Genomic DNA, 72,089 nt, shown 5'->3' on the forward strand with positions numbered 1-72,089 from the left:
ATGGTTATCCTATTCAAGGTGTTGTAATCCAGGCAAACCGCCACCTTCTATCCTTGTTCTGAACAAAAAGCACAAGACATGCAAATGGATTGATGTTGTTCATAATTCCTGCACTCAGCATTTATTGGACTAATCTCTCCATTTCTGTCTTCTGGGCATAGGGGTACCTATATGGCTGAAAGTTGGGCAGTTATCCTCATTCTACCAAACTGATGGCATAATCATGTGTCGTCTCAGGAGGCGAGCCTTGTGGTTCTTTAAAAACCTTTCTTGTACAACCTTGTCGCGCTTTATACCTGCAACTTTCCTTCTTTATTGTGTATCCTTTATGCAGCCTCAACGGACGAGCATCCTTCTGGCCACCATCCGCAGCCACCACTGGTGACTTTTCCCATGTCTTCCAGTTAGAAGCACCGCGATAAGTTCGCCTGAGCTGGATTTTTTCATATTTAGATTTTTTTTATCGTGGGTCCTCTTCGTTCAATATTTTTCGATGACTTCACCTCATCTTCGGTGTTTTTGATGTTTTCAGTGACTTTTTTCAGTGTTTTCTTGGTGTTTCATGCCCATTCTTCATATTTGTTTTCAGTTTGTTGTGGGTCCAGGCCTTTTGAAATATTCCAATGAACCACCATTGTTTGGCCCATTTTTCGTGCCTGTTTCTTGCTCCCCTTTGGTGTTTTTCAACCATATTTTGTGTGTTATGCAGGTACTGGCGCATTTTTCTTTGATTTCAGACTTTTGAAACTTTCCGATTTTGTTGCTCTCATCTTGAAAGTCATAATGGAAGATCACAATCTTGTCTTATGCAGTAGTAATTATGGTAGTGGTGGCAACTGGCCTCGATGCTCTTTCTATCCTAAATTTGGACATTTGGAGGCATGTTGTCGGGCAAAGTATAAGAAGCCTACCTCGGCTTATCCTACTCACAAGGAGCCAACATCCTATGTCTTTACTGTGATTATTTTAACTGTAGACTATTAATCCCTTCTTTGGCGTAAGGCCTCCTTACTAACCAGTAATCCTATTGCTTGCATTTCTTAACCATCTCTTGAACCATGGATAATTGACTCTGGTGCTTCCAATCATCTTTGTTGTAATAAGGATCTTCTCATATTTCTTACCTATTTATATAATTTACCTCCAGTTACCCTTCTTGATAGTTCCAAGATAGTTGCTTGTTGCTCTTTTAATTTAATATATATCAGTCAATTCATTCGTTTTTTTCATTGTTCTGCTATCTTTAATGCAAAATCTATTCTTATGCAGGATCAAGGTATAGGGAGGATGTTTGATGTTGGTAGTGAGTCCCGCAATATTCAGCATCTTGTTGTGTCTAGTTGTCCAGTGGCATGTACTATGATAAATTCTCTTGACCTCATTTACAACTCTCTTGGACATCCAAGTCCATCCAAACTTCACAAGATGACCTCTCGTTTGTCTCGTTTATAGTCTTTGGATTGTGAGTCTTTTCAATATGGGAATCTCAATTTCTCAATTCCTAGAAGAAAACAAAAGCTATTTTGAAATGATCATGTTGGAAGTATTAAAATTTATAACATGATATCTATGTGCTAATAAGGACTTGGGCATCTGACAAAAAAAGCTAATCATCAACTAGTTAGTTCAACTTCATATATAACCCTCTTTTCTATAGAAAGTCATGGTTTGACATTTTGTTTCCTCACCTAATTATTGTTTGCAATTATTGTCAATAATAAACAGGAACTAGATTTATGCTATGGGGTTATTGTTTGTTATATCACTGGATTGTCAAGTAATGACTAATTGTTGCGAAAAATCGGCAAGTGTACCGATCGTTCCAAGTAATAAAATGATGAGTAGAGTATCGTCTCCACAAGCATTGAGGCACCGAAGTTATTATAACTATTCCTCTCTTGTTGGATTAATAAAAATGGTTTAAGAACAATTGTGGTTTGTGAAATAAATGAGAACAATTCAAGAAAATGCAAATGATTCAAGAGTCTTTTAGAATTCAAGAACACGAAATAAAGGTTGAGAAAATATTGCGATAAAGAGACGCCAACACCTTTATGATCCCCACCTTGCAACTTGGATTACATTTACTTTTACCTATTCAATTGATCAAACAATTCATCATCTTTTATATGATTAGTTAAACCCTAATTCCTTAGTGACTTTAACCTTATTAACTCTATTAGAATCCTAATCCCTTAGAAATTTCCTTTCAAGTTAAACCTTAGAATCAATGAATCTTAAACGTTTGCGGTTCATATAGCCTATCCCTAGTGCATACATGAACAGTTATCTTACCCTTTGTCAGGAATTAGAATTCCAATATCTCTATTGAAAACCCTAACCCTCGCAGTCCTAAAAGATTGATCGGTTCCAAAAGAATTATGGAATGAAGAGCAAGGCAAAATAAATTCAATTTAAATAGATAAGCATAAATTCAACCAAACTACAAGGGGTTCACATCAAGGGTTGTGACCCTTACCACAATAATAAAAACTAGCCAGACATATTCATGTCTGACAAAATCAATGTGAAAGAAAATAAAATTCAGAACCTAAAGAAGAGAAAGAAGATGAGGATCTTCAGTCTTGATTGTTCGAATCTCTGAAACTCTAAGAAGCTCCCAAGAATTCTCCCTCTCTTTGTTGTCTTTCTTTTCCTTGTTGTCAAAAGTTTCTCCTTCCTCTGTTTCTGATCCTTTTATTAGGTTTTGGGAGAACCTACTTTCAATTGCCCTCCAATTGGGCCCTCTTTTTGTGTAATTCGCATCAGATTAAAATTAAAAAGTATCACTCATGTAATTTGCACCATCAGCCGCGCAAATTGCATGGGAAAACAGAGCTGAAACTTCCAAATGGCGCGATTTGCGCCAAGCTCCGCACAAATTGCGCCAGGAAATAGAATTGATTTGGACCAAATGGCGCGATATGCGCCACTCCCAGCGTAAATCGCACGGAGATACAGATTCTTCAGGTTGAAATGGCGTGATTTGCGCCATGCTCCACGCTAAACGCGCTGGCTGGAAAACTACAACTTCTCTCACTCATTTCATTTTTGGTGTTTCCTGCTATTAAAATGCATAAATTGAGTGAGCGAATGGTTGAGAAGGAATAATCAATATTTCTTGCATTTATGACTTATTTTCACACATTTATGATTAATTCCTTGCTTCTTTTAACTTAGAAAGCATCATATGCTAGACGCATATCAAACAATTCCTAGATTTAGATGTTGTTGTCCTCGACAATAAACAGGATTAAAACATGGGAAGCAAGGTTCAATTAATCAAGCATAACATTGCACAGACAATCATAAAGATTACTATACTAAGCATGAATGATTTCCAAGTCAAAACTTAAAACAATGCTTATCAACTTCATTCAAATATCATAGTCTAACTTGATTACCCCTCACAAAGACATAATATTCACTCATCACTCAGTGTTTAGGGGTATTCATCATCACTCATTCCATCACAGCTGTTGCACTACCATAAGCTTGATCTTATTCTCAAGTTCCTGAAGATGAGGAACACCAACACATGCATGACTGATCGAAAGGGCTTCTCAAGGTTATAACTTGGCTTGACTTAAGGTTAGGATCATTTGGAAAGTAGCTGAATAATCATTGAGATTGAAACACCATTTTCATTAAGACCCAATCATTTCTCAATTCAGGTTTCAGCTCCACTATTTACTTGAATTTATGATTCCTCCTTTTTCTCACTTTTTCTTCATCATTGCTTTTCAAATTTTCAATTTATTTTTCTTTCCTCTTTGAATTCATTTGAGGACTATTCTTTTCTTTACCTTTTTCAACTGCTTAACTTCTAGTGTAGCTCACCTCAATCATCTTTTTAACTTTTGATTATTGACATTTCAATCTCAATTAAGGTAACTTCTGATGGAAGTGGTTTAAACAGTTTCATCCGGTAATTGAACAAAAAATGGTCTCAGCTCAACTAGGCTAGCAATGGATGATTTTTATTTGAGGTGGCTATTTGACCATAAGCTAATAGAATAAAATGCCTTTATCACTTCAATCAACACATGCATTGGAGAGAATTAGATCAAGTTCTAGAGTACTACTGCAATGAGGACTCTCTAAAAAAAATTAACTGTATAGGCTCAAACCTCACCAGTTGTGGTATCGAACTAGACTCTTTCTAATTTCATTTCAAGCATCATTATCCATCATTAACATAAAAATCAAACAAACGAGCAATCATAGTCTCTATTCATGCTCTATGCAATGTCATGACAGTGATCTATATTATGCAAGTTTCCTTATTTTCAACCAAGGAATTGACTGAGTAGCATATCTAAATCTGAAATGTGCTTTCACATAACAATTATTATCTCGCACAAAAAATAAAACTAAAAACAAAAATTTTACTACTAAAACTGAAATAAACTGGAAAGGTTAAAATAATTCCCAGAAGTAGACATGAATCCTCTGATTTTCTGTTGAACCTTTCTGTTGTTCTCTATGTGTGATACCTCAAATAACGCGTATGCGACCAATTCCCAGATTTAGAAAATTGCTGTCCTCAGCAATAACTAAACTAGTCGGAGAAAATAACTGATGTGCAAGTAAAAACAACACACACATGTGAAATATCAAGCAGAAAATAACATGACCCGTGTACTGGAGAATTACAACCCAAAACACTAAAGATGTCTCAATTAAAAATAACAAAAACAACAAAATAATGATGGTGGATAATGTCTTGTATCACTCCTCGTCCATGGTATCCTGATGCTCCTCTGCTGAATCAAATGGCATGGAAAAATCAGGAGGAACGTCAGCTGCTGGAGGAGGTGATGGGAAATATGGTGCCGGTGGCCGATATGATTGTGGAACTGGTGGATACTGTTGCTGATACGCAGAGTAGTCAATGGAAAAATGTTGGCATATGTCCTCAAACATACAAGTATGATAAGCTCCCTGTATAGTCCGTATGTCACTCTGAATGACCAAGCGGTCCAGCTGAGACTGCATCTGTAAATAGCTGGGGGAATCCTCATAGACGAGGTTGTCTCGTAAGACTCTGAAGGAAGGGAGGAAGATGATGCCCGTGCACGGATGGGTGTCTCTGGCCTTGTCTCCTCAGATGAAGCACGTGGTGCTCGGCGAGGGCTCCTAGTAGCTAATTCTTCTGACGTCAACTCAGAAGCTCGAACAATCTGATCCCGCCTAGCATCCTCGACCATGTCTGTGTAGATTTTTTGTGTCATGATCATGTCCACTAGTACATCTCTGGGCTCCTCGGGTAGAATGTCAACTCCAGCCTTGATACACAGATGCATAATCAAGGAGGAGTGTGCAATCCTATTCTTGATGTTGCCATCCTGAATGACCTCGAGGATCCTATCTAATAGAACGCTACCAATATCAAGGTTGCCCTCCCTCATCAGCACATAAAGCAATATTGCCCTCTCCAGATTTACATCAGTTACATTTGTGGAAGTAATGACTGTGGCATTATTGAAATGGTGCCAAAAAGCTGCTTCACTTGTTAAATCATTTCTTCTCATTTTCTCAGGAACATGAGCAAGACCGGCTTTCGGCTTCCAAGCTCTATATTGACAAGTGATCCCACGCCTAATGGTATCAGCTAACTCAGGCATATCCTCCATATAGACATTCTTTATGTCAGTGGGCTGCATCTTATCGAAGAGGTGAATGAACCTACATTCAACAGTAGGTATAAAAGAAGTCTCCAGAAACTCTTCGATGACTTGGGGCTCAAAAGATACAACCTTGCCCCTCACCCAGCTTTTCGTAGTCTTCTCCACATCCTCCCGATTCACATTAGCTAGGAATTCCTTCAGAATAGCGCTCGGACTAGGCTCAGTAAAAGTAAATAGCTTTTCCCACTTCCTCATTCTTATCACTTCTAGAATAGGAGAATCTTCAAGAAGTCCTTCCAGATCAATTTTTCTTTCTGGAGTGATTTTCTTAGGCCCGTATCAGTTTTCATATCTCTGTTGGCACTCCAGTGAGATAAACCTACTCTCATCAAAGGCAGAATGTCTAGGCCTCTTGCTGCAGATGCAGCTGTGTTCTTCTTTTGGCCACCATGGGTGTCCTTATTGCTAACCTTCTTTCCCTGAAACTCTGAAAAGTACCATTCACAATTGCAATATTCCAATCAACACAATTCCCAGATTTAAGTTCAGAGTAAGGTTCAGATTCAATGATTTGGAATCATGTAAGACTATTTCAATGCATTTAATCAATGATCACAGAAATAAATCATAGCTCATCCAAATCAAATCAAATATCTCAACATGTAATTAACTAAAGCAATTTCAAACTGATTCAAATCAAATATAGGATGAAAAAGCAATTTCAAACTGATTCAAATCAAATATAGGATGAAAAAGCAATTTCTGGCGCGATTTATGCTGTAGGTTGCGCGATTGGCGCGAGATAGAACATGCAGTGAAAACCCAGCCGGGGCGATATGCGCCAGGTACCGCGCGATCCGCGCGGGCTGGGAATGCGTGAGTTATGGAGAACCCAGCCGGCGCAATCTGCGCCAGACATCGCGTGATCCGTGCGGGCTGGGTAGGATGAACTCCTTCACAAAAATTTGCTTCCTTTCGATACTACCCAAGCACAAACCATATCTCTTTCATATCTTGACCCAAATAAACAAGAATGTCAATATAAAGGGTAGGGGTTTACCTTTTCTCCAGCCATGGATGCAAGAATGAGATGTACTTGAAGAGAGATCACAATGAGAATGTTTCCTCCTTTGATTTACAAAACTTAGAATACAATACGTATGAAGGAAGGGTGATAAAGAAAACCACAATTTTGAAGGAGATGAGTGAAGTGTGAGGAGTTGAGAGGAAATGAGATATGAGGGGATGAAAAGTCTGACGGTTTGGAAGTGGTGGAGTGTGGGGGGTGGGGAAGGGTTTTATTTTTAAATTTTTGTAACCATTTTTTTTTTGTAACCGCACCAATGGCGTGATTTGTAAGTAGGTCAGCGCTGTTCGCGCGGCCAAACAGTGGCGGCCTAGACAAAATGGCGCGGTTGGCGCCAGTGTTGGCGCGATTTGCGCTGACAGTCACAAGCATTTTCATTGAAATGGAGCGGTTGGCGCTTCTACCCGTGCACTTTGCGCGGAAGGACAGTGTCTATGTCACCGAAATGGCGCGGATTGCGCCAAGTCTTGCGCATTTCGCGCTAAAGTACAGTGACTTCCAGGAAAAATGGCGCGGTTTGCGCGAGACACCACGCGATTTGCGCGGTGCTCTGTTTTCCCGACTCAAAAACTAACTATTTCCTTAAAAACTTAAAAGACTCAACAGAAATAAATAAGAAAATGACTCAAAAGTTATTGGGTTGCCTACCAACCAGCGCTTGTTTAACGTCACGAGCCTGACACGGACTCTTTAAGTCTCCAGAGAAAGTAAAGGAACAGCAATTGTGTCTCTATGTATCTCTCCTCCATGATAGGTTTTCAATCTACACCCATTGACCTTGAAAGGTCTTTTAGTGTTGAGAGGGGAAATCTCAACTGTACCATATAGAAAAACTTTTTTTACTACAAAAGGACTAGACCAACGAGACTTGAGCTTACCTGGAAACAACCTCAGTCGAGAGTTGTATAGTAACACATGTTGTCCTCGCTCAAAATCTTTTGGTTGAATGTTCTTGTCATGTCACTTCTTTGTCTTCTCTTTGTAAATCCTAGCATTCTCATAAGATGCTAACCTGAACTCATCTAACTCATTTAATTGCAGTAATCTCTTATCATTAGCCTTTGATGGTTCAAGATTCAAAAATTTAATAGCCCAGAGAGCTCTATGTTCTAGTTCTACAGAAAGATGACAAGACTTACCATACACCAGTTGGAATGGTGACATACCTATTGGTGTTTTGAAAGCAGTCTTATATGCCCAGAGTGCATCATCCAGTTTCTTAGCCCAATCCTTCCTTGAATTGCCCACAGTCTTCTCCAGAATCCTCTTCAGCTCTCTATTTGAGATCTTTACTTGTCCGCTGGTCTGAGGATGGTATGGTGTAGCCACCTTGTGAGTGACGCCATACTTTGTAAGCAAGCTTTCAAACTGCTTATTGCAGAAGTGAGTGCCACCATCACTGATGATCGCACGAGGAACTCCAAAGCGGGTGAAAATGTTCTTCTGCAAGAAAGCAACTACCACCCTTGCATCATTAGTAGGTAAAGCAACCGCTTCTACCCACTTGGACACGTAGTCCACACCAACCAAGATGTATTGGTTAGAATATGACTTAGGGAATGGTCCCATAAAATCAATTCTCCAAACATCAAACAATTCCACCTCCAGTATGCAGTTGAGGGGCATCTCATCTTTGCGGGATATATTTTCCGTCCTTTGGCACTTATCACATTTCTCCACAAACTCTTGTGCATCCTTGAATATTGTAGGCCAATAATATCCACTTCGAAACACCTTCTGTGCAGTTCTGTTGCCTCCAAAATGTCCTCCATAGTCAGATGCATGACAATGCCACAGAATATCTGGCATTTCGAATTCAGCAACACACCTGCGAATAACACCATCAGCACATTGAAAATAAAGGAAAGGGTTATCCCAGTGATACCTCCTTGCATCATGAAGGAATTTATTTTTCTACTGCCAAGTAAAATCATCAGGCATTAATCCAACCGCTTTGTAGTTTGCAAAGTTTGCAAACCATGGACTCGTAATTACTGCCATCACTTGGTCATCAGGAATGGACTCATTAACTTCAATTCCGGGTCCTTCTTGCAAATTCTTATCTTGAATCCTAGACAAGTGATTATCAACTTTATTCTCCACTCCGGCTTTGTCTCTGATTTCAAAGTCAAACTCTTGGAACAAGAGCATCCAACGTAGCAAACGTGGCTTTGCATCCTTCTTGGTCATCAAATACTTAAGAGCAGCATGGTCAGTAAATACAATAACTTTAGAACCTATCAAATAAGATCTAAATTTATCTAATGCATAAACTACTGCTAGCATCTCTTTTTCAGTAGTGGCATAGTTGGCCTGTGCCTCATTAAACTTTGCTAGCATAGTAAATAACATGCAACAACTTGTTCTTATGCTGACCAAGTACTGCACCCATGGCGTATGCGCTCCCATCACACATGAGTTCGAATGAAAGACTCCAGTCTGGCGCCGTCAGCATAGGCGTTGTGGTAAGCTTTTCCTTCAACACATTGAATGCATTGAGGCAAGCTTCATAAAAAAGAAACTCATTTTCCTTCACCAACAGTTGGCTAAGAGGCTTTGCAATCTTCAAAAAATCCTTGATGAATCTTCGATAAAAACCTGCATGGCCTAAGAAACTTAGCACACAATTAGCATTGGCATTAATTGGAAGTTTTTCAATTAACATTAACTTAGCCTTATCAACTTCAATGCCCTTTTCAGAAATTTTGTGGCCTAACACTATACCATCTCGTACCATAAAATGGCACTTTTCCCAATTTAAAATCAGATTTGTTTATTGACATCTTTTCAAAACCTTAGCCAAATTAACTAAGCATGAATCAAAACAAGAACCAAAAATAGAAAAATCATCCATAAATACATCTAAACATTTTTCTACCATATCAGAGAAAATAGAAAGCATACACCTTTGAAATGTCGCGGGTACATTGCAGAGGCCGAATGGCATTCTCCTATAGGCAAAAACTCCAAAGGGGCAGGTGAAAGCAGTCTTCTCTTGATCCTCTGGTGCTACTGGAATTTGGTTATAGCCAGAATAACCATCCAAGAAACAGTAAAAAGAATGACCGGCCAACCTTTCTAGCATTTGATCAATAAAAGGAAGGGAAAAATGATCTTTCCTTGTAGCATCATTCAACCTTCTATAGTCCACGCACATCCTCCAATCGGTAATGGTTCTGGTAGGGATTAACTCATTCTGCTCATTTCTCACAACAGTCACTCTTCCTTTCTTTGGAACTGTCTATACTGGACTTACCCATGTAGTGTCAGAAATTGGATAAATCATTCCAGCATCCATGAGCTTCACTACTTCCTTATGGACTACTTCCTTCATTGTGGGATTTAGTCTTCTCTGCGGCTGTCTCAGGTTTAACATTGTCTTGCATCAGGATCTTGTGAGTACAGAAAGAAGGGTTGATGCCCTTCAAATCAGAAAAAACCATCCAATAGTTGTCTTGTGCTCCTTGAGTACTTTCAATAGCTTCGTCTCTTCATCCGTAGACAACTCCTTATTGATGATGATAGGATATTGCTTTTCATCTCCCAAGAAGGCATACTTCGGAGTTTCAGGTAACTCTTTTAACTCTGTTTTTGGTACCACTGTGGCTAAATCATTTTCTTTCTTTTCTAGTACCTCAAAAACAACTTCTACTTCTTCTTCTGGGGTAGCTTCAGCGTGAGACTTCAACTCTTCTCTAAGCTCTTGATCATCAAGTTTTTCTTCTTTGAGCACCTCTTCAAACACATCAAGTCTGAAGCAATCACTTTGATCAGATGAGTTCTTCATGGCATCAAAAACATTGATAGTGATGGTCTCATCATTCATCCTCAGTTCGAGCTTCCCTTGCTCTACATCAATAATAGCTCAAGCTGTGGCCAAGAACGGTCTTCCCAGTAGGAGAGGTATTTCACTCTCCTTCTCCATATCCAGCACAATGAAAACAGCAGGGAAAATGAACTTGTCAGCTTTGACAAGGGCATCTTCTATGACTCCATTAGGTATCCTCAAAGAACGGTCAGCAAGCTGTAGAGAGACCATGGGTGGCTTCAACTCAGAAATTCCTAATGACTTGCATATTGACAATGGCATCAGATTGATGCTTGCTCCAAGATCGCAAAGTGCCCAGCTAACATTGGTGTTGCCTATGGCAATTGGGATGTTGAAACTTCCAGGATCTCGAAGCTTTGGTGGGAACTTCTTCTGTATAATGGCACTGCACTCCTCAGTAAGTGCTACTGTCTCACAATCCTGCAACTTATGCTTTCTAGACAACAAATCTTTCATGAATTTAGCATAGTTGGACATATTTGTTAAAACCTCAGCAAAGGGAATATTAACTTGCAACTTTTTAAACATATCTAAGAACCTGGCATATTGTTGCTTTTGTGCTTGTTGCTTGAGCTTCATAGGATAAAGAGGTTTCTCAAAACGAGAATAATCCATCAGCTTCCTGGAGCTTCAGCAGGTTTTTTCTTTTCCTCTTCTTTTCCTTTCTCTGCAGGCTCTTCTTTCTCATTTGCAAGTGTTTCCACCTCTTTTTCGTGCTCTGGCTCAATAACTGGTTCATCAACTTTCTTTTTCTGAGCCACATTTGGCTTGTCTTGAGGAGTAATCACAATTCCACTTCTTGTAACAATTGACTTGCAGTCTTCCTTTGGATTGACTATAGTTTTACTTGAAAATTGCCCTTGATTTCTCCTAGCTAATTGTTTTGAGAGCTGTCCAATTTGAGTCTTCAAATTTCTGATTGAAGCATCTTGATTCTTATGGTAGGCTTTTGTTTCATTCATGAAAGCATCAGTAGTCTGGATATGATCATTAGTGGTCTTAGAAAGCTGCAACATTGCTTTCTCCAATTCTGATGGCTCTTTATGTGGAAGATGGGGAGGTTGCAGGTAATTGTTGGATTTATAATCCAAACCTCCCCCTTGATTTCTCCTTTGAAAGTTGCTTCCTTGGGCACCATTCTGATTCCTCTGAAAGCTTTGGGTATTCTGTGGTGGCCTTGGATCATACCAAACTCCATTGACCTGGAACGGTTCAGCTCCCATGAGTGTTAGGCACTCATTAGTCTCATGCTCCCTTTGCAGTACTCACAATTAAGTAAATTAACTTGAGCCGTAGAAATGTGCATCTTATCCAACTTAGTATTCATGCTAGCGAGTTGTTGAGATATAATCTTTTGTTCCGCTAATGATGCTTCATTGTTCCCTAATTGCAAGATTCCTTTCTTGGGCTGAACAGGTTGAACTGCCATAGATGCATTCTCATTCCTCGCCATAAAGTCAATCAGCTCCAAAGTTTGAGCTGTTGTTTTCTTTCCTATGGTCCCACCAGCTGCACCATTAACAACCATTCTGGATTCTGGCGTCATCCCATTATATAAGACTCTGACCTTCTTTGTGTCTGATAAATTATATTGGGGGCACTTCCGGATCAATTCCTGGAATCTGGTCCAGGCTGCACACAAGTTCTCTCCCGGTTGTTGAGTGAAGTTGGTAATTTCATTTACCAACTTGTTGTACTTTTCCATAGAAAAGTGCTCAGCAAAGAATTTAGCTGCCAACTCCTCCCATGTTCTGATGTTGTTGGGAGCTTGTCGATCTAACCATCTGAGAGTTTTCCCGATCACAGCAAACAGGAACAACCGGAGTCTGATTGCATCATCTGATACTCTGTGGTGCTTGGTTGTATCACAGATTCTTAAAATTCTGTGTATGAAGTCATGAGAATCTTCATAGTCTTCCCCACCAAACTGAGTTTTCTCCACCAATGTGATCAGTGACGGATGGATGTCATAGTTGTTGGCATCTATCGGTGGCCTGACAATGCTGGAATTTGGCCTTGTAAACAATGGAGCCAAGATTGACTCCATCAACTCATCTTACGGTGGTGGATCTTGAGCTTCCATCTCTGTTTCTACTTCAAATTGTGAAGTAGAAGTTTCTGCTTGTTTCCTCTGCTAGGTAAGTTGTCTTATCCTTCTTACAGTTATTTCTACCTCTGGATCGTAGATCAAATTATCAAGATCAACGGTACCACACATAAACTAAAGCAAACAGATTAGTAACACAAAAATCCAATCAAGAAAATTAAAAGTTATTAATAAAATTGGCGTATTCAATCCCCGGCAACGGCGCCAGAAACTTGTTGCGAAAAATCGGCAAGTGTTCCGATCGTTCCAAGTAATAAAATGATGAGTAGAGTATCGTCTCCACAAGGATTGAGGCACCGAAGTTATTATAACTATTCCTCTCTTGTTGGATTAATAAAAATGGTTTAAGAACAATTGTGGTTTGTGAAATAAATGAGAACAATTCAAGAAAATGTAAATGATTCAAGAGTCTTTTAGAATTCAAGAACACGAAATAAAGGTTGAGAAAATATTGCGATAAAGAGACGCCAACACCTTTATGATCTCCACCTTGCAACTTGGATTACATTTACTTTTACCTATTCATTTGACTCAAGAGTAAGACTTATAAGTCTTACTCTCCATCCTAACCGTTGATTTCTGTCCATCCAACAGTTATAATTTAGGAAGTTATATTAATTAATTAATTATTAATTATACTATTAATGACAACCGTTGATTTCCGTCCATCAACGGCTGGGATTTGGAGTAAGACTTAAAAGTCTTACTCTGGAGTCAAAAGAACCCTCCATATATATATATATATATATATATATATATATATATATATATATGTATATGTGTGCACGACGCGTGTTTTTCAAAATAACATTTTTTTTTTTTTTGTAAATAAAGAGGGGCTAAGCCCCAGAAACAGAAAGAAATTACAAATCAGAAACTAACAAGCTAGACATATTTCTAGCATCAGCAACTATAAGTTCCATCAACTGAGGAGGAGGATCTATATTATATTATCTACATTTATAAACTTTTATATATTCCTTAGCGTGATTTCCTCTCTTGAATTTTACTTGAACTTTCTTATATTATCTACATTTATAAACTTTTATATATTCCTTAGCGTGATTTCCTCTCTTGAATTTTAATATATATTATAAAATTATATTTAAATTTTATATTTGTGTTTTGAGCGAAAAAATCTAATAATTATATTTAAAAAATTATCCGACTAATGTAAAATCTGAATTTTGCAGGACTTAGTTGTTATTTTTTCATCTTTTACTTATATTTCAAGAAATTAATTTTTTTTAAAATGAGACATTTTGTAAATAAATTGTTTAGGGTTATACATGCATATATACATACCTCATTAATATATCTATTATTTGGCCAATGTCACATGTTCCATAGGTAATACCTCATTTTGAACGGTGCAACGTAAACTTTACCATTCTCTAGGCCTAATTCATAACTCGGATGAAGACAGTGATGTAGGAGTGAGCTCACACAAGTTAGCGAAAGACCTTGTAGCTTTCATTTAACAAAGCATCCAGCGATTGAATGATGAACCGAGGCAAGCTCTCCACGATGCTTCCATCAAGTGTCGATTTTCTAGAAGAAAAAGCACTGATATTCTGAGGAAGTGCTAGTTCACGTAAGTCATACAACTCTTTCAAAGATATACGTTGAGAATAGCTTAACCCATCAAATAGAATATGTAGCTTGGGTTTCCCACTGTCTTGTCCTCTGCTCTTAGAATGCCTTAGGTAATACACTGATCTCATGCAAAATAACTCGTTGGGTAGATTCTTAAATTGTATACCATTCCTATCTGACCATTCAATATTGTTGAGGTGCCCAATGGATGAGTTCAACATGTCCATTCCAGGGTTTGTTAAGTTTTGCTGCCTTATTTCCTTTGGTAACACTGAAGATTCCTTGGAACCTGAGCATCCATCGATAAGAAGGTAATGAAGACATTTTATATGAATCTCACTTCCAATGCTCATGAGTTCTTTGCACCCAGATAGAATCAAAGCAACTTGTTGTTGGAGAGACAAAATATATGGATGATTGTGTAAACAGCTGTCAGAGGCATCCAATCTTGATCGGAAATATCCCTTGGAGAGTGAAAGCAACAGTTTGTATATAATAAGGTCAATAATACTCTTTCAATTCACAAAGTGCAATCATCACTTAAGAAAATCCTCAATTTTGAATAAAATGATAGTAAGAATCAAAATATTACAATTGTATATTTACCTGCACTCCCTGCAAGAGTTCTTTAACATGGCTTGGCGGCATAGAAAGCTCAACATGCAAAGGGTAATAAAGTTTGAGAAATCTTAGACGACGCATCTTTCGAAAAGTGTCAATACTCAAGGTTAAATCTCTAATTTGAGAAACATCTATTTGGATGGCCTCCATCTCATCAGTTCCCTGAAAAAGTGAGAATAACATCAACCAAGATATTTTCATACTAGCTGAAATTTCTGTACAAAAACACTTATAAGGGAAGATAGTGTATCGTTATTTTACCTGGTTATTTCTCAATACAGCATAGACCTCCTCGTTATCCCTCAATCGGCTGCGTCTTTCAGGATATTTGATAGATTCTTGACGAACTATTTCACAACCCATTTCTTGTATCCAATCATGCATTTGTATTCTATTGTCATTTGAAATAGTTATAAGAGCTTTCCGTTGGAGAGCCTCTATTCCACTAGCTCCATAGAAACCCCAAGCATCTAGGAGCCTTATGACATAATCTTTGTCTTCTTCTTTGAAAAAGAATGCAATATCTAGAAAAGCATTTTTCTCTACTTCATGTAGTCCATCATAACTGAATCTCAACAGACTTTGAATTTTCTCATTGGGATACTTCTTGAGTTTTCTTAGTGCACACTTCCATGTATCTTCACTTCTGGAATGGAAATCTGAACCCAAAACTTTTAAAGCTAATGGATTGCCCTTGGCATAATCAACTACTTTTTTAGATAGCTTTTCATATCCCATTTTGGGCTGGCTTTCATTGAAGGCATTTAAGCAGAAGAGTTTAAGGGAATCTTGAAAGTCCATTTCCTTGACCTCATGTATTTGATGAACTCCTCCACTAACAAGTTCATGCTTATCTCTACTTGTTACGATCACTCTACTCCCTGGTCCAAAGCAAACTGATTCACCAACCAGATATTTTAGTTGTTCTGAACTATGCACATCATCCAGCACAATGAAAACTTTTTTCCGACTCAACCTTTTCTCAACATATCTTGCTTTGCTTGTGCCATTTCTACGTAGATTTTCTCCATCCAATAGTTCAGAAAGAAGTTTTACACGTAAAAAACTCAATCCACATTGTTCCAATTCTTCTCTTACATTCAAGAAGCAGCAACCATCATATTGAGGAGAATATTTATCAAATACAGCACGAGCAATGGCTGTCTTACCTATGCCAACCATGCCCCAAATTCCAAGAAATATAACTTCTCTTGAATCCAGTATCAATAAGGATTGAATCTGTGCAATATTTTGATCAATTCCAACAAGACCATTTGATTCACTTGGGCAAAACTTGATTAGTTTTTCCAAAACATCTTCCACAATTTCATCAACGAGATCAGATTCATTCCTTGCAGGTAGAAGGAAAGAAATATAAAGAATGGAATGAATAGGGGAGGGGGGGGGGGGGGGGGGGGGGGGTGTATAACAAAAGACAACATAGAAACAAAAACTCCATGCATCTAAGATACAAAATTTTCGTCCATTGACTACCATCAAATGACATAATAAATCTGAAGCAGGCAGGCCGTGCAACAAGAGTACCAGCGCACTTCAAAGATTATTTATTTAGTTAATTTCTATTTTATTAGGATAAGATTTTATTGCAATTATTAGGAAGATTATTCTTTATCTTTCTGTTATTTAGTTTAGCTAATAGCTTCTTATCTTTCGGTTATTTAAATTCCCAGTCAATAGCAAATTAGGATTGTTAGTTATTTATTCCTTTTCCAGTCATGATTGTTGAGTTATTTAATTCAAGAAAACTATCAATGAAAATCAGAGATTAATTTGGTCAAACTTCTTTTTCTTCTCTCTATTCTTTTCTATCCTCCCCTTCCCCAATACTTATCCCTTCATTGGTGCTTTCATTCAATCTCATTCTCCCATGGCAGAAAATACACGAATGTGTGACATGAATCAACGCATTGACACCTTGGAAACCCAACTCCAAGCGGCTGAAGTCGTGCGTGAACAGCAATACTTACAATTGCAGGAATCCCAAACAAAGATGCAAGAATCTCAAACTCAACAATTCAATATGCTGCGTCAAGAAATAAACCGACCTGTGGAGTCACACATGGGCAACAACGGTTCTGGTGTTCTGGGCACCGGTCCACACCGCACCCATACCGCCACTTCTGGCCAGCATCACCCACAACCCATGAAAATCACCTTACCACGCTTCTCTGATGGAGATCCCACCGACTGGATATTTAGTGCAACACGCTATTTTGATTATTATCACATTCCATATAATGGGGGGTGTATAACAAAAGACAACATAGAAACAAGAACTCCATGCATCTAAGATACAAAATTTTCGTCCATGGACTACCATCAAATGACATAATAAATCTGAAGCAGGCAGGCCCAAACGTGAAACAAGAGTACCAGCGCACTTCAAAGATTATTTATTTAATTAATTTCTATTTTATTAGGATAAGATTTTATTGCAATTATTAGGAAGATTATTCTTTATCTTTCTGTTATTTAGTTTAGCTAATAGCTTCTTATCTTTCGGTTATTTAAATTCCCAGTCAATAGCAAATTAGGATTGTTAGTTATTTATTCCTTTTCCAATCAGGATTGTTGAGTTATTTAATTCAAGAAAACTATCAATGAAAATCAGAGATTAATTTGGTCAAACTTCTTTTTCTTCTCTCTATTCTTTTCTATCCTCCCCTTCCCCAATACTTATCCCTTCATTGGTGCTTTCATTCAATCTCATTCTCCCAAGGCAGAAAATACACGAATGCGTGACATGAATCAACGCATTGACACCTTGGAAACCCAACTCCAAGCGGCTGAAGTCGTGCGTGAACAGCAATACTTACAATTGCAGGAATCCCAAACAAAGATGCAAGAATCCCAAACTCAACAATTCAATATGCTGCGTCTAGAAATAAACCGACCTGTGGAGTCACACATGGGCAACAACGGTTCTGGTGTTCTGGGCGCCGGTCCATACCGCCACTTCTGGCTAGCATCACCCACAACCCATGAAAATCACCTTTCCACGCTTCTCTGATGGAGACCCCACCGACTGGATATTTAGTGCAACACGCTATTTTGATTATTATCACATTCCAGATAATGAGAGGGTTTTATTAGCTTCTTTCAATTTGGACAAACCAGCCTCTTCATGGTTTCATGGCCTTTTTAATGATGGGTTGTTTCCCAATTGGCCTGCCTTGTTTACGACTATGCAATGCCGTTTTGGGCCATCAGAATTTGAGGACCCTGCAGTTTCTTTGGCTAACCTTCGCCAACAGACCACCGTTAGCGATTTTCAAGCAAATTTTGAGATCATCGCTAGCCACACTCCATGTCTCTCTCCAACCCTTAAAAGGGCGCTCTTTATTGCAGGCCTTAAACCCCACATCAGGCGACCAGTCCTTGTGCAACGACCACAGGATGTCCATTCTGCTTTTTCATTAGCCAAGATTTTTGAAGACCAGCAATCTGACATCAACAGTGGTCCCCGACAACAATGACCATGGATACCACGCCCATCCGTTACCAACAATAACAACACAAATACGTTTTCCACCAACAAAAATCCTACTTCATCTCCATCAATACCAAATAAACGCCAGACCGCAGAGGAAATTCAAAACAAACGTGACAAAGGACTTTGTTTTGGCTGTGATGAAAGGTATGTTTTCGGACACAAATGTAAAGAAAAAGCCACTTTGTTATATTTTGAAGGTACTGACGATGATATTGCCCAACCAATGGAGGAAGACACTCAAATTATTTCGCCAGATGCAGACCCTATCCCTAATTCTTTTTCTGAGATTAGTTTGAATGCCCTTTTTGGTCATTATTCCCCTCGGTCTTTCCGATTAACGGGATCAATACATGGCAAACAGGTCCAAATACTGGTTGATGGAGGTAGCACCCATAACTTTATTACTCATAAAATGGCCACTTACTTGGGACTTGTTCTACAAACCGTTAATCCCTTTACAGTCCAAGTAGGCAATGGCGAAGGGTTGCAATGCAAGGCCCTTTGTTGTGATATTCCACTAATGCTGCAATCACACACATTTTTCTTGGATTTATATGTGTTGGACCTACAAGGCGCTGATATAGTTCTAGGAGTTCAATGGTTAGCCACATTGGGCCCCATTCTTACGGACTATGGAAAATTGCTAATGAGTTTTGAACACCATGGCAATACTATTCAACTACAAGGACAACAGCCAGATACTCCACTGATGATTTCACCGGCGAAACTTAACAAGCTTATTGCTTGTAATGCCTACACTTCATGCCTGATGTGTTTTACCCAATCAGACCACAATTACACCATTACCACACCTTCACACACTGATCCCACCCCTCATACAGTCCCTGAAATCCAACAATTATTGGCCAACTACTCTGATGTCTTCACCATTCCCACCATATTACCCCCCAACCGTCCCCATAATCATCAGATTACTCTACTTCCCAATTCTAAACCTGTCCAAGTTAGACCTTACCGTTATCCTCATTTCCAAAAGAATGAAATTGAAAAATTATGTCAGGAAATGCTTACGTCCGGTATTATTCGACCAAGTCAATCCCCATTCAGTTCCCCTGTTTTATTAGTCAAAAAGAAGGATGGAACTTGGCGTTTTTGTGGACTATCGGGCTTTGAATGCTATAACTGTGCGTGATCAATTTCCTATACCCACAGTGGATGAATTACTAGAAGAACTCCATGGAGCTACAGTTTTCTCTAAACTGGACTTGCGGTCTAGATACCACCAAATTCGCATGAACTCTGACGACATCCACAAAACAGCATTCCGTACACATCATGGACACTTTGAATTCTTGGTGTTACCATTCGGTTTGACGAATGCACCTTCCACTTTCCAGGCTACAATGAATGAAGTATTTGCACCATATTTATGGCATTTTGTCGTAATATTCTTTGATGATATTCTGGTTTTTAGTCCTAATTTGACAGAACATGTTCAACATTTACTTACAGTTCTGGAAACTTTAAGTTCACACTGCCTATATGCCAAACTTTCTAAATGCTCCTTTGCTACTAACTCTATACACTTTCTAGGACACATTGTTTCAGGCTTCGCACCTGACCCAGAAAAAATAAAGGCAATTTCAGAATGGCCCGTCCTAAGACGATTACACAGGTACGCGCTTTTTTGGGTTTATCAGGATATTATAGACGTTTTATTAAAGGATATGCCAACATTGCATCACCAATTACGGACCTACTTACCAAAGGCCAATTCAACTGGACACACGAGGCTCACACGGCTTTTATAGATTTAAAGAAGCGTCTCACTGAAGCGCCCATTTTAATGCTGCCAAATTTCAGTAAACCATTTACAATTGAAACAGATGCGTCGGGTTCAGGTATTGGGGCAGTTTTACTACAAGATGACCGTACTATTGCTTATTTTAGTACAAAATTATCTTCCCGAATGCAAAACCAATCCACATACATTAGAGAAATATATGCAATTACCGCGGCAGTTAGCAAATGGAGGCAATATCTTTTGGGATCCAGTTTTATCATTCGAACTGATCACAAGAGTTTACACCATATGATGTCTCAAGTGATCCAAACACTAGAACAGCAGCAATTTCTGGGGAAATTATTAGGATACCAGTACACAATCACTTATAAATCTGGTATCACTAATGCTGCTGCTGATGGTTTATCCAGGCAACTTCAAGGGGATAGTGAAACCCCAGTCGCACGATTGGCATCCTTATCCACATCCAGTTCTCACTATTTACCAGTATTACAGAAAGAATTACAAGCAGATACCTATACAGCAAATTTAATGGGGGAAATACAGTCATCCAAAGAAAAAAAGGGAACTGGGATATTAAAAATGGACTACTACTCCACCGTGGTCGTATCTTTCTGCCTGAACACTCTTCATTAATTCCGAGTCTGTTGAAGGAGTTCCATTCAGCACCCATCGGCGGACATGCTGGAGTCCGGCGAACATTGTCTCGTTTATGCACATTTTACACATGGAAAACAATCAGAAAAGATGTACAAGAATTTGTGAAATTTTGTGAAGTGTGCCAAAGGGTGAAACCCATTAATCACTCACCTTATGGCTTATTACAGCCGATTGAACCTCCTACAGAAATTTGGTCCGAACTAACAATGGACTTCATCACACATCTGCCACCAGTCCAAGGACTCTCTGTCATCCTCGTTGTAGTGGATCGTCTCACCAAAGGAGCACATTTTATTCCATTTCCAGACCGGTATACTACCTCCGAATTTGCACAAGTCTTTTGGGATAATGTCGGCAAAATACATGGAACACCAAAGTTCATCATCACTGACCGTGACCCCATTTTTCTCAGCGCTTTTTGGAAATCTTTATTCCAACTCCAAGGCACACAACTTCGTTACAGCTCGGCGTACCACCCCCAATCAAACGGACAAACAGAAAGGGTCAATCGAACATTAGAACAATATCTCAGAGCATATACGTTTGAGAAGCAGAAAGAATGGTTGAAATTTTTACCTTTAGCTGAGTATCATTACAATACTGCATACAATCGCAGCATAAGTACATCTCCGTTTGAAGCTACGTTTGGCAAACCTCCCCCATGTCCACTACGCTATTCGTTGGGCACATCAACACTCGAAGCCGTTGATTCAACTCTGCACCATCGAGTTTCAGTTCTGCAAAATTTAAAGGAACACTTAAAAAGAGCACAAAACGCAATGAAAACACAAGCTGACAAGAAAAGATGTGATTTTACCTTCAACATGGGAGATCTGGTCCTTCTACGCTTACAACCATATCGGCAACTTTCCTTGCGTGGCCGTTCATCACAAAAGTTAGCACCCAAGTTCTATGGACCATACAAAATACTGGAAAAGATATGAAAGGTGGCATACCGACTAGAGCTCCCACCGGACGCCAAACTACATTCAGTTTTTCACATCTCCTTACTACGACCATTTTATCACCGTAAGGACAGACCCCCTCCGCAATATCCAACCTCCATTGATACTGAAGACCTCATCCATATTCCACACACTATACTTGCAAACCGCAAGGTTTGGCGTCAAGGAAGACCAATCACCCAGCTACTTATCCAATGGACTAATCTTCCTCAAGAAGCTGCTACATGGGAAGACGAAAAAAATTTGGAAAGATGGAATGGAGATGGCAGCATTTCACATGCTACCGAAGGAAATGGGAACTCAGTTTATGAAGGACCTGTGATTACTTGCTCAAAAGACTCTGTTGTACCTCGTGCAGATACAACTCATGAGACCCAAGCAATACACGCTGCCCAAGGAACTAAAGAGCCGTTCCAAAGAAATTCAGCGCACACTACCCAACGCGACAATGCAATGGCCACTGCTGTACAAAGTGATTCAGCGCACACTTCCCAAGTTTCTTACACTGCCCAAGGTTCTCACTCTACACTCCATCAGGAATCCAATGCTAGCACATGGGATAAGGCACATACCCAGCGCACCAATCAAACTCCCCCCAGCGGATTCACAGCCAATGCATGCTTGCCAAGTCAGCTTCATCCAGATAACACTTTGAACCCACATGCACTTGGACCGAAAACAATGAAGGAGACTAAACCAGTTTATGTCTCACACAATTAGCCCAACGTAGGATCACCTATAATGGGCCTTGAGGACAAGGCCTGTTCTGATGGGATGGGGAATGAAGCAGGCAGGCCCAAACGTGCAACAAGAGTACCAGCCCACTTCAAAGATTATTTATTTAATTAATTTCTATTTTATTAGGATAAGATTTTATTGCAATTATTAGGAAGATTATTCTTTATCTTTCTGTTATTTAGTTTCCTAGCTAATAGCTTCTTATCTTTCGGTTATTTAAATTCTCATTCAATAACAAATTAGGTTATTTATTCCTTTTCCAATTAGGATTGTTGAGTTATTTAATTCAAGAAAACGATCAATGAAAATCAGAGATTAATTTGGTCAAACTTCTTTTTCTTCTCTCTATTCTTTTCTATCCTCCCCTTCCTCAGTACTTATCCCTTCAAAATCACTTTCCCTCCGGCAATAATATCTCTCTCTAAGAATCAAGTTTGAAACGGCTGCAGTGTTTGACGGAAAATGATATAGAAAACAGAGGCTAAACTTCTTATTAACATTCAAGCAATCAACCAGAAATGCATATTATAAAATAAATATATAATAAGTAATTGGTAAAAAAGAAACAGTAAAAATTTATTTGAAAAAAGAAAACATACTCAAAATTCTTGGGATAATGAAACCCTGATAATAAACTCGCTTTCTTCAAAGCAGATCTCAAACTTTGTGCCTCCTTGAAATTTTCTTCATGTTTAGCTAAGGCATCTCCGTATTCTCCACGTTGGTGCCGCACATAAGATGGATCAACATTGTAGAAAACAGGAATTAAGATTTGTTCATTTGTTTCCTTGCATTCAATCATTTTGGCAAGCTCTTCCAAGCACCACTTTGAAGAAGCATAGTCTTTAGAGAATATGACCAATAAAATCTGTGATCCTTCAATTGCTCTGAGAAGTGTGGATGATATTTCATCTCCTCTCTCAAGTCTGTCATCCACATAGACATCAATCCCCTTGCGGCGTAATTCCTTTATCAAATGGCTAAGCAGACCACGCCGAACATCGGTGCCTCTAAAGCTGATGAAGACATCATGTTTTATTTCACTAACTTGAGAAGAAGAAGAAGAAGAAGATGCCATTAGAGAGAAACAAGAGCAAAATGTGTCTTAACGGATCTGGCCTCAAGGCCCTCCCCCAACACAAGTAAATCTTGTGCTACCTGCAAACAGCAAGGTATCAGTAAAGGAACAAACAACCAGCATACACTGAAAAGTGAAAACTACGGATAAATAATTAAATTTTCAGAACACCTACTAAAATTAAAAACATATGACACGTAATTTTACTTACTCCATCCACTATTTTATTTTTAATATCAGATGAGTTGATATATTTCTAATTTTAGTAGGGGAGTTTATACATAGTACCCAAAATTTACTCGAAAAGTAGAAGAAAAGATTATCATGTAATGGTTTGAACTTTGAACAAAGATATTGACCGAGATATCTCAGTTATTACAGTCTAAAAACCCGGCTTTCAAAAGAAGATCAACACTTGATACAAGTTGGAAAGTTTTAAAGATAAATGAAAAACCTGTAAAAGCCATCAAGCTATTGAAATAAGGGATCTGTGTAATCTGTATGTAGCATGTATACTTCTCCTTGAAAAATTGGGAAAGCTTCATTATTTCCTATGCTTCAATCAAGTGCTGAGGATGAAGATTTGTTTGAGGACATATCTGATATTTCAATGTGAAATTGCTTCATGAAACAAAAAGCTTAATCATTTGGAAAGGGCAGGCCCAAATGCCGACAGGAATGTCCAAATCCAATAATATCTTTAACAGCGTATACTATAGTCAATGTCTACGACGACTCCAAAAAAGGTCATTGATCATTTTGATTGGCTTTAAATCATACCCCACACGTAACAAGGTAATATTAATAAAATCGCAGACATACCAAATCCCAATGGAACTTCACCGTTAACCACTACACTGTACGACTGAGTCATATACTCATCTGTTGGTAAGCTACTTGTTTGGTTTTGACGGGGCTTTTGGTTCACCATAAAAATTTTTAATATTAGAAAAATATAATTACTAGAAAAATGATTGAAAAATAAGTTAGAAAAATGGTTGAAAAATAAGTTTGACAATAAAATGTAAAAAAAACTGTTTGGTTGACCGAAATATTATCAGAAAAATTTATTTAAATTTGCAAAATCTATGTTTAGGAGAAACTTCTCACCTGTTTTTTCACTTCTCCAATTATCTCAAAATACCACGTCTCAAGGATATTCTGTAAGAGTGAATTTCATCCAAAAATTAACACAAAAGTCATTTCCCCATCTATCCTATTTGTCTAGTATGTTTTTCAAAAATCTGAATCAAACGTGGTATTTTCCAATATTCACTTATACTTTCTCATCAATCCCAAAATAAATCTTCTACCAAACACTACCTTGAGTTTGAGCATTTCAAATATGAAAATTGGTTAGAGAAATATAGAAAACTTTCACTGGCTTAAGCTTTTAGATGTGATCATTATTTTATGAAATTATATCAGTGTCAAAAAGTAAACCGGTGCAATATTCATGCAAAGGATTTTTATGTTATGGAATATGTTAGAAATATATAATATACAAAATTTAAAATTATTGATGGCTTTAAAAGCTTTTAAGTTTTTAGTTAAATTGATTCCTTACATGGTAATAAAATTTATGTGATCATGTTAAGTAAGTAAAAAAAAAAAAAGGATTATAATGTGTTAGAGAAATATAAAAAATCATTAATAGGTCTTTACTTATTAACTTAATCTTTCATGTGAAATGATTATTTAAAAAAATAAGAGAAAAATATTTATCTTTTTAAAAGACATTCATTATTGTTTTTATTTAACATTTAAATTAAAAAAAAACAATCCCTCACTTTTTCCCACTATAATTTCTATTTATGTATCAATTTCTCTCACCGTAAAACTCAATAATTTTGACGGACAAACACTAATTCAAAAAATAAAGATTACATAAAATCAAAATAGACACAAAATCACAAGGCGTGATGAACAATGAGAATACCCGCAACAGGGGCTCCATGGCCTTGTTCCCGCGCTCACTCTCTTTTGGACTCACTTCGGAAAGAAACCCAAGGTTTGGAAGCAGGGGAAGATAAGAATGTAGCGTCGTGGGTTTTAAAAGGGAAGATCGTCCTTTAATTTGAGGCTACGAGGCATATTCAGTTTAAAGATTGAATTGAAAGGGGAAAAAAATATATAAGAGAGTCTATTTTATACTTTTTTTTTTTTTTTTGGTAAACTATTTTATACTATTTTTTTTCTTAATTTACAAAATTTTGGTAGAATCATTGTGATCCATAAAATCGTGTGAAATGCTAGTTTAATGGTATGTTTTATCCGTAGAATCATTTAGTTTAATTATAATTCTTTCCCATAATCAAAAGTTTGATGGTAATTAAAAAAGGAAGTAAATGTAGATAGGAATATAAACGGGCTAAACTCGTTTACAAAGGTCTACGGTCTAGCTTATATCAGGTCAGGCTTGACCGATTACATATAGTTAAATAGAGCATATGTAGGTTTTAAAAAAATCTATTTAAAAAATAGACCGTAGGCTTTTTTTTACATGTCGGATCTATAAGCTTACAAGATGGCCTATATCATATTATTTATTTTAAATAAAACAAATAACATTATTTTAATAATAAAGTAATATTATTTTAATTATTTTTTTAATTATTGAATGTTTAATAGGCTAAAGGGTCTAAGCCAAGACTTTTATTTTTTAAATATAGATCAGGTCAGACTTATAATTAAGCTCACACAAGACTAATAGATCAAGTCATGCCTAAGATATTTTAGGTAGGCCTAGGCTATTTAAGCCAAAGCCTAACACCCATAAATGTAGATACTGTAGCCTATTGTCAAAATTTTATTCATGTTACTACTAGACCTAAAATAAATACAAAAAATTTAAGAAATTTAAGAAGGCATTTGGTGGAGGAGAAAATTTTTTTACCTGATAATCAGATTATTGGGAATATAGTTGGAAAAAAAATTCTGAGAATATTACGAAAAAAATATTTGTTAAGCCAAAATATTATCAAAAATATTGGTTAATTTTCCTGAAAGGGTGTTTGGTCGATGCTAAAATATTACTGGAAAAATAGAGAACTTTTACGAAACTATCCTCTTAATAGATAACTTTGAAACACCATTTAGAAACAAAATAATAAAGTAGTAGTGGGCAGATAAGCAAACTTAGGCATTTTGTTTTTCTCCAAAATCTATGGACAACATAACCCTATTTTCTATAATAACAATAATGTCCTTGGAGGGTGTTAAATTTAGCCCTGCTTACTTGCCATCTGGTGTGAGTGTCTTGATGGTTAAAATTGATAGACTTGCTGTTAGCATAGCAACAACGGAAATATATAATTGTGTTGAGGTTGCTAAAATGTTTTCGTATAATCTTTCTTGACAGGGGTTGAATGTGAGACAAGTGTAGATTAGAACATTTCTTGCTACACTATGCTTCCATGCATATCAGTAAGTGAGTTTTTCACTTCTATGCATAATTGTTCCCCTTTATTTATTTATTTTTTTGTGTGGATTCATTGGAGTTGCAAGCACCTGGTAAGGGAGAAGAGTGGGTGATCTAATTAATGTGAAATATAACCTTCAACATGCACAGCACACCCCAGTTTTAGAGATTGGGGCTGGTGACAGTTGAGCTTCACGGTTGTTGGCTATTCAAGAGTGCTTTTACTTATTATTTGGCTTCTTGTCTTTTAACTGCTAGGGCTCATGAGGGTAATTTTGTTTGCCAAATTTGTGAATGGATTCTCAGTACACGGGAAAAAAAATTACCATATGCAAGAAGGTATTTTGAATTGGCTTTGGGTAGTGTTAAATGAAATGTAGGGAATAAAATTTTTCCAGACAAATTTTCTGTTTTCCTTGTACCAAATGTGAGAATAAAAGTTTCCCACTATCACTTTCCTGAGCATCCAAAATATTACTATGTACCAAACATCCCTTAGATACAAACAAGCCTTGAGCCTAAAAGATTAAATAATAACCTACCAAAAAAAAAAAAGATTAAATAATATGGGCCTTGAATCAAAACCAACTGTATAGGCTTTGAGCCAAAATTAAGTGCACAAACCTTAAGCCATATAAAGTGAAATGATATCGGTCTTGAATCAAAATAAATACACTTGCTTGTATTTAAAAGAAAAAAATACACAGGCCTTCAGCCAAAACTAACAACCTCTACATGGCCCTTGAGTCAATATTATTGAGTCAAAACCAAATGCTATGAGCCTTGAGGCTAAACTATATGCACGACCTTAAGTTGAAACTAAAATTGGGGTCTTGAGACATACGTCTAATATGGCTTTGAGCCAAAATTAAATGCGTGGGCATTAAACCAAGGAAATGATTATATTTACAAACTTCTTGTTTACAAACTTTTACAAACTATACTATGTATTAGGAGTAGTATATTATGTGTTGAAATGTATTACCCCTAAAATATAGTATAGTTTGTAAGATTTTATAAACAAAAAATTTGTACATATAATTTTTCCCGTAAACCAAAACTAAGTGCTTCCGCCTTTACTCATAAAGCTAAATGATATGTCCCTTGAGACAAAACAACATGTATAGGCGCCTTTAGCCGTAAAGCAAAATGGTATGTGCATTGACCCATGACTAAATGCATGGGCCTTGAGCTAAAACTAAGTGCATATGCCTTAAGACATGACTAAATAAATAATACGGGCCTTGAACCAAAACAAAATGATACGAGTCTTCAGCTATAAATTATAAATTATATTTGAGAAAAAAGTAAATGACATGAGCCTTCAGCTATAACTAAATGGTCAAAAAACTTTAACTAATCAAATCTGTATTCAAAAGGAATATGTTGTGAATCTCCTCTTGCTCAAATATTAGCCTTGATCATCCATTGAGGAAGAGAATGTGAAGATATTTTCAACTTATGGTCATAAAACTTTATTAGTTTAAAAATCAAAATGTTAAAACTATACAATTATTCGTTCTTCAATTTGTATAACCTGTGCTTTGAGAGTACTTAGCTATTGTTAAACACCTGCATTTGATTTCTTGAATTGAGAGGAGAGTGAACCCTTTGAACTTGAGAGGTTACCAAATACCTTAGGAAATTTAGAGTGAAGTGTAAAGACATCCAAGAGCCTGAAGTCTTAAAAAATTACAGTGGTTTGTCAAGCACTCTCAAGCTTGATAGTTAGTGAAAAAGATTCATCAAGCAGCTTCAGTTTGAACTTAGGTTACAATGATGACCGAACTAGGATACATCATGTGTGCAATTTCTCTAACATTCAACTCTTTACTTTTATCTTGAAGTCGCATTATTAGATTGTGTTGACTTATTCATTATCTTATATTTATTGATCACACACTAGCACTTACACTTAGAATTTTTCTTGTTAAATCATTTAATTGAAGAAATATTTTTTAAAATATCAAAAGAGATATTTTGCGAGTTTTTTTTTTTTAAAAAACTCAATTCACTCTTCCTCTTGAATATTGAAGTCACTTATCTAACAGGTTATACCAAAAGTCTTGTTTAACTAAATTTTACGAAAAAAAATCAAAATGTTAAATTTTTCACTTATACAAAAAATATTACTAAATAAAAAATTTCATTGTAAGTATTAAATAATAATAAATTACATTATTTCATAATATAATAAGAAGCGAGTACTTCAATATTTTTGATATAGAACCGATTATTCAATGACTATTAAAAATAATTAAGATATTGCTTACATTTCACTTGAAATTTTGTGTCCAAATATCATTTCATTAAAATAATTATAAGAAATTAATATTTTGTATAGAATATTTTATGAAAATGTTAAATATTTATTTATTAAAATAATTTGAATGTATTTAATCCGATAATAATTTTTTTTAATTATAACTTTAAATGATCGGCAGATTGACCATAACTCATAGAACTTTTGATCTAGATAAAAGTAAGGAAAAGCAAGGAGTTGTACAGTAAAATGCCCAGAAACCAAACAAGGAAAAGAAGAATGGGATTTTTTTTTTAGAAAGAATGTTAGTCGAAAATATCTTCAGCGGGGTGGATAGCTTACTCACCACCACACTGCTAATTTCGTGTGTGTGTATACATATGCAAGGAGTTGTACAGTAAAATGCCCAGAAACCAAACAAGGAAAAGAAGAATGGGAATTTTAATGTTAGTCGAAAATATCTTCAGCGGGGTGGATAGCTTACTCACCACCACACTACTAATTTCGTGTGTGTGTATATATATATATATATATATAGGTAAACATTTCTACCGCTGCTTTAGATAAGGTTATCTACAGCTATCCCAAAAATTATGTCGTTTTGATTAACGAACAGTATTTATGTAATTTTAGGTGAATTAATGAAGAGTCTCTCCTAAAATTACAGAAACACCATTCATTAATAAAAATAACGTAGTTTTTGGGTAGATGTATATAACCATATCTAAAGCGGCTGTAGAAATATATTTTTTCATATATATATATATGGGGTTTGATTTTCTTATGTTGAATGAGAATTCAATTATCATATTGTGACTCAACTAGTAGTGGGCCCCACATTTATTAAAAAAGAAAAAGAAAAGAAAAACTTTACACATAAATCGAAGGGTTACAGCATGAGAATTGAATTCTCAAACAACATGAGAAAATATTTTATATATATATATGAGTTAGGATCCTTTGACACTAGTGTCAAATTTGAAATTTGACACCTCATCTGAGAACCGTTAGATCAAAAAAGATCAATGAGGTCACATGCTTACAAATCAGAGTTGTTGATCTTTTTTGATCTAATGACTCTCAGATGAGGTGTCAAATTTCAAATTTGACACTGGTGTCAAATGATCCTACTCCTATATATATATATTATATATAATTTCGTATATATTTATTTTAAGTTAATAGGAGATATTAGTTTTCAAACACGAAGGTAATCCCAATAAAGAAAGGAAAAAGTGTTTGTCATTTTAAATGACATAAAGTTGTGTCATTTTAAGAGAGAGATAAATACACAATAAAAAATTTTATTTAAATTTTAAACAAAAAAAAACCACCCACTTTTTCTCTCCCATAATTTCTATTTTCTGTGTCTATCTCTTTCCTAAAATGACATAATTTATGTTATTTAAAATGACAAACACCAAACCCATAAATAAAACTGCATTTGTAACAAAAATCCTATTTATGATTGGGTTATTACCTTCTAGTCTAATGATACACGTGGTGTTTAACAGGTGAATGTAGCTTTTCATGTAAAAAAAAAACATTTATCCTTTGCGATGCTTCTATATTATAGGCGCATCAATAATCGAATGCGATGGTATATATACACTATATATTATTAATAATGCATAGTATAAAATATAAAAATTACTTTGTTTTTCTTTTTTTAATATAATAATAACTGTTGAGATGCGTTTAATTGATCAATTGTAGAGTAAATATTATTTTGGGTCCCTAACAAAAAACACGGTCCCCACTTTGGTCCCTTACAAAAAATAATTAGTCTCGAGGTCCCTAACAAATTCATAATAGACCAATTTTAGTCCATTTAAGGGATTAATATGAGTCTTTTTTGAATTTGTGAGGACCACGATTTTAACTAAATGGGTCTATTTTGAATTTGTTAGGGACTCCAAAACTAATTATTTTTTATAAGAGACTAAAATGGAAACCGTGTTTTTTGTCAAAGACCTAAAATGGTATTTACTCTCAATTATATCTATACTAGTTGATTACTCGTGCGATGCACGGAGAAAAAAAAATCGGTTTGTTTGTCCCGTAAACGAAAATTTTAAATCATTTCGAATTTCGAATTTTAGATTGACGACCAATTACAATATAAAAAGCAATTAAAACACCTGATTATCCAATTAAAATAATGAATGAACAATAAGCAGCACATGACAAATTACCTGTTAAGTCTTCCATTCGAGTTATATTGTCTACATTAATAAAACGCCTAGAATTCTTCTTTTCAGCCAGTATGCTTTTTTGCCTCATTCTAGCATTTTTGGTATTTATCAAAAAATATGAGGACGCCAATTTTTTGAACCAAATGAATTACGAAGCAATTGATAAAATTAAATACTTACGGAGCTATTTTTTTATCAAACCAAATGAATTTAATTGACATAACCTTTGTTTTATCAAACAGAGAAAGTAATGTTACCGTTAATAATATTACGAAGCTTTTGTCTGTTACAGCTCAACTGATTGTGTACATTACCTACTTCGTAAAGTCTACATGTTATAAAAAGCAACAATCAGAAATAACATCTAATGGAACTAAAAAGGATTTGAAATCAACCATTACAAAGCAACACAAAAAGAACTCAGAGCAAAATAAAAAATACCTGCTGGCCTGGGTGTTAGTGAACGGAGATAGATTCTCTACAATATGACAAACAAAAGCAACTTATCAAAGTCTGCATACGAAGAAATATATTTATTTATATATTTTTTGTAAACTACAGCTACATGTAATATGGATATGTTATGACTGAAAATAAAAAAAAACAAAAGCAGCTTATGTTCATAGTGAAAGGAGTAAAAAAGAAGCGCAACTTATGTTCATAGTAAGCATTGTAAAAAGAAATGAACAACAAGGAAACTTCTGTAACAGAAAATAAACATACGAACCATGAACAGGTTGAAGGATAGCGTTTCGCACTTACTAGTAAAGGGAGACAACACACGACAGCCTGAGGTCGAAGAATCACTCAGAATATTTTTTAAACGGTCCGTCCTTCTTCTCTTATTTTGGGGAGTTTGGAAATCTGATTGATGTTTATTCATGACAGCGCCCAACTTGCTTGGAAGAACTTTTGATTAAGAGAAAAGAGAAGATAAATTAAGAACTTTTTAAAATCTCCTTTATATATGTATATAGATGTGCTTCAACGGAAAAGCGAAGAGAAAAGACAGATACTCCCAAAAATACCTAAAAAATAGAAAAGAAAAGTCCGCGAGATCAAAAAAACTCAGTGTGCGGAAATGACAGTGCCGTATTTGAATTGCAGGGTGAAATTAAGATACATAGGACAAAAGTCATTAAGATAGAAGTCATTTAATATATATATATATTTTTTTTTTTGATAACAAAATTTATGGTCAGAACATGTGCGCTTTCACTTTATAATTTTGGGTAATAAAAATTTAAAATTTACAAAATTACTTATTCGTAAAATTATAAATTTTAATTACTTAATCGGTAATTTAATTAAATATATGTTTTGCTTTTTGAGGGAGTAGAAGTCATGTCATCAATGCCTCAACAATTTCTGGTCATGAAAGACAAATGTCATTATCTGTTTCAACGTTTAAAAACAAAATAACTATATAATAAAAAAATGTAGGCGTTTCGAGCTTCAGATGCTTCTTGGTTCTTGCGCGTAAAGATTAAAATTCGAATTTTAAAAAAAAAAAATTTCTCACCATCCATATTTAAATTTAAAATTTTAAACCATTTCAAATTTCAAATTTCAGATCAGACGACCAATTCCAACATAAAAAGCAATTAAAAAACCTGATTATCCAATTAAAATTTTGAATTTCAAAACCATATTTATTTATTAATTATTCTTTTATGTCTGCCACCACAAATGGTCATTTAATTATTCGATTTAAATTTTAAAATTCAATTTTTAAAAGAAATTCTTTTCCCACCATCCATAATTAAATTCAAAATTTCAAACCATTTCAAGTTTTGAATTTCGGATCAGACGACCAATTCCAACATAAAAAACAATTAAAACACCTGATTATCCAATTAAAATTTTGAATTTCAAAACCATATTTATTAATTAATTATTGTTTTATGTCTGCCACCACAAATGGTCATTTAATTATTCGATTTACAAATTAAAATTGAATTTTTAAAAGAAATTCTTTTCCCACCATCCATATTTAAATTCAAAATTTTAAACCATTTCAAATTTCGAATTTTAGATCAGATAACGCATTCCAACATAAAAAAGAATTAAATCAGCTGATTATACAATTAAAATTTCGAAATTTGAAACTTATTAAACAACTGATTATCCAATTACCGGATTAACCACATATTTATCATTCCAATAAAACAATTGAAAATATTGTGGAAAATAACTAACGACAAACAGATAAACTTGTATTCCCGAATATGCATAAACATTACTTTGTCTACAGGAACGCTCCTATTTGAAGTTAAACACGGAGGAAGTGATTACCAAAACAAATATGTGAATTGAGATCGTGAATGCATGTCCGTGAAAAGAGTTTTCTTTTTATTGAATTTAAAATTTCGAATTTCAGATTGTGCAAAATAAATACATAATTTCGAAATTTAATTGATAAACCATTTAAAAATTTTGAAAATTCAATTTTTAAAAGAATATTGGTATGATAGTTTATCTGATAGAGTTTTCTTTTTATTGAATTTAAAATTTCAAATTTCAGATTTTGCAAAATAAATACATAATTTCGAAATTTAATTGATAAACCATTTAAAATTTCGAATTTCAGATGAGATGACCAATTCCAAGATAAAAAGCAATTAAAACAGCTGATTTTTTTTTGGATACCAATGTGATGAGCAGTGAGACATTCAATGCCTTGTCTGCAACTATTATTCGATTTAAAAATTAAAATTCAATTTTTAAAAGAGTTTTTTTTTATCAATTTACCAAATAAAGAAAGTTTGTATATAACCAAATTGTAGAATTAACCAGGGAGTGACACTTGACATCCAACAGTGAACTCTCCTTTATATATATATAGATTTGTAGTACCCTAAATTTTTTCCAAAGGAGGCGAATTTAGGAATGTACCTAGTTACCAGGCTCAAAAGATTTAGGCTCAAAAGAAAAAAGGCCCAATTTAATATAACTTAAACTAATTAGCTTCTTTTATTAATTTCAGTTAGAATTATAACTGAAATTAATAAAAGAAGCTAATTAGTTTAACCCTTTTTATCTTTTGAGCCTGGTAACATACCTCTCCAACGAAAATATCATTTATTTAATTCTTTGTTTGATTGTTTATCTATTTAATTCATGATACCAATTTATTGATTTTAGTATAACTTGAGAAGTCCTATTAAGCTAATGCGACTTTTTCATTATATATAAAGAAAAATTGAATTTTGATCTTTCTATATTTGATGGTTGTAATCTATGAAGCACCGACACTTCAAAATTTCTGACGTGTCGTGTCCGACACTTCCAGACACTCCAATACTTGTTGCAAAGATTCAAAAGAGATTCAAAAGTTACGTTGCGATACATTTTGAGTTCCAACTATTAGATTCGTTGGATTACGATTACTATTCTTATGTTTCTTTGCAAAATTGATGGGTATTATAAGTTTAGCTTTATTTTTTTTGTTAAATTATTGAATATTAAATATAATATACAATACATGAATTAAAAATATTATATAATATCAAAACGTGTCCTAACGTGTCGAAATTTAACATTTTTTAGAATTAACATGTCGGAGTGTCGTGTTGTGTCGTATTTCGTGTCCCGTGTCGGTATCAGTGCAACATAGGTTGTAATTAATTTGAGTTTAATAATTAAGTAATCAATATAATTTAATAAACTAGTACAAAAATATTGAAAATAAGACTTATTAATGTTATGTCAGAGTTAAAAAATCTTTCCTCGTATTTAATATATAAGTTTAATTTTTCACTTACAAACATATATAAATTTATCTTTCGCAAATATATAAAACTGAGTATGTTGTATTTTTTTTTCTTCTTCTTATTCATAAAATTTCACTGTTCTTACATACACGTAGAAACATTAATCTTATATAATATACTTTTTACAAACTCTTTTTCAAATGCAATTAAAAAACCACTATAATCAAGACTAGCTTTCTAACTGTATTTTTTAAAAAAATTGCAAAATTGTTGTACCAAAATCAATGAATTTTGGCGCATAATTTTTTAAATAAGCTGAAAATTCTTTCAATATATATATATATATATATATATATATATATATATATGGGACAGGATCAACTTACACCGGTGTAAGAATAATAAATTTTACACCAAATCTTAACCGTTGATTTCCATGCATCCAATGGTTGAGATTTATTTGGAATTAAAAATTAATTAATGAGTGAGACCTAATAAATCTTAACCGTTAGATGTAGAAAATCAATGATTAAGATTTGGTGTAAGATTTATTATTCTTACACCGGTGTAAGATGATCCTGCCCTATATATATATATATATATATATATATATATATATATATATATATATATATATATATATATGGGGCATGATCATCTTACATCGGTGTAAGAGTTAGAAGTCTTACACTCAATCTTGACCATTGATCCACTTGTATCCAATGACTTACATTACTAAAAAATTTGAGTCCTTACATATAAGTAAGATCAACAGACAAGATTGAGAGTATAACTTATACTGGTGTAAAATGATCCTGATATGTTATAAAAAAAAAAAAAAATGATCCTGATCCATATATATATGCGACAAAATATACTTGCCATCAAATTTTTTTACCACATTTACAACCAACCTAATCACCATTGATTTTCGTCAATCTAACTATTATAATTTATTAAGTTTATTTGAAATTAATAATTAATTAATAAATATGACTAAATAATTTTCAACAAATTATAACCGTTATATTGACAAAAATCAACGGTGATTAAGTTGGTTATAAATATGGTAAACTTTTTTGGTGGTAAGTATATCTTTCTCTTATATATATATATATATATATATATATATATATATATATATAGAGGTTTGGTGTTTGTGATTTTAAAAGACATAAAGTTATGTCATTTTAAGAGAGAGATAGATACAAAATAAAATTTTTATTTAAAATTTAAATTAAAAAAAACCACCGACTTTCTCTCTCCCATGATTTCCATTTTTTGTGTCTATCTCTCTCATAAAATTACATAACTTATGTCATTTAAAATGACAAACACCAAATCCATATATATATATATATATATATATATATATATATATATATATATATATAGGGGCATGTTATATTTACAAACTCTTACAAACTACACTATCTTTTCCCTAGAGAACACTAGTTTCACTATGTTCTTCCGGGAGAAGATAGTATAATTTGTAAAAATTTGTCAAAAAAGTTTGTAAACAGATCCTTCCCCGTATATATAAATGAAAAAAATATTTCTCTGACAACTTGAGATAAGTTTATCTTCGGCTACCCAAAATTACGTCATTTTGTTTATTTATTTCCTTACGTTAATTGATTACCCTTGAATGGTTATGATTCCTTTTTTTTCTCTCTTCCTTGATCACTATTGATCCATCTTTATACGATAATAATTTAGTAGCCGAAAATAAAATTATTTCAAATAGCTTGAGAAATGATAAGCCCATATATATATGGGAAAAATGTTTGTCATTTTAAATGACAGAAAATTATGTCATTTTAAGAGAGATACAAACACATAAAATTTGAATTTTAAATTAAAAAAAACCACCCACTTTCTCCCTCCCATGATTTTCGTTTTTCTGTGTCTATCTCTCTCTCCTAAAATGACATAACTTATGTCATTTAAAATGACAAACACCAAACCCTATATATATATATGCGTTTTATAAGAGTTATGTTGTAGGAAAAATGATTGTGTAATGTTATAGACATTCGTTTTGCGTACTGTAATTTTTTTTTTTTTCAAAATGTGTGGGCCCACAAAATGTTTTGTGTGTAGGAAATTTTGTGTGTCATGTTAAATGACAAATGCAAACCCCTATATATATATATATATATATATATATATATATATATTTAAGGGAAAAACATCTATCCTTTTTATATCCTTTTAGATCTTAACTGTTGATTTTCGTCCATCAACGGTTATAATCTATTATGTTAACTCAATGGGCCAAATTTATTATTAATTAATTAAAAATTTTGATCTAATAAATTATAATCGTGGACGAAAATCAACAATTTTAATCTAAAATGATATAAGCTTATGTTCTTTAAAATGATTGATGTTATTCTCGTATTTTAATTTTTATAAATATGGAATAAACATTTGGATAATTTTCTTATTAATTGTTTTTTCTCCTGTGCTGGTTTCCATCCGTAGTTCGCAGCTTCCATCCTTTTTCGATCGTTGAAGTGTTAGGGTTTATTTCCCTCTTCAATTCGTTCCTTCGATTCAATTGCTGCGTTCCGCGCATTCAATCCGAGATCGTGAGAGTGAGAGCGACGCGCTTCCTTGCTTGGTTGGGGACGAGATAGAGACGCCATGGGTGGTGACAGTGCCGTCGAGGAAGCGACGGAATCGAAGGGCGCAGAAGGGGTCAACATCAACGTTCGCTGCTCCAATGGTTCCAAATTTTCGGTTCAGATTGCCCTCGAATCCACCGTCGGATCCTTTAAGGATGTTGTCGCTCGGAACTGCGACATCCCCGCCGACCAACAGCGACTGATTTACAAGGGTCGGATCTTGAAGGACGATCAAACCCTGCAAAGCTACGGTAATTCTATTGTTGAATTTGACTTGTTAGGTAGGAACGATTCGATGCTGTTTGGATAAGTCTTGTTCACGGGTTTATGTTTTATTTTATTTTAAGTGATTGATAATTGGGCATGTATTGTAGATTATGTGGTTTCATTGAGGTATTCATGCGGATTCTGATTACATTTATATGCGTGGTTGTTTCATCGAAGAAAATGGCAAAACTGAAAATGTCTGGAACTCTGGTTTATGATGGATTAGGATTATTATATGGATGGTTGAAGTAAGAAAGCTTACTCACCATTTCTAATGGAAGATGGGTTGTTAGATGTGGAAGAGAAAGGTTTTATTTTCACACCTAATTAAGTGTGCTTCCACTTGGGGAAGATTGTTGATTTGTAATAACCTTCTGCTAATTTTTATCCCTATTTATTTATTTATTTATTTGCTTAAAAAATTGAGCTTGGAGGTGGCGGAATAAAATGTTTTCTCTGGTTTTGTTTTGGAACACTCTGGTTTTGTTCGCTGGATATTTGATTATGTACATGTAAATCACCAGGTCATGCAGACGTGATTTTCCTTTTTTCCTTTCACTTACATACTATCATGCTGCATGCATTTCAGTAAAATTGTAAATATTTGTTTAACTATGTCACCTGCAGATCCTTGAGAGTGTGGAATAACACTCTCTTCTTTGCATCTGTGTGGATTAATAATAATGTAGGATTAATTTGTTGACCATGCTTGGAATAGCATAGCTTGTATTAGGCAGAAAAGTACTGTGTTCCTTGCAGTGTTACATGGTTTGTTAGAATTCCTAGCATCCCTGGTTTGGGAACATTCAATCCCAAGCATAGGTCATTTGCAACCCAAAACGCTCAGAGGAGCATTCCAGATTTCTCAAGTGACGGAGCAAGAGAAGAGGAAGAAAGGATAGAAAAGAGAAAAGAAAGTCAGAGTCAAGGAAAAGGAACTTACACAAAGCAGTTACTGCGCATAGAGGAAAGGCTGCAAGGGGGAGAAAAGGGTTGGAGAACAAATTAAAACCCTAGAGATGGAAAGTGCAAAATGCACAACATTACTATAGGCAGAAAAGCAATGGAAAAAAAGAAAAGAAAATAGCCCTTGGCTATTTTTAATGCCGAAGCAGTAACCAATTGGCGAAACAGAAAGAAAGAACGAAACAAGATTTGCGAGAAAACATTTTTCTCTTTTCTTAATTTTATTTAACCAAAAACAACCTAATAATAATAGGGTTCTCCAAGCCTTAAATAGGCAAAATAAAATAACAAATAAGTAAATAACTATAATCATGCGCAATCAAAGGAGATAACGTACAATCAACGCATACTCAAACATAATCTAAAAATAACAAAAAAGGAAATAATTAAACAATTATTGAAAAACTCTAAACTATGGAATAAATTATAGAAAAACTCAATCCAAGTCAGTCACCCAGGTGCATCATTCTCCCCTGCCAAAAGAAGATTCATCCTCGAATCTAACGGGTCTTCATGGTTACTCTCGCACGTTAGGCCCTCTTCATCATCATGATAAGGAGACAATTCAGAAACACCAGAATTTTGTTCTATCACCGCACAAGCAAATATCTCAATGGCATTGGTAGATTCCTCTTGGGAACCTACTCTGGACAATATAGTGTTCTTTGCCTCCTCCTTCAATTCAGATGGACCCAAGGTAATAGTTAGTCCGTCCTTCTTGAAAGTGTTAAGTATTTTTGAAGCCATCGTGCTTTGTCTTCCTATCAAATTGCCACGGCCTCCCCTGTTAGATATGACACACATCCATCAGAATCACATTGCACCACACCTCATCAGTGTACCTTTTGCCGATAGAAAACTGCACGAGACACCTCTTCTTCACCTTCACCTCACTTCCTTTCTTTAGCCAAGCAAGCTTGTATGGTTGTGGGTGTTCCTCTATTTTCAATCCTAGCTTCTCAACCATGGTATTAGAGACTACATTCTCGCAGCTCCCTCCATCAATGATCATATTACACACCTTACCACCGCTGGTGCTCTTAGTGCGGAATATATTGTGTCGAAGCCATTTATGTGACAACCATAGCTCTGATATCAAATAATGCCGAAGCAGTAACCAATTGGCTAAACAGAAAGAAAAAGAACGAACACAAGGATTGCGAGAAAAAACTTTTCTCTTTTCTTAATTTTATTTAACCAAAAAAACCAATAATAATAGGGTTCTCCAAGCCTTAAATAGGCAAAATAAAATAACAAATGAGTAAATAACTATAATCATGCACAATCAAAGGAGATAAAACACAATCAACGCACACTCAAACATAACCTAAAAATAACAAAAAAGGAAATAATTAATAATTATTGAAAAACCCTAAACTATGGAATAAATTATAGAAAAGCCCAATCCAAGTCAATCACCCAGGTGCATTAATTTTTGGGCCTATTCAATTAGTTGTTATATTTTGACTTATGATTCATAATATTTTTTACTACGTATACTATAATTTGAAGTTTATGCACAGAGATCCAACCCTAAACACATTTTGATCTGAAATTGTGAACCGACTAACTATACCTCCTTGTACCGTATACTAGGAAAAGTTCTGTACCAAATTCATTTCGTAAAAGTACCAAAGTGTATCACGAACCATGTAACACTGGTTCCTCGAAAACAGAAGATTTCTTTACATTAAAACTCAGTCGTTTGATTTGCTAAAAAATAAAGGACAACATAGTAAAAAAAAAAATTGTACCTTGTTTGATTGTTCAAATAGTATAATTAATGGACAAAAAAACAAGTCAAAGGATTCTCTGAATTTTTGTTACCTACTAAATCATGTTACAAAATCTCGTTCAAAGCACAGAAAGAGGAAAGGATCAACAACCCCTACCTCTTCATATCTTGGATTGCTCGCAAAACAATGTGTAACATATGGTATATAATAAGTTTTGCTCTATTCTTTCTATGGATATTACAAAATTATAGTCCTGTGCATTGGTCTTCAAACAACTATGGACACAAAATTTCCCTTTGAATCAACCACTTGTGCTTAGCTGTATTATTTATGCTGTCTCTCAATATGCATCAGACTCATCATGTGGTTCTTAAGAAAGTATTCCTTAGTGAGTGAACTTAACTTACTTTTCTATTTATTTTTATAGGTTTGGATGCAGATCACACAGTGCATTTGGTTCGTGGCTTTGCACCTGCCAATACAACTGGTGGGACCAATACTAGTGGCACCAATACCACAACGAATAATGCCAGAGGTGCTGGTACTAATGATGATGGGGGTTTGGGAGGGCTTGGTTTTGGAGCTTCACTGTTCCCTGGACTGGGTATCAATGGGAGTGGGGGCAATGGCTTATTTGGCGAGGGCTTTCCTGATCTTGAGCAAATGCAGCAACCATTTATTTCGAATCCCAATTTAGTGAGAGAAATAATGAACACACCTGCTATGCAGAATTTAATAAATAATCCCGAGATAGTGCGGAATCTTATAATGAATAACCCACAGATGCAAGAGCTCATGGATCGAAACCCTGAGCTAGCTCACATACTTAATGATCCCAGCACTCTCCGCCAGACCCTTGAAGCTACAAGGAACCCTGAGATCATGCGTGAAATGATGAGAAATACAGACAGAGCAATGAGCAACATTGAATCTTCTCCTGAGGGATTCAACATGCTGAGGCGCATGTATGAAAATGTTCAAGAACCACTTTTAAATGCCACTACAATGGCTGGTAATACAGGAAATAATGCCGCAATGTCAGGGACTCATGGTGGCCAAGCCAGGGACCAATCAACTAATCCCTCAACTACTAGTTCTGAAGCAACTGCTGGTTCTCCCTTACCCAATACTAACCCGCTTCCTAATCCTTGGTCCTCTACTGCAAGTAAGTTCTGATACTATATTTTTCTCCTCAGAATCCTACGGCTGATTGCCTCTTTTCCACTAGTTGGTTTTAAAAACATTTTTCCTTCTTCTGATATTGTTGTCTGTTTAAGCTAGTAACTACAATTTTTTGCTGCTTGTGACTAATACTGTTGTAATTGATGGTGAACATTGTAGCTGGAGGTGCCCAAAATAATACTAGAAGGTCAACCACTGGTGGGGATGCTAGGCAGCAAGCACCTAGTGGCTTGGGAGGACTAGGTATGCCAGACCTTGAAGGCATGCTGGGTGGCAGTGCAATGCCAGATGCTGCTTTATTGACCCAGCTAATGCAAAATCCGGCCATCTCACAAATGATGCAAAGTATCCTTTCAAACCCGCAAACTTTGAATCAGGTATTTACTTACTGTGCCTAGTACAAGTACAAGATGCAATGTGCATGTATTGAACTGATCCTTCTAATATCTAATTTACTTTTTAGATTCTTGGTGTTAATACTGAACAGCGTGGCATGCCTGATTTAAATTCGCTAAGAGAAGTAATGCAAAATCCAGAGTTTCTTCGCTTGTTTTCTTCACCTGAGACATTGCAGGTAGACAGATTTAAAGTTTTATATCTGTTGATGAATTTCAATGAATATTCTTTGTTGATCATAGGGTTGGGTATGCGTCTTTCCTTGCATTAATATGTGGTATTATACTCAAGCTTTCAATTTTTCAAATGTTGCTTCAGATGTTTGCATTTGGTTTCTTTTGTGATAAATTCTAAAAGTACTTCTTGATATGGAAGAAATATTGAGCATCCAAACCTATTTGGACCAAGGGCATCCTCCCTAAGCATTTTTTTTGGGTGGGGATTGGCTCTTTCTATTTAAAATTTGATCTATTGTGATAAAGAAGAGGCTGCGTTGCTTACCTATGTAATTTGACGCTTCCTTGCTTTCAATTAATATTCTCACAACTCTGTCTTATTGAACAATGGCAGCAACTCTTGTCTTTCCAGCAAGCTCTTCTGTCTCAACTTGGTCAGCAGCAATCAACACGGTATGTAATTACACAATCCTGGTCTTTTCATTCTCAAGTGGCATTTTTAAGAAACAAGAATTCCAATTTGTCAATGTCTCAGTGCTTTTGCTAAATGATGTACTTTTTTACTCTGCCCTAGTGGCTAGCCCACCCATTGCAACTGACCTTACACCTAATTCCCTCACCTGTGCATTCTTGCATCTTTTTTTCTTTTTCATGATTAATTTGCTAAAGGTCATTCATTGTTATGGCTTCCTTTTACTGGCCATGATTACAAGGCACTCTGTTTGAAAACCAGGATTTTTTAATATTTCCCCGTTAACAATCATTGAAAGAGGATGTTTTTGAATTTGTCTGTGTAAGAGGAAAGCTAATTATACCATTTATATTTCAGAAATAAAGATAGCTGATCAATGTATGTATGTCATATTAAAATCCAAAATAAATATGGTCCCCATTGTGATTCATCATGTCATAGGTATTTGAAAGTAAAAAAGTTCAAAGCTTTAATATTTTATATGCTTAAAATCATTATAAAGTGTAACTGCTTTCTGAGCTTAGGAATTGGTTAATCTTCTTACTAAACCATATGACACTTCTTGTACTATAAGCATCTAACGAAATCAGCATACAACTCAAGGCCTTTTGATTGTGATTTTTCCTGGAGACTACTAAATAGTATTTATGGTTTAAATTTTTATGTGGTGTGTGTCATAGTTAATGCTTGGGATGATTGATGTCATTGCTTAAAGTAGTTTGGTGGTGGTTTATGTTTTGGCTGGCTGGCCTAATCTGTTAAAATATACAGTATGTATGTCCTCTGTTTTTTGCTGGCTTGATTTTCTATTAATCTGGTAAGCTTCTGCAGGGAATCGGGTCAAACTGGTGGAGGCCCTGGTATGCAAAACAACCCTCCATTCTTGATTTATGTTTATAAAAATTATGTGCTGTTATTTTGTTGCTGTGGTATTGCATTGGCAATTCAAATTGCTTGGTCATCTCTTAAGATTTTCCATCCATACTTTAGTTAGTATGAATTATAATTATATGACTTGGTTGAACGTCTAAGAATGTAATGGAGTTTACTCTTCTACTTTCTCTGCATGATGATATTTAGGTCAGCAGTGTGTTTATTTTTCCTAGCTTACTAAAAATGAGAATTTTATTAGTTGTATTTTGATGACTGCCTTTACTTAGACTTTGTTAGGTGGTTCATAAATCATAGAACGGGGTATGTGTGTTTAAAAGTTGTGGACTTGGACAACGGGCACTGCGTGAAATCCTTTCAAACCAAATTTAAGCTTCTAATTTAATTCTATGATGCATTAATTCATGTGCTACCTTTAGAAGGCCAAATGCACTAAAACATCCTTTGGCCTGGTTGTATCCCTAGCAATGAAATGGAGAAGAGTTAAGTTTGGTGGTAGATGTGGGATGATGAAACTGCCATTTGTTTGCAAGAAGAAATTGTAACATTTGTTCAAAATTACTACAAATTGTTTTATTGGTAGGATCGTTGAACAACATGGGTTTGGAGATGTTATCGAGCATGTTTGGTGGACTTGGAGCTGGTAGCCTAGCTGTTCCAAATAGATCAAATGGTTAGCATTGTTGTTGTCTTTTTCTTTTTTGAAATAAATTTTAAATTATATTAATCTGTAGCACCCTATATTATTTAGTGGATTTTCAAGTAAGTCGTTTTATTTTAAAAGCTTGTAACTGGGTGTTTCTAATTTTAAATATTTCTAATTGGTCCCTGCCATTAGAGGAGAGGTTTATGTTTCTAACAGTAAGATGAATTCAGGGATCCTATTAAAAAAATTTAAATTATGGGAGCCCAAAAAAGTTTGTAATTTGGTCCCCTATAGTTTAAAAAATTTATCGTTGGACCCTTACTATTAGAGCACCGTTATAATTTTTTAGTAGTGCTTTACCGACAGGTACCCACTTGGAAAATTTTAAAACTAGCGGCCCATTTATAAACTTTCAAAACATTTGGACCTAATAAAAAATTCCCCATATAATAGAGTGACATACGAATTAGTTTAACCTAGATTTTATATGGATATTGGTCTTCTCCTGTTCTTGAATAGCAAGATATGGTTCTGTTAGATAGAGAAAGAGACAATTTTTGTTCAAGATCAGGAGAGGATTCAAAGTCATTTTATAATGCTTTCACTGACTTCGTTGCCTTCTCAGAGCCACCAGAGCAATTGTATGCCACCCAGCTTTCACAGCTTCAAGAGATGGGATTTTTTGACACGCAAGAGAACATAAGGGCTCTCACTGCGACTTCTGGGAATGTTCATGCTGCAGTTGAACGGCTTTTGGGGAACTCTGGTCAATAGCGGATAATATTGGCAAATTCCTTTCATGAAGTTCTCTTCCGTAGAGATTTGAGGTTGATCACTTTGAACCCAGTACTGTTCAAGCACCTTTCTGGGTGTTTACATCAAATAAAAAATCTGTCCAAATTATAGTGGTCAGAGCTGAAATTGTGCAGATTATGTATACATTGGATTGTGATCGTTCCCTCCCTTTCCCCTCTCCCCCTTTTCGAGTTCTCATGGTCCTATTTTATTCATGTACATACTTATATGAAAACTAGTATTGGACGCAGCATGAGAGCATAAATATTTTCAATGTGAATTGAGTTTTATACCATTCTTTTGTATTAATACTTAATAACTCCATAAGTACTGATTTGGCAGGTGGGAAGGGACATGGGACTATCCGTTAAATCCCAAATGTTAGAATGTGGTGTGAATTACCACATTGATCGTTTAGCTTCTATTTTGTTCGAGTTATTTCGTACAAATATGTTGATTCATTTTTTCCCCTTCATTGGTTTGGTTTGGATCAATTGGATATTTTGCACATCCCTAGTCTAAAGTATGATGTCTGAGTTTAGTGTGTTACATCTAACAATTGTTTGATTATCCATTCAACCACAAAAGAAGTACAATGGCCTTTAGTGCAGTAAACAAGAATCTGCCCTGCACTTTTTCAAGGCAAGCTTCATGGATGCCACTACAATGAATTCATGATATAAACTTTTTCAGTATTGTATGTAGTCTAAATCTTTTGAAAATTTTACGAGAACAATATTTATAGTAGCTTTTTCAAGGCAAGCTTATGTTAGCTTCAACGCACCGAGTCGGCCATTATGGGAAGATCATTATCGTTCCTATATTTTCTTCAATATATAAAGTCTAACCTAAACAACAAAAAACAGAAAAGACATTGGGAAAAAGAAGCTCTAATTTTATTAGCGATAATTAGCAAAGTGGGAATAACAAGTTAGCTCATCTGATTGAACAAAATCGGTACGGCTATTCATGTGCAAGGTTCGAATATCTCTTCCATTACAAATCTTATCCCTGCCTATAAAATATAAAAAATATAAAATAAGACATCACAGAGGAATGATCTGTTAGGTAAGTGAATCATATCGAACAGAACAATAACAGCTAATAAAGGATATTGAAAAGTAATAAATGAAACAGAAATTTAACATGAAAAATGCTCAAACAAATCAACGGAAAAAATCACAAAGCAAGAATAGAAAAACTTTACTATGGAAAATTCCAAAATTACAACCTCTTTAATTATAAGGAGAGGTCAATTTTATCACTCTCTTGAATTAGAGAACTTCTCATAAAATTCACTGAGAAGATATATAGGAGAATGAAAAAATTGTGTATATAGATTGGATAGATGAAGCTTGAATTTATAGCCCCTTCACCCTTTGCCTTTACATATTCCCACCGTCACCGATATGGGATTTACAATTCTAACAACCTCCCACTTGTAATTCTTTCTATCCTGCCATCTCCATGTTGTCTACGTCTTTGCTAGGCCAAATGAAAATATGCATCCTATGAACTTGTCAATGTTGATTGGTTTTGTCAATGCATACGTTGTGTTCTCCTTAGTGTGAATCTTTTACATATTCACACTTTCATCTTTTACCTCTTCACAAACAAAATTCCTATGTGTTAAATCCTTAAATGACAAGTTGGATTCCTTGAAACGTGCATGACACTTTGACTATCACAATACAACGAAATCTTCTATTGTTTGTGCTCGAGCTCCTCCATGAATCTCCTTATCTAGATTGCTTCTTTACAAGCTTGTGTCATTGCCTTATACTTAGTCCCTATCGTAGAAAGTGCTACAACTGATTGTAGTTTAGTTACCCAACTAATAGCTCCTTTTGCAACTGTAAACACATAACTCGTAGTATATTTTCTCTTCTCTAGATCACCAGAAAAATTAGAATGAACATACCATCTGAAAGTATATTCAGATCCTCCATAACACAGAGCAACATTTGATGTTCCTTTGATATATCTCAAGATTCTCTTAACAACATTTCAATACTCTCAACCATAATTCACCATATGTCGATTAAACACTCCTTTGCATGTGTAATGTTTGATCTTTTACAGATTATAGCAAACCTTAAACTACCCATTGCTAATGCATACGATACTCAAAACATCTCCTTCCTCACTGCTTCACTATTAGGACTCATACATAAGAATAACTTGAAATTACTAGTAAGAGGGGTACAAATTGGCTTACAATCTTGCATGTTGAAGCGCCATAAGATTTTCTTCAAATAATTCTTTTGTGATACCCAAATCTTCTTGTTATTTCTGTCTCGATGAATTTGCATAGCTAGAATCTTGATACCTAAATCCTTCGTTTCAAAATCCCTAGCCAATTGTACCTTCAATTTTTGAATTAGATCTTTGTAGGGGCCTTTTACTAACATATCATCAACGTACAATAATAGTATAATGAATTCATTATTAGCATACCTCTTAAGTAAGCACAATGGTATGAACTACGTCTGTTGTATTCAAAGCTCAATATAAAGGAATCAAATATCTTATACCAACATCTCAATGCTTGTTTGAGACCGTATAAAGATTTATTCAACTTGCAAATAAGTTCTCCTTATTTGGTTCTTCAAAATCTTCTGGTTGGAGCATATTAATTTCTTCTTCAAGATCTCTATAAAGAAATGCAGTTTTTACATCAAACTATTCTAGAAGTCACTTAAAAATTGCACATATAGCCAATATTATACAACTTGTAGTAATATGAAAAACAAGTGAAAATATTTCAGTAAAGTCAACACCTTTCTAAGAATAACCTTTCACCACCAATCTTGCACGATACCGCTCCACCTAATCATCATTGTTTCATTTGTGAAAGGAAAAGATGGCTAAGCAATCACACAAGAGGAGAGTGAATTGCGTGTTACTTCTTTTGCTAGAAATAATTAAAAACACAACCCTTTTGTATTAACTTCAACCAAAAATGAAATTCACGGAATATAAACCTTTTCCCAATTCAAAAACATAATTAAGACAACATATAACATCCTATTCAGAGATTAAAAAATGGAATCAAAATTAGAAGGGAAAAGAGAAGAAATCAATGAAATGCAATACCCTTTTCAAGAAAATATTCAAGAATGAAATCAAACAAAAAACTAATGATTCTTAGACCTTAAACAGATTCAATATAACATGTATAATCCTGAAAACAAGTTATAAGCATTGAAATCAAAGAATAAGGTAAGGAAGAATCACATAGGGATACATCCTGGCTCACTCTCTAACCACTTAAGAGCTACATCCAGGCTAAGGTCGGTCGTTCCATTATTATCAAGCTTCCAACAAGTACTTGAAGAAATCTTTTTACAACTGAAATTTTACAAGTCTATGATCACACCTTGATCACACTTAACCTAAGACCCTTAGGATCACTCCAACTGTCTCACCAATAATTACAGCAGCACAAATCGTCCAACAAATGTAGGGCAACCTCCCTACGTTCAGAATTTTCAAAAAGATCATAAAAAGATTAAAAAACGAGAAAGTATTGAGCTTTTCTTAAAGACATGCAAAAGTAGGCCAAATGAGGGTTCAATCTGAATTCTATGTTCTCTGATGTTTTTCAATGTTAGATCTTCTTCAGAAACCCTTAAAATATATTTATATATGTGTCCTATCAAGTTACTAGCCGTTTATAGCCGTTGTATATCTAATTATGTCATTTACTTCGTGTTTAAGTAACTCTGTATAAGTTGTAATCGATTATGCCTCGACATATAATCGATTAAACCTTCATAGCTTGTGTATTCGATTAAGGTAATCGATTAGATCATGTAATCTATTACATGATCATGCGTAATCAATTAAACCAGCACATATAACTACTTCATTTGCTGTTTTTCGATTCCAATCACTTCTAAATGATTTCTAATGACTTCTAACATATGTATGATAATGTCTCACACTTATATAACAATATTCAATGTGTGTGTGATCTTGTATGCATGATCAATGTGTGTGTCACTAATGCATGAGTTTATGACTTATTAATGCAATCCTCAAGGTAAAGCTCAATAAACTCATTTCTACAAGTTCTAAGACTTAAAATATCTGTTACAACAATGTAGGTCTAAGTCTTCAATGATCTTCATTGTCTTCATGCTTTGAGCCTTCAAGTAGCTTGTATGCCTTGAAAACTTTGACTTTAAGGTTAATTTTGCACATTTGAGTAGCTTATTCATTTTTGCACTTTTCTTTGGTATTTTTAGAGCATTTGAAACTTGTTGCCATGCTTTTCATTGTGTTTATCTATATTGAGCTGTTTGGTGCTTTGTGGTCATCAAAACTTCACTTTTTTAGTCTTGGTGACCTATGGTTCAACAATTTGATCTTATAAACCCATTAGTTACCAATGAGCCTTCTTCTTTGCAGTAATGGCACAAGTTCCCAAGTTTTGTTCTTATGAAGAACTTAGATTTCTTCTTGCATTGCTCTCATCCACAATAATGCATTCGAGCTAATTGTTGCTTTGCAGAATATTGATGGTTCTCCATCTTCTGTTAAAAGATAGTATGCAATATTGCCTTCTGTAACATACACAGAACACTAGGCTGATATTTTCTTCTCATGAGTTGACCATTGAACTTCTGTAGTTTCAGACTCAACCGATTCTTGCTCTTCATATTAAGATGTTATTTCAAAAGAATCTCGTTCTTTAGATTTTTCTTCTTTGAATTATTAGCTAAAGTGTTGTAGTTTCACACTAGACTAGTTCTTACTCAAATTTTTCTTCTTTGAATTATTAGCTAAAGTGGAATAATGCTTAAAGTCATTTTCCTGACGAAAAGTGCGGATACCGATTCTACTTCGCGATATAAGTGCATACCAGTGAAGTATCCCGAAAAATTATAATAAGTATATGAATATTCCTAGAATAATATCTAGGTCTGGAATATCTAGTTTGGAGTCATAATAATGAGTGCTGATGTCAGAACTAATACTGACTACTTATAAAACGCGTACCGGCAAAGTGTGCGAAAATTATAATAAAAATATGAAAAATCCTAGAAAAATGGCTAGGTTCAGAATATGAAGTTTGAGATTAAAATGATTAGTGGAGCTATTAGAACTAATATCGACGGATTAAGTTAAGTGCACCTATATATAGGTTAGCACATTAACTAGGTCAGAAACCTTAACCTCTCTACGTGAAATTCTGAAGCTGCCTTAGTGCTCCACCTTGTCTCTGTAACACCCCGTATATATCCGGTATGTTATCATATCATCGTATTAAGCTGCGCTTAATTAAAAATGCGGAATATCTTTTTCTTTTCAATTATGACGTCATTATTCATTACCAACTTGATTACTTACTCATTTTCCAAAACATTGCCTGTATGTAAATTGCAAAAGACAGCTAACTGAAATACCTCATTAATTAAATAACATCAATATGTCTCTAGTCACGGAACTACAACATGTAGACTGGACAACCCCATTAGATTATATAACTCAAGCTCAAAAGTACTAACACCAAGCGGCATGGACAAACCCCATGCTCGCCAAATAAGGCATCAAGCCCAACAAGAGTCTCAACTCGAATAACAATAAAAAGGCAGAAAACATAAACAACATCCAAATCCGGTCATGACAGCATACAACATAAATATAATCAACTAAGCTCTGGCCTCCTGCCGCCAGAGACATCAGTCCCCAAATTACCTGAACCTGAAATAAGCATCCCCAAACGTGGGGTGAGATCTCTAAACAAGAAATCTCAGTAAGACAAGGGGTCCTCAAGGATCTTCCACCCCAAGCTCACTTACATGTGCAATATAAGTTCCAAAAGCAGTTCAACAATATCATTTCCAAAATCAGTGCAATGCAGCAGATAATCATGTTTTGTGTGTCAATACTATAATCTACTAGCCAGAGAAGTATAGGAATACGTCTATTACCCACACAGTACGCGCCCTGCCGTACCTACCCTTATGATCACATCCCATCGGGTGAACACCACATACATATCATAAGCCAATGCACATATCAGCTCAAAAGCATTTTAAATATCAAAACATGTAACACATCATGCATATAAACCATTCCCCATGGGGTATGGTGGAACCACACAATGGCTAAATCGAGGACACAAAAGCTTACCTTATTCGCAACGTGCTCCAATGAACTCTCAGTATCCAAAGGACCACAATCATAGGCCCTCACAAAATCACAACCTATTTGAAGATATAAGGCAATTAATAACTATACTTGTTTATGACATTCTTTTATATATTATCTTTTACGTAGTCATTCATTACGTAGTGACACCAACTCAAGGTGGGAGGAATTAAGTCCACTCCCTAAGGTCCCTTAACCTTAGAAATCACTTACAAGTACCATAGAGTCTATAATTCATTTCCTTGAAGAACATTTTTAAGAATTGAACTCTATTTACGAATACGACAACAAACTTCGCCTACCATTTTTAAAATTTCAGTCGCAACTCTTTACCAAAAATTCTGAGATTTTAATATGTTAACCTAGACATTACAAGCTTTCCAATGACATATTTTATGTCTCAATCGGAGTTGTATAACTCCGGGTATGATTTTCGCAAAGTGACTGCTGCAAACTGAATTTCCAGCAATCAAGATGCGACTTAAAACTAACACTGAGAACAAACCACTTATCCAATGGCTATGAAATTTTACAGGGTTGTATCCCTATGTGTTAGCTACACATAGGTTCAAACAGAACTCGATTTGGAGCTCTGTAGCTCAAGATATCGAATTTTTATCGAAACAGGTTCGTTGTTGTCTCAATATCCGGATATCATATCCGGATATGCCATATTCGGATATTTCGCGACAGAGGCCAAAAATAGTAGCCTAGCACAAAAATATCCATTTAAATTCCATCTTTCATCTTGATACATCTATCCCATCGACTTAACATGCATTTTAACACTTAGATTCATCAACCGACGTTCAAATTATCAAAACTCATAATTTTACATCTTTAAATCATATTATTTTCATGGAAACACAAAGGGAAGTGTTGAGGCATATACTCATGAGCTTCTAAACAACAAAAGGGGTGCTCTTGGAGCTCATTTGAAGCTCCCAAAGTTCTGACTTCTCAAGAAAACGAAAATGACCACAAAGCAAGGTCCTTTCTCTCCAAGGGTGGCTTCTTGAAGCCACACAAGCAAGGAATAAAGGCTCCTTCCCCACAAAACAGTGGATTCAGCCCTTAAGCACTCCAAGACAAAACCTCAACTCAGAAAATGGCCCACTCACACCCTCAGAAGGTTGCTCTCAAGTGTATAGAAGGCCAAATAGGAAGGAAGCTAAGGTAAAAATGGTGTCTTGAAGGTTTTCACAAGCAAGAAGAACAAGGAAGAAGGTGGCAGCAGTCCACACTCAGAATTTCCATGCAAGAGGCACAACAAACTGACCTAGGATCATGTGTCAAGGCTATTTATAGGCCACTTAAGTCTTAATCGCACTGTGTTAACGCTAATTACTACGCTTAGCAATTTAATCCCAAACTTAGGATTCTGAACCTACTCATTTTTCTAAGATTTGTCATTTTTTTATTTTATATTTCGCCGCACCTTTCCGCTACGCGCTTTTACATAGCCAGTATCAGTTCTGGCACCAGTTCTCATTATTTTGAATTGAAACTTGAAATCACAGTCCTATATATTATTATAGTAATATATACTCACTTTTCATAATTTTTCGAGATACTTCATCGGTACGCATTTATACCGTGGAGCAGAACCGGTATCTGCACTTTTCGTAAGAAAAGCGACTTTCAACATTATTACTTACTTACCATAGTTATACAAGCCTTATCATAATTATTAGGGTCAATTATGGAATTATCTCATTAATCACATAATTATTTAATTAAATTCTTTAATTAACGGTACAGGTTCTTACAGTCTCCACCTTCCTACTCCATAGAAACCTTCAAGAGGCCACATTTTCTCTTGATTTCTTCACAAAAACTCTATGGTGGAGTGCGCATAAGCCTTGGGAGGTTGAAAGACATCTCATTTTTGAGTTCAGCTACTGTTTGGTGAGGGTTGTGAGCTGACTTCTTGGTTAGTGAAGTGGGGGCCATTTTTTGGCATTTGAAGCTTCAAGGAGCTATTTTGTGGAGTAAAAGACCAAGCTTGATGATCATTTTCGTGGTCTTGTGGTAGCAGAACCATAGAGCTGAGTGGAGAGCTCCAAGATCATCTTTTGTCTCTGTTTTGAGCTTTTGGGATATATTCCTTACCTTTGTTCATGAGTTTCTTTTTTAAAGAAGGAGTCTTGGCATGTAAAATGATGTGATTAAGTAACTAACATGAACACTGGCCTAAACATGTCTAAAAATGCATGCTTGCACGTTTAGAATGATGAAAAATGATGTCTTGGACGGATACCTTCGCGAAAATGCAAAACTGCATTCTGTCGCGAAATATCCGGATATGGATATCCAGATATGGGGTCTGAGATATCCGGATATTGACCCTGTGATATCCGTCCGGATATGTCCCCGTGGAATATCTGGATATTCTGCGAGATTTCATGTTATGAACTGTTCTGTCCAAAAAGAAATGCAGATTGGATTTCTGGACCCTTAATTGGGTAATATGAACCTCTGTAATAAGTTAACTAAGTCCGAATTACTTCGATTGAAGACTTATGGCTTTGAAAGAAGCCTATGGTCACTAAATGAAAAGGGAAACATTGTCCTAATGTAATGAACTCTTAAACTATGAGTATTGATAATGTTTCTGGTATAAATAGACTGTGATTGTGTTGTTTGGTGACGTGGACCTTGTGTGGACTCTTGGGGCTGTTAGCTTGACAGGTAAGCTTTCGTGTCCTCGAATTGATCTGTTGCTTGTTCCACCGACCTCCATGGGAGGGTGGTTTATATGCATGGTATGCCTTTATGAAAATGATATATGCATTGATATATGCCTGAGATATGTTGATATAACTGTTGATGTAATGTATGAATGTGATGTTAGTACTTGTACGATCAGGCAACGACCCTGGTGTGCAAGGCATGAGGCAGCATCCCTCATGTTTGGTAGGTAGCAGACGTGCATAAACCATATCCTATTCCTTGGCCAGTTGAACCGCACTTGCATACATCACATGAGATATGAGTCGTAGTACTCAACTTACTGAGCATTCATTTATATATAGATATGTTGCCATGATTATACTGCTTTAACATGACATGCATTGTACTTAGCTTTTGGACTTATGGATATACTTGTAAGTGAGCTTGGGGCGGAAGAGTCCTGGAGGACCTTTTATCTAACTGAGATTTCTTTTTAGAGATCTCACCCCGTGTGGGGCACATTTTCAGGTACAGGTACTTCTGAGGTTGAGACCTCTGGCGGCAGGAGGCCGGAGTTGAGCTGAGTTATGCATGCGGTTTTACTGATATGCCTGGATATTGATTATGCTTTACTTTCAGTATATTGTTAGTTGACTTGTGACATTGATTGGCTATGTTGCCTTATTTGGTGAGCATGGGGGTTGTCCATGCCACATTGGTATCAGTTACGTTTGTTTTAGACTTGAGTTGCAATATTGTATCAGGATATTGTCTGGTCTACGTGTGTAGTTCCGTGACTTGATACATAGTTATGATATGAGGTTATTCAGTGTAGTTATCTATTGCAATTTATATACAGGCGATATTTTGAAAAATAATAAGTAAATCCACTTGGTTAATAATGAATGGTTTCATAATTGGAAAGGAAAAGTTAGCTTCCGCATTTATTTAGCTGCGCTATTACATATGTATGTTTAATACACCGGGTGCACACAGGGTGTTACAGTTGGACTATCGGATATTATGTTGGACTGAACTTTTTTGAGTTTCAGGTACCCTTTATATTGTGGGATGTTAACCATAGGGTGTCTAATTTTTAGCTGTTATGCTTTTAGGAGATTCTATTATGGATGATACATGTTATCATACTTGGATAGTCATTGACTATTAGTTATGGTCACAAGATGATAACTTGGAATCCGCACATGTACAAAGTTGTACAATATATTATAATTAAAAGATACAATATGCATGAAAATACACAAGGAAAAATAAAAGGAAAAAATTAAATCACAAAGTTACTAAGGTAATAGTGATATTTTAAGTAAAGTTTTTCGCTTAAATTACAAGTTTGCGCTTTTATTACCATATTGCATGTTAACAAATCGGCTGCAAACGAGGTGTTACACCATGTGTCAAGACAATTCATTCAATTTCTTTCTTTTTTAATTTTAAATTAAATATAATGAACACTTTATGAATGAGATATATATATATATATATATAGGGGCAGGATATTCTTACACCGGTGTAAGAGTTAGAAGTCTTACACTTAATGTTGACCATTGATTCACTTGTATCCAATGGCGTACATTACTAAAAAATTAGAGCCCTTAGATATAAGTGAGATCAATGGACAAGATTAAGAGTGTAACTTACTCTGGTGTAAACTGATCCTGACCCATATATATATATATATATATATATATATATATATATATATACATACATAATTTAATGAGTTTGCTTTTTCTGTAGTTACTGCAGATAAGTTAATCGCAATAAGCCAAATACGACGTCGTTTTGGGGGCAGAAATCATGGTATTTTTATAATTTTAATTTATTTCAGAGTTATTATAGTCTTTATAATTATAATTTTTTAGTATTTCAATCCCAAAACGATGTCGTTTTGGAAGTAGATGTAGATAACTTATATGCAGTAGCTGCAAAAATATTTTTCTTAATTTAATATTCATATTACAAAAACATATAATTTGAAATGCATTTGAATTGAATAGTGAAAACCGTTAGAAATTTCTTTGAATGCGATCATTGATTTTAAATAGCATTAAACATGATAGAAGAATCAAAAAGAAAAGTCAAAAGTAAATATTTATGGCCTGAATGTGTCATAAAGAAAGAAACAATTAATATATATATATATATATATATATATATATATATATATATATATACGAGTAGAGATATTCTTACTACTAGAAAAATTCACTACCAACCTACTACCTCTATAATCACCATTAGATCAACGTTTTCTCTCTCTTCAAAAACTTTTTAACATTTTCTCTCTTTGATCCAATGGTAATTGTGGAGGTAGTGGGTTGGTAGTGGATATTTTTGGTAGTAAGAATATCCTCTATATATATATATATATATATATATATATATATATATATATATATATATAGTTACAAAAGTAAAGTTTACCACCTTTACAACGATTTCCGTCAATTTAACGGTTATAATTTTTTGAAAATTAATAATTGCGACTCAATAATTTTCAATAAATGATAATCGTTAGATTAACGGAAATCAATGGTGATTAGGTTGGTTGCAAATGTTGTAAATTTTTTTTGTGGTAAGTATATCATTTCCGAATACCAAAAAAAAAAAAGTATATCATTTCCCATATATATATATATATATATATATATATATATATATATAACATTAATTACATAAAAAGGGAATATAAAAAGGGGTTTACATTTCTGCAGCTGCTGTACGTGCAGCAATCAAATACTTGCCATATATATACTTGAAAATATTAAATGCGAGGAATCATAACCATACAAAGGATGAAAACATTAAATGTGAGGAATCATAACCATACACTTATCATTGCTGTACGTAAAATGACTGCAGAAATGATTTTACCATATAAATATGCAACATTAAGAATCAATTTTTAAATTAATAATATATTTCATTAAGGGAAGCGCCGATGATAAATATATGGTACTAATATTAATAGGTCAGGATCATTTTATACCAGTGTAAGTTACACTCTTAATCTTGTCCGTTGATTCTATTTATATTTAAGGCTCTAATTTTTTTAGTAATGTGAGTCAATATATATATATATATATATATATATATATATATATATATATATATAGGATATTCTTACACCGATGTAAGAGTTAGAAGTCTTACACTCAATCTTGACCATTGATCTACTTGTATCTGATGACTCACATTACTAAAAAATTAAAGCCCTTAGATATCAATAGAATCAACGGACAAGATTAAGAGTATAACTTACAGTGGTGTAAAATGATCCTGACCTTACACACACACACACACACACACACACACACACACACACACACACACACACACACACATATATATATATATACTGCAATTAATACAGATAAGTCATCTACATTGAGTTCAAAACAACGTCATTTCGTGTTGAAAGATTAAAAAATTACAATTAGAAAGATTATTATAACCCTGAAATAAATTATAATTTTAAAAATATCGTGATTTTCGCCGCAAAATTACTTTATTTTGAACTTAATGTAGATAACTTATCTATATTGACCGCAGAGAAAATGATCTCATATATATATATATATATATATATATATATATATATATATATTGTTGAGATATATAAAACCATTAATGTAACCCCGCCTCACCCAACATCTTAAGGTTTTGGGTTGAAGTAGTTCTTTACATGGTATCAGAGCCTGGTTCGATCTAGGGACCTGTGGGTTATGAGCGGGTTATATTTACAACCCAAATAGTTTACAAACTCTTACAACCATATCTTAACCGTTGATTTCCGCAAATCAACGGTTGTCATTTATTGTGAATTAATAATTAATTAATAAATTTGATTTGTGAAAATCTTAACCGTTGATGGACAGAAATCAACGGTTAAGATATGGTTGTAAGAAGTTGTAAACGAAAATAGGTTGTAAGTATAACTTTCCCATATATATATATATAGGTTTAATGTTTCTGCATTTGTTGCAGAAAAAAATTATCTGTCATACTCACATAAACATGAGTGGGTCTCACTAATTTTTTTCCTCTTCTATTTATTGTGGGACCCACTTTCCTTTATACGAGTGTGACGGACAATTTTTCTATAGCAGAAACAGTTTTGCACACACACACGCACATATATATATATATATATATATATATATATATATATGAGAAAATATACTCTTATGTTACATAAGATATATCTCTCATGTCACACTCACATAAAAAGATGTGCCCCTCTCTTTTTTTCTTTTTCTTTTTAAAAAAAGTGGTGGATCCCACTTAATTTATCTCACAACATAAGATAACATCTCTTCTATAACATGAGAAAAATAAAGTCATATATATATATATATATATATATATATATATATATATATATATATAGAGGTAGGATCCTTTGACACCGGTGTCAAATTTGAATTTTGACACCTCATCTGAGAGCCGTTAGATCAAAAAAGATCAATGACTCTGATTTGTAAGCATGTGATACCATTGATCTTTTTTGATCTAACGGCTCTCAGATGAGGTGTCAAACTTCAAATTTGACACCGGTGTCAAAGGATCCTACCTCATATATATATATATATATATATATATATATATATATATATATATATATATATATATATATATATATATATATATATATATATTGTATAATGGTCAATTGGCCTGAATATGGTAGTTTCTTAATTGTGCTTTTAATGATACTTCACATTCAAAGACTCTAACGCCTGATAAATCCGAATTGATAGTACAACTTCAAAAGCATATCTTTAGCCAGCAAGATTCCGAAGAAAGAATTCTAGCTAAAAACCCTAAACATTGCCATATATAATTAGTTTCCTTAAAAATTTCTAACATTGAGGCTTTTTTTAATACATGGAAAACATTGGAGAGAAATCCACCGGCAAGAAGTCTCGTTCAGGGACTAGCAAGCCCAAAAGTAATGCTGCCATTAATGTGAGTGGGGTCGAGAATGTTGGTACTGCTGTTGCTAAAAAGGAAGGAGGAAGATCTAGCAATGGAGGAGGAGAGAGAAGGAAAGTTAAAATCCCTTGGCAAGTGGTGGAACTTACTAATGGTTTAGATCAAAGCAAAACAAAGCCCTCCATCCCCATGGCAAGGTTTGATTCAACTCCGGAGCCCACAATTGAGGTAACTTATATTGAGGATTCCTCCCCTAAGGGACCTTCTGGCACTGGCATTATTGGTCATAAGCGAAAATTTTCTGAAGGTATACACCACATAGACCCTCCTTGTGATTTAGTCATGTCCCATATGCCAAAATAAATTTCCATCGTGGGAATCATCCTTTGATCAATTTTTTAATTTTATGCCTACATTACAATTTGTAACATGTTATTCCATCTATTATTTATCTTTCAATAATTGTCAACATCTCAAGCTTAAAATCTTAGGAAAACATATAAGTTGTTTGGATTCAAGTTAGGTAAATAAAAAAATAAAAAAAATTCAATGATATACTCATATTTGATAACCAAAACATTTATCAACAAGAGAAGACGAATTTTGGCAAATGATAGTGGTTAGAGGGATGTTCAAATGTTGTCAACTGCTGATCATGTTAGAATGAGATTAGATTTAGTAGACTAAATATATTAAGATATAGAATTAAGGTTCTGAGCTAATTATATGGCTTAATATATATTCATTTGTCTAAACATCCCATCAGCATATCAAACCTGACACCGTGTCACCTTGGCCATGCCCACAAGATGCACATGTCTCATAGCTCTGGTTGATTCCCACAACAAGGGTATAACATGTATGTCTCACGAAAGTAATGCCTTGACTATTTCTCTCGGCGCCATGAGTTTGCGGCATGGACTCATTGCGGCATGGTTGATCTGAGAGCTGTTAGATCAAAAAAGATCAATGATGTCACATGCTTATAAATTAGAGTCGTTGATGTTTTTTGATCTAACGGCTCTCAGATGAGTCAAATTTCAAATTTGACACCGCATCTGAGAGCTGTTAGATAAAAAAAGATCAATGATGTCACATGCTTACAAATCAGAGTTGTTGATCTTTTTTTATCTAACGGCTCTCAGATGAGGTGTCAAATTTGAAATTTGACATTAGTGTCAAAGGATCCTATCTCTAAATGCAAATATCAAACCCTCACATATGGCCCAAATCTTCATAACTCCACTCTCTTCGTACACTAACTTGAGCATTAGAATCCTTACATGTGCACTATTATTGCCCTCTCCAGGAATCACCTCTAGGAGTAGTATTCATCACCAAAAGAAGATCACCACCCTTATCTCTTCGAGTCTCAACATCTCATATTGAACGTTAGCGTTGTGTACGGGAATAAATAAACCCAAAACCTACCTTCAAACCTGGTCAACATTAGCAAGACAACTGCAAACCATATCCAAGTTTAGAACATAATGAAGTTCCATTCCAGCTACTAAGTTCCCTGGTTACCTCAAACATGGTGGGAGAGAACTAGCACATTTGTCATTCTTATCCTGGCCGCAAATGCGGTCCATACTATACAACTATGTTCATTATGAGCGTATTAGATCCCAAGTACCACACGAATTGTGGTTGTTAATATTAGGGGATGAATGCCACCGCCACATACGGTGCAATGAAGGCTGGACTGGCACTAAGCAAAGGTTGTCCCATTCCTATGGTTCTATCTACCTCTAGGAATAAACAAAATTCATAAGAAAGAAGGGAATAGGAGTACATTGGTAGAAAATTGAAGGAAATAGATCTCTAACAGTGATGTAGCCTTAAAATGTCACAAGCTCCATCATAAGGAACCGTTAAAAAAAGCATAGAAAACCAAAGAAAGAAGAAGAACATAGAAGGAGTGAAAGTGGAGAAATAGCAAATGGAGTCTACATGCCGCAATCATCCCCCTTAAGAAACACTATACAAAGACCAAAAGTTAGGGGCAAAATCATTTGTCCGACCTGCATTTTTTTAATGCATACTTGACACCAAGATTTCCATCATTATTGTGTGTCATCCACAACTAACAAGTGAATTTGAAACTTGCTCTCTGGGCCAACAAAATAAAGGTATGCCATGCTGTTAGGGTAAGAACCCTAAGAAGGAGGAAGAAGAAGAGAATATGCAAGAAAAGAAAAAGAAAATGAGGTTTATTATTCGGGTAACTGTGGTACAACATACATGGCTTTATTACAGGAACATTGAAATAAATCTGTATATTGAATTGATTCAGAAAAGTACAACATATAAAGAAACACTAATGGGCTTAGCTCATACCTAACCTAAATTCTAATGAAATAAGGAAATAGATATTTACAAATAATAAAGATATTCTAAAGATATTCTTTCCAATACTTCCCCTCAAGCTGGAGCGTATAGATCATAAGCAACAAGCTTAAACAAGAAAGACTAAGAAACATAACATCAAAAATAAACGAGTGGGGGTTGTAACAACTCTACAACTCATCCTAAAGAAAAATAACAAACATAAAAAACTAAAATAAAATATTAGGTTGTAACAACTCTACAACTCACCCTAAAGAAAAATAACAAACATAATAAACTAAAATAAAATATTATCTATATCTCGAACACTCCCCCTCAAGATGGAGGGACACTTCATCTTGGGAAGAAAGAAAACTAAAATGAAGCTTCATGGAATATAAATCGGAGAAATCGACAGCAAATCAACTGGAATGACCATCAATTTGAAGAGCTGGTAAAGAGACGGTGTTGGAATGGACATCAACAAAGGAAGAAAAAGACATCAGTCAAGGAAGGGCTGAGATAGACATCAGTCAAGGAAGGGCTGAGATAGACATCAGCAAAGGAGGGGTTGGAAAAAAGACAATGTTGCAACTGGAATACAAGCTGACAGAACCAGTGTAAATGGAATAATTCACGGACCAAGGAACAACAGACATAAATGCTCCCCCTGAATGGAAGGCCAAAATAAAACCAAACAATAGCAAAAATAAATCAAATACAAGCCAAATCAGACATGAATAACACCACAAACATATGTGGGAATAAAATAAAATTGGCCAAATACAAGCTATAAAAGATAATCAAAATCAAAATAATAAATCAACGAAGAAGAAAACATAGCCAGAAGAAACAAGATTTGGCCGGAGAAGAAAAGATGATGCGGCCGGAGGAAAGAGACGCAGCCAGAACAATGACTTGATTTGGTTGCTGGAAAGAGAGAGAGAGAGAGAGAGAGGGGGGGGGAGAGAGAGAGAGAGAGAGAGAGAGAGAGAGTGGATCTGAGCTTCGCCGGAAAACAAGAATAAATCCGATGAACACATGTCGGTGAAGGCGAGTCAGATCATGGATAGTAGAAGGAATCCGATGGTGGGCCCCTCACCGTGCGCAACTCGGCCGCTGTAGCTCCTTCGACTGTGGCAACGGTCGACGGCGACGGAGACAAGGTGGACATAGATGGCTTTTTCAGATTTTTCAGCGCGGCAAAGGCAAGAACGAGAAGAAGAAACTAAGAGAAGCGAAGAGAAAAAGAGAAAGGGAAAAGGGAAAGTCAATCCCTCGTAGTGGGTGATATCTCTCTATTACCATATTAAAATTATGAAAAAGAGTAAGGAAAGACGGACAAGGATTTCTCTTGTTAGGATCTAGATACCATATTAAATAACAAGAGACAAGAGGAACGTTGAAATAAATCTGTATATTTCACACACACGTACAAACCGAACCGAACCGTGAACTACCTATAGATTGGGCTTGATCATGAGATCCATTATACTAGTTGGAACAATATTTAATATTAACAATTATTAAATATTAAAAGCTTAATATTCAATCATTTATATGTCTAGTTGGGATCTAAAATTGTCTGATTATCTGTGGTTAGTGTCAGTTATTGGCAATAACATAATGGTGGTCGGTAGTGATGTAATAAGAGAAGGATGGGTATATATTTCCAAAGGAAAACATTTCCTTGCTATGGAAAAGTTATAAATCACTTCTCTTCATGGGAATGAAAATGTGTAAATGTGTAAATGTTGAATAAGAATATTCTTATTGATAATTTAAAAAACAATCGTGTAGCGAATATTTAAATCTAACATTTCTATATGAGAAATTTATTTATTTTAAAAAATATGTGATCTAAATGCTCCCTATATAGTTTATGATCTCAAGCCATTTTGTTTTGTTTTCAATGCTACGCTCTCATTTTATGGAGAAAAAAAAATGAGAGCGTAGCATTGAAAACAAAATGCTACGCTCTCATTGATTTAACGATCATGTGTGCTTTTATATGGTTGTAGGTGAAGATGAAATAGCTAGCAAGGAAATAAGCAAGAAGAATGTCTTATTGTCTAATGATCCTGCCACACTGGGAAATGAAGCCAAGGCTCCACATGCACAAAAAGTTGAAGTGGATTCTATTGCACAGAACTATGATGCTGGTCATAATGCCATTGGATTTGACCTGAATTATCCTCCTCCTGATGAAGGTTAGCCATATTATATTGATGATTGTTAATGTGCTTGTAATTTGCATTTGAAATGAATAATAATGTTAAAAAAATTCTTTAAAGGATAGCAATGTTTGCATATTTCATATGGCACGATGAAAGCAATTCAACAATGAAAATGAGGGAAAGATACTTGTGAATTATGTCAGGAAATAAATTATTATACATTTTTTCTTCCAACTAGCAAGGTGGATTAGGTATGCTATTGATTAAATATACAAACAATATAGATTTTTGACACTAATTTCAAAACTATAATAAGATGGTTGCTTATAATAGAAAAACAAATTGTGGTATACATGTATTTCTAGATTGCCATTACAGTATTATTGTCAAGTGTCAACTTCAATTAAATTTGAATTAACTATGCATAGACATTAATTTAAGAATATATAGTTTTGAGCTGTTGTATGTTTCTAGATTGCCATTACAAAATTTGCACCTCTAGAGAAAGTGAATCGTGAAAGGCTCCTCCTATTCTCTAGTATAACTTATGATTCCTACCAAACATTGCATCATTGATCCATAATCAATTGAAATCATTGTACCAAACGAAAAACCAAGCTTACTATCCTCAACATTAACCTATCCTATTCGTTGGGTTTCTTAATATTCTTTATGTTTAATGTTCTTTTAAAGTTTAAATCGTTGCAAAATTGTGTTGGTAATCGACCATCTACTGATCTCTCCTATCTTCTCGTGCACAAAATCTTACTTATAAGCCTGAAAAACAATGATATCATGATATTTTTGCTTATATATTATATAAGTACATATTTGGACCAATTAACTTTCCCTAGGTGCTAGCCTAAGATTAATGCTTAAAAGTAGTTAATGTAAGACAGACACCTCCTTAACTACTAGGTCAACTCTTTGGTAGAATGACATCATTAATATGATTCCAGCAATATTAATTGGTAATAATGTCGCTACCATTAAGGAAAAAGATCTAGGGGACAAAGGGAAAGTACAGCACGATCTAGTGAAAACACATGAATCCATTGTGAAGTGCTTGAACTTACTAGTGCCTACGGAGAAAAAGTGAATCCTTATTAGTGGTGGAAAAAATGTGATTCACCAGTAAATCCCATTGCTAAGATGATTAATATGGAGGACCCTATGTTGCTGTGAGTCACAACCAAAGGTTTCTATTGAAAGGGATATGTAGCAACTTTACTTATATTAGTGTAACTTAAGTATCATGTTTGCCAAAACAATTTAATTATCAACGGAAGCCTCAAGGTGAAGAGTGAAAACCAGTGTATACATGCATAATTTTTTTTATGTTAAACCGCCTTATTTTGTTTTTAATGTTATTTTTTCAGTTAGGAAATATAGAGTAGGTTACGTGCATGTGCAAGTGTGTATCTTAAACCACCTTATTTTATTTTAATAGTCATTTGTTATATGCAAGCCTATATTTGATAATTGTGTGTTGTTATGTGATTGAAGGTGCAGAGGGAGATGAAGATGGAGAACTTAAATAATGCTTCTCGGCAATATCCATTATAGCATAAATTTGCTTCCTTTTGGGACCTTGTGGTCAAAGACAAGTCCAAGAACTGGTTACTTATTTGAAGTTTAGACTTAACATATTCACCTATAATTTAGTATGCATTTGAGTTGGATCATAACTTTAAATATTTATGTTAATTTCATCATTGATGTTAAATTATATCAAGCATGTAGGAATATTCTTAAAAAAAATGAAGAAGAAAGAAGAATGAACATTCATTCTCGTAAATGAAAGACATAGTTATATATGTGTTGAAATAGTGAAAAAATTCCTTCTCAATACCATCTTTGGGAAGGGCTTAAAGCCTTAATATTGGACCTGTCTCAAACTCTGAATTAGTCCATAAGAAACCTATGAAACTATTAGGGGATAATCTAAAATAAATAAATAAAGAAATAGCAAATAAATAGAATTAATATGGTGCTATCAATTACATAGACAAAAAATATAGATACGAAGTATTTAGGCAAAAAATAAAATAAAATATTATTGTTTTAATAAATAATTATGAATATATAGCTGTTTTGAAACTATTTACGGATCTATAACACTCATTTACGCCCAAATTGGGCGTAACCATTCACGCCTAATTTAGGTGTGACTCATGAGACATTCATGGCTAATTTAGGCATGACTCATCTGGTATTGACAGGTGACACAAAAAGTTAACAGTTTAACCGTAAAATTTCGAAAGGTTATAACCTTTGACTCGGGTATCCGAATCATGTAATTCTTTTTTGATTCCACATAACTTTTTTAGATCTACGCAATCACATCTCATTAGGTATATTTTATCTCTCACAAACACAATTTAAATTTGCAACAATGGTACTATAAGAGCGTTTAAACCCAGAAGTCTCTGAGTTCTTTTTGAATCAACACCAAACACAGTCTTCTGCCTACTAGAACCTCTCTATCCCTATCCTATGGGTTGTATTCTTATCACTTTAAATTGGTATCATTGTGAATTGAGACTTTACCTTTTAAGTCGTGGTTTGAAATTAAAGATGGCACCAAAGTGGATTAGTTCATCTATAAATAAAGATACTTAATGTTATATTAAAATATATACTGTCTACCAAGTGTTTGAAAAAAATAGTGTATAATATTGTAAGAAAAGAAAGTGCCACAATATAAAAGTGTGAGAGAGATTGGTGAGAATATAATGTTCTTTAAGTTGCATTAAAAAATGCAAAACTTTTGATGTATTGCATTAAAAATATGTTCTTATACTGTGAAACATGGTTTGATTAGAGGGTTTGAGGTGAATTATACTATTATAGATGTCGAAGAATGCATTATTACAAACATATATAGCACCTCAAACCAGTGTTTAAAAATCCGGCCCGGCCGAGGTCAGGGGTCACGAGTTCAACCGGGGGGTCACAGAGTCACTATGCTGACCCGATTTTATATAATAAAAAAATTAAATATATATCCTATATGAAAATATTAAAAAACAAACCACCAATCATCAAAGATTCAAAATATACTTAAAATAATTCACCAATTACAACCACAAGTTAATATTACACAACCTAATTAAAGTATCAAGATATCAAAGTACAAAACTTATATTCTAATGGGGTCACTACGCTGTCCCGGTTCTGCCTCTTTTGAGAAGGTCCCTGACAAAGAAAAATTTAAAGGAAGTAAGAATGAGTTTTTGCTTTCCATCGATGACCGTAAGGATTTCATTTGAATGGGTAAAATTCTTACCCTTTCTAGAAGATTCACGACAACGAGGTGAAGATTGAAGACGTCTAGGACGCTGGGAGAGAAGAGAACGATTAGATTTAGGTTTGCAAGCATTTTTTTATTTTTTTAATAAACGATGTTGTTTCATGGAATTTTTTTATAGAAAAAAAAACACGTAGTGACCCCCTTTGACCCCTCTAACCCGGGAGTCACTGAAACCTGGCCGGATTTTGGGGGTCGGAGGGGTCGATATGCGTATAGGGTGTAACACCCCGTGTATACCCGTTTTTTTATTATATCAACGTATCAAGCGTTGCTTAATTAAAATGCGAAAATAACTTTTTCTTTTCAATTATGACATCATCATTATTAACCAAGTTGATTAATCAATCCTTTTTCAAAACATTGTCTGTATGTAAATTGCAATAAAGCTAAATACATTGAATAACCTCATTACATAAATAAGTGAGTATCTAAGTCAAGGAACTACAACATGTAACACCCCGTGTTAACCCGGTTTGTTAACATGTCATCGTATTAAGCCACGTTTAATTTAAAAATGCGGAAAACTTTTTTCTTTCAATTATGACGTCATTATCATTACCAAGTTGAATTACTTAATTCATTTCCAAAATATTGCATGTATGTAAATTATAAATAGACAGCTAACTGAAATACCTCAAATAAAATAAGTGAGTATCTAAGTCACGGATCTACAACACGTAGTCCGAACATAATCCTGATACAATTATACAACTTGAAACAACTAAAAACATAACGTCAAGTCAATGTGGCATGAACAATCCCCATGCTCACCAAATAAGGCATCAACGCCCAACAGCAGTCTCAAATCAAATAACATGACAATAAAGATAAAGCAATGTCAGCATCCAACAAAATCATCATAGTAGCATGCAATCAGCTAAGCTCCGGCCTCCTGCCGCTAGAGGTCTCAACCCCCGCATTACCTGAACCTGAAATAGTGCCCCAAACATGGGGTGAGATCTCTAAAAAGAAATCTCAGTAAGACAAGGGATCCTCAAGGATCTTCCATCCCAAGCTCACTTACATGTGCAATATAATTTCAAAAGCAGTTCAACAGTATGAGTTCCAAAATTAGTGCAATGCAATAGATATTCATGTCATGTGTGTTATAACTATTCTACTGATCAGAGAAATGCAGGAATACGTCTATTACCCACATAAGTACACGCCCATGCTGTACCCGCCCACAGGACCACCCCATGGCTTCCTGTCTAAGCGGAACACCACATATATATCATATAGCATTTGCACTTAACAGCTCAATGACATTTCAATAAAACAATACATGAAAACACATCTTGCATATAACCATCCCCCCATGGGACATGGTGGAACCAAACAATGGCTAAATCGAGGACACGAAAGCTTACCTTGCAAGCTAGCTATCCAAGCCAAGAGTCCACATAAGCTCGAGGTCCACACACAGCACAATCACAATCTGTTAAGACCAATAACAACATCAATATTTATACTCTACAAGCATACGATATAAAGACAACGCCTTTCCTTTGCGTTCCATGTCTTAAGGCTTCTCACAAAGCCACAAGCCCTTAATCCCTTGATTCCAACTTAACTTAATCATTACAGAAGTTCAACTTCCACAATCTAGGGTCCACAAACCCATAACTCAGTTCTGTATGAACAGTACCGTTACTGTTCACGCAAACCCAGAATATCCAGATATTTGCCGGGGACATATCCGGATATCAATATCCGGATATTTCGCGACAGAATGTAGTTCTGCATTTTCGCGAAGATATCACCCAAAGGTCCAACTTTTACCATTATTATACGTCCAAGCATCCATTTTTAGGTATATACAGGTTCATATACGTGTTGGTTACTTCATTTTAACATATTACATGCCAAGACTCAAGCTTTAGCCCAATAAAACTCATGATCAAGTTAGGGAACATACCCAAGGCTCAAACTCAGAAAAAGGTTGCTCTTGGAGCTCACCACCAAGTCCCCACAGTTCTGACTTTGCAAAGAAACGAAAATGGTACACAAGGCTTGATTTTTCTTCACAAAGGTTGGAACTTGGAGCTTTAACAACCAAGATAATGGCTCCCAACACCACAACCCAAGTACTCAGCCACAAGACCCTCACCAAACAGAACCCAAACACAGAAATGGTGCTCTTTTCTCACTCACAATGATGATTCACACTCACCCAAGGTGTTTAGGTGAAAGAAGATGAAGAAAAGGTGCTCCCTTGGAGCTTCAATGGAGGTGGAAGAGGAAGGCAAGGTGGCTGACTCCTCTCTTCAGAAATCTCACGTAGCAAGGCAAAAAAATGACCTAGGATCATGTTCCATGGCCTTTTTTTTTTTGAGGTTATGCCATGGCCTTATATAGGCCACTTAAGCTTTAATCACATTGTATTAGCGCTAATAACTACACTTAGCATTTTAATCCCAAACTTAGAATTCTGAACCTACTCATTTTTCTAAGATTTATCATATTTTTATTTTATTTTTTGCAGCACATTTCTGGTACGCGCTTTTCCATAGCCAGTATCAGTTCTGGCACCAGTTCTCATTATTTTAACTTGAAATTTGTTTTACAAGTCCTATATAATATTCTAGGAATATTTATGCACTTATTATAATTTTTCGGGATACTTCATCAGTACGTATTTATACCGAGTAGCAGAACCGGTATCTTTGCTTTTCGTCAGAAAAACGACTTTCAACATTATTACTCACTCACCATAATTATTTAAGCCTCACAATAATTATTAGGGTCAATTATGGATTATTTCCTAATTTCACACAATTAATTAATTAACTTCCTTAATTAACGGTGCGGGTTCTTACACAACACGTAGTCCGGACCATAATCCTGATACAATTATACAACTCAATACTAAAATAAAACATAGTCAATCAATACGGCATGGACAACCCCTATGCTCACCAAATAAGGCAACAAGCCCAAAAAAGTCTCAAATCAAACAACATGATAATAAATAAAGAACATGTCAGCATCCAAGCATATCATCAATAACAGTATATATCTCAACTCAGCTCCAGCCTCCTGCTGCCCGAGGTATCAACCTCCGAGTTACTTGAACCAGAAAATGTGCCCCAAACGTGGGGTGAGATCTCTAAATAGAAATCTCAGTAAGACAAGGGGTCCTCAAGGATTTCTCCACCCCAAGCTCACTTATATATGCAATATAAGTTCTAAAGCAGTAAAACAGTATAAGTTCCAAAATCAGTGCAATGTAGCAGATAATCATGTCATGTGTGTCAAAATATCCTACTGGCTAGAGAAATGCAGGAATTACATACGTCTATAACCTACAATCAGTGCAAGACACCACTTGCACCCACCCACAGAATCACCCTATTGTATGTCTCCACATACTCAGGCTTACCGTCTGGGTGGCACAACACATGCATATCATGAAGCGCTTGTACATAACAGGTCATCAGCTTTTCAAATATTCAAACATGAAAACACATTATGCATATAAGCCATCCTTCCATAGGGTATGGTGGAACCAACAACGGCTAAACCGAGGACACGAAACAACACAATCAATCCAAGCCAAGTCCACACTAGCTCAATGTCACCAAATAGCACAATCACAGTCTGTTTATAAAATGAATAATCATTAATATTCATTGCCCAAGGTTCCATTAAGTGATTAAGGCTTTCGAACTCGTTTTAAGTGATTTAAGACTAAATCTGCAGGAAGTATTCGAATACTCCTCGATGAGTATTCAAATACTCCATGTCTCCAGAAAGTATCCGAATACTTTCACTTAAGTATCCGCATATCGCATGGTATCTGAATACCACAAGGTATTCGAATACATTACCTACAGTATCCGAATACTACCCAGTATTCGAATACTTCTTCTAAGGTATCCGAATACTTTTCTTCCCAGAAAAGTATCCCAATACTCCTTCAAGGAGTATTCGACTACCTGCTGATGAGTATTCGAATACTTCACGAAAAGTATTCGAATACTTATCAGACAGAATGCAGAAACTCGAGCTGTTCACTGCATAATCCTATTTTTAAGTGTCCAAAAGCGATTTGGAATCCAATGACTCCGTAAACAGATGTTCATTAACATATTTTAGACTTAGATTATCAGTCCTTAACTCAAATTGTAAGAACCCGCACCGTTAGTTTAGGAATTTAATTAATTAATTATGAGATTAATGAGATAATTCCATAATTAACCCTAATAATTATGAGAATGCTTAAATAATTATGGTAAGTGATAAATAATGTGGGAGTGTGAACACCCCGTATATATCCGGTAGTGTTATCATTACATCGTACTAAGCTACGCTTAATAAAAAATGCGGAATATTCTTTTTCTTTTCAATTTTCTTCCTTGATTCTTCACTTTTTCTCTTGTAAACACCTTGAGGGAGTGTGAACAATCTTTGGGAGTGAGAAAGAGACTTCATTTCTGAGTTTGGTTTCTGTCTTGTGATGGTAAGCTTGCTGTGTTCACGTTTTGGGAAGGGAGGAGCTTTCTTTTGGTGTTTTGAAGCTTCAAGGAGCTTCCTTGTTGTGTAAAAGAACCACCTTTGTGCACCATTTTCGTGTGCAGTGAGAGACAGAACTTTGAGAGTGTCTAGTGAGCTCCAAGAGCCTCTTTGTTCTGAGTTTTGAGCCTTGGTATATTGTACCAACCTTTGTTCTTGAGTTTAGTGCTGAAAAATTGAACCTTGATGCATGTAAAGGTTAAAAGATGATAACTTAATGTTGGGTAACGATTAACACACCTAGAAATGCATGCTTAAATGTCTAGAATCAGTAAAAACCCAACCTTGGAAGGATATCTTCACGAAATGCAGTTTCTGCATTATGTCGTGAAATATCTGGATATCTGCCCGAGAAATATCCGGATATGTGATATCCGTATATGGGATTTGGATATCCTTATATTGGATATCCGGATATTGTATATCCGGATATGGTCAGTGAGATATCCGGATATTGCATATCCGGATATGTACCCGAGGAATATCCGGATATTCTTGGATTTCGAAGAACAGTAGCTGTGCTGTGAGGACAATAGGCTATTGGGCGTTTGTGGACCCTAGATTGATGAAGTTGAACTTCTGTAATTAATGAACTAAGTCAGAATCATGTGATTAAGGGCTTGTGGCTT

At 35.0% G+C, this 72,089-nt stretch overlaps 3 protein-coding genes across 4 annotated transcripts; 1 reads left to right on the forward strand and 2 right to left on the reverse strand.

Moving 5' to 3' along the window:
- Positions 1–10,582: 10,582 nt before the first annotated feature.
- On the reverse strand, positions 10,583–11,161 carry LOC133299546 (uncharacterized). The gene is made up of 2 exons (XM_061499015.1): positions 11,036–11,161; positions 10,583–10,918 (listed from the first exon to the last, which is right to left on the reverse strand). The coding sequence occupies exons 1-2, from the start codon at positions 11,159–11,161 to the stop codon at positions 10,583–10,585; spliced, it is 462 nt and encodes a 153-aa protein (XP_061354999.1).
- A 2,802-nt stretch (positions 11,162–13,963) lies between these two features.
- LOC133299549 (disease resistance protein RUN1-like) lies at positions 13,964–23,550 on the reverse strand. Its single transcript, XM_061499018.1, has 4 exons — positions 23,112–23,550; positions 15,132–16,221; positions 14,885–15,032; positions 13,964–14,670 (listed from the first exon to the last, which is right to left on the reverse strand). The coding sequence occupies exons 1-4, from the start codon at positions 23,312–23,314 to the stop codon at positions 14,105–14,107; spliced, it is 2,007 nt and encodes a 668-aa protein (XP_061355002.1). The 5' UTR covers positions 23,315–23,550; the 3' UTR covers positions 13,964–14,104.
- A 14,112-nt stretch (positions 23,551–37,662) lies between these two features.
- Positions 37,663–45,685, forward strand: LOC133299544 (ubiquitin domain-containing protein DSK2b-like). 2 transcript variants are annotated; one of them, XM_061499011.1, is made up of 8 exons: positions 37,663–38,063; positions 41,209–41,946; positions 42,123–42,340; positions 42,427–42,537; positions 42,930–42,988; positions 43,839–43,867; positions 44,482–44,571; positions 45,170–45,685. In XM_061499011.1, the coding sequence occupies exons 1-8, from the start codon at positions 37,832–37,834 to the stop codon at positions 45,316–45,318; spliced, it is 1,626 nt and encodes a 541-aa protein (XP_061354995.1). In that variant the 5' UTR covers positions 37,663–37,831; the 3' UTR covers positions 45,319–45,685. The 2 variants fall into 2 exon arrangements, with proteins under 2 accessions (XP_061354995.1, XP_061354996.1); XM_061499012.1 differs by lacking the exon at positions 44,482–44,571.
- Positions 45,686–72,089: the final 26,404 nt, after the last annotated feature.

This window comes from Gastrolobium bilobum, unplaced genomic scaffold, assembly GCF_033153095.1.
Source record: "Gastrolobium bilobum isolate Gb01-03AN ecotype WA unplaced genomic scaffold, APGP_CSIRO_Gbil_v1 utg1631, whole genome shotgun sequence".
Taxonomy (NCBI): Eukaryota; Viridiplantae; Streptophyta; class Magnoliopsida; order Fabales; family Fabaceae; genus Gastrolobium; species Gastrolobium bilobum.

Coding starts and splice junctions, on each gene's coding strand:
- LOC133299546 (XM_061499015.1), bottom strand. CDS start 11,161: ATGGATTATTCTCGTTTTGAGAAACCTCTTTATCCTATGAAGCTCAAG. Junction 10,919..11,035: donor TTAATATTCCCTTTGCTGAG/GTTTTAACAAAT, acceptor GCCATTATACAG/AAGAAGTTCCCACCAAAGCT.
- LOC133299549 (XM_061499018.1), bottom strand. CDS start 23,314: ATGATTGAATGCAAGGAAACAAATGAACAAATCTTAATTCCTGTTTTC. Junction 16,222..23,111: donor CATTATCCCAAGAATTTTGA/GTATGTTTTCTT, acceptor TCTACCTGCAAG/GAATGAATCTGATCTCGTTG. Junction 15,033..15,131: donor CTGTATTGAGAAATAACCAG/GTAAAATAACGA, acceptor TCACTTTTTCAG/GGAACTGATGAGATGGAGGC.
- LOC133299544 (XM_061499011.1), top strand. CDS start 37,832: ATGGGTGGTGACAGTGCCGTCGAGGAAGCGACGGAATCGAAGGGCGCA. Junction 42,538..42,929: donor CTTCACCTGAGACATTGCAG/GTAGACAGATTT, acceptor GAACAATGGCAG/CAACTCTTGTCTTTCCAGCA. Junction 44,572..45,169: donor TGTTCCAAATAGATCAAATG/GTTAGCATTGTT, acceptor TTGCCTTCTCAG/AGCCACCAGAGCAATTGTAT.